The following is a 69513-nucleotide window of genomic DNA, read 5'->3' as shown; positions in this document are numbered from 1 at the left end:
ATAAAGCATGCCTTTATTTTTTTTTTTTTTTTTTTTTTTACAGCTATTATACTGTATTAAAGATAATAGTTCTGACAATCAGATTAGGCTCTTTCTCTTAGGCTGCTTTGCTAATATTTTTGACATATCTCATTTTCCAATATCATTGACCCTTCCTACAACATTAATAATTTGGACTCCATACTTAGGACAATCCATATTCAGAAAAAGAGTGTTAAGATTTTAATTCCAGCACAATTGTCAGCTCCTTTTGTGCCCCATTGTAAATGCTTAAGGCAGAAATTCGTTGCTTGAGCTACAGTGCTAAAAGTCAACTAGTTGTTTGGTTGAAGATAAAACACTTGCATCAAATTTTCATTATTACTAGAATAGCCAAAAAGGAAAAAGATAAACTTTTTATAATCAACTGTTTTTTTATTTTTTTTCCTGACAAAAGAAGGATTTTATAAAAGGAGTAATAGAGTCCTAATTAGAATAATTAGGTAAAAACATTTTGAACTAAAGCCATATTTGAGCCACCAGCAAAACAATATTTAATCCAAATCTTCGCGTTTAAGCCAAATGGTATAGAAAAATTAAGCAATTTTTTGTAAGATACACTTACACTATTCTCTAATTGCAATAACTTAAGATTTTGAGTCAGGGGACAATTTTTTTGCTAATCCTTTACTCATCTGCTTAAACACATCCTCAGAAATATATTTCTTAAAAAATTACCCAAAATCTAACTTTGGTGTGGACAAAATCGACAGAAATGCTTGCTAAACTCTCCAAAATTTTGTTTGCATTAAGCATTTTAAACCTATGGCAAAGGACAGAAACTCTGTTCACTACTGTAGAAACTGAGGCTTGGATTTAGCTGACCTTGTAGGAGACTCACTGGGAAAAATGCAGCTTTGCATAAAAGGTTCTGGGATTCTGGTGGACAGTGTGTTGAACATACATCAGTAGAGTAGTCTTGCATCAGATTTATTGCACTGTATTACCCTGAATGCAGCCATCAGGTCCTAGGTAATGATTATTCCACTCTATTTGGCACCTGTGAGGTCACATCTAGACTTCTGTGTCCCATTTTGGGATCTTCATGGAACGAAGACTTTGGAAGGGGGATGCAGGTGTGAGGAGAAGGTGAGAAAATTTGGTTTGTTCATTTTTGAAAGAATAAGGCTTTTTGCCTGCATCTGATTAGGGGATACAAAGATGGAGCCAGATTTCCTAGATGTGCACAATGAACGTCATGGAAAAAAGCTGGAAGGTGGGAATGTCTGAGTCACTATAAGGACAAGATAGAAGGTTGTTTCACACTGGAAAATGTTACTCAAAGAGTTTTTGGAGTGTCCATTCTTGAAGACATTCAAAAGTTGATTGAAAATGTTCTTGAATAATTTAATATAATCAGACCATATACCTCCATTTCAAAAGAAGGGATGACAATGGATGACTCTGGATATTACTTTCAACATGTATATTTCTGTGATTTGGTTGTTAACCTTATGAGGGAGTATAGCAGCCACTTTTCATGGAATCATAGAATTATAGAGCAGCCCAGATTGGAAGGGACCTCTAGACCTCATCTGGTTCAACTTTTTGTGTGAAATGAAATCTAGATGAGGTTACCTAGTCCCACCACACAATTGCATGCTGAAACTCTCCAGCAATGAGAAAAATACAATGCCCCTGGGGAGGTGGTTCCTAGGAATTGGTTTTTAATCACTGTAAAAAAAATTCCTTTCTTATATGAGAATGAAGTCTCTCCCAGTGCAACTTGTAGCTGCTGTCCCTTGTCTTCTCCATGTGGCTTTTTATGAAGAGAGAGAATGATCTTTCTCTTTGTAGCTGCCCTTAAATTTTGTAATACCTTGATTAAGTCCTCCCCTGAGTCCTCCAAGGAGAAGAGACTGAGCTCTTTCAGGTTTTTCTCACAGAGCAGGCTCTCCAGACCTCTAATCACTCCTGCAGTCCCATTCTCAAACATCATAGAAATAATTTCAGATGCCTCATCAAAGATGATGCTGACTGTCAAATGGAAAAATATTCAGTCTTGAAAAGGTCTGAAGTATATCGCTATCACTTAGTTTCTAAGCACCTACTTGATCCACTGAAGCTCTTATTATCCCAAAAGAGATGGCTATTCTGATATAATCAGAGAAAAGGTTATTTATATAGTTCTCCCCTGTGAGTCAGCATACTTGATGTTTCATGAATGGAGTGCTTGCACTTCAGTAAAGGCAGTGTCTAAACCATGTTACCAAAGGAGATGGTCTGAATACACTTTGTCTTCTATGTCCAGGGGAATAAAACATCCTTTAGTACTAGTAAATGACCTCTGATGACAGTGGTTCATTTTGGTTCATGGCATTGGTATGGCTCATCTTTATTTTCTTAAGTTAGAATCTTGTCTTGTACAATTCGTGAGAGAATATTCTGAATGTTTTCTCTTCCAGTACATGCTGAAATCAGTTTAAATCTTCTATTGTCTTTGGTAGGCCTTAGAGAGAGCCCTGGGAAACCATACTTAAAAAAATCCCATTGACCGCTCAGCTACTATATGAAATTGGGTTTCTTTGTCTTACTGTGAAAATGAAGGAAATTCATTTTTCAAAGGTATTTGTGCAATAAGAATACATGCATTGACAATTTAAGCATGAAATAGTATTGGGTCATTGTCAGTGACAAAGACAAGACAGAAAGCTTTTGCATAGCATTTAATTTTAAAGAAAATTCAACTAATAAAAGGGGAAAAGGAGAAAAGATAATTTCCCCAACTGCCTGAAAGAATATTTATAAATTCTGGTACAGCACCTAGAGGGAGGAGAAGTCTATTAAGTTAACAATATTCAAATTAGATATGTTACTGGACAAAAATAATTTGTTTTAATTTTGCATCAGATAAACCTCAGAAGGATCAAAATTAAGCCATGTAAAATAAAAATTTATTTACTCGGCAGTTTCACCAAATTTAGTGCAAGTATATTAATTAGCCTGTTTTGTTACAACATTCATGACACATGGAATCTAGTATTTTTTTTCTATGTGTCTTTTATTGTAACAAGATTTCCAAAAGTGATTGGAAGTTCTAAATTTACAAAACGAAACATCTCAAAAAAGATCTATTCATTCTTGTGTCTGCATTGCACTTGTTAGATTTTTAAGTCATGTTAAAATACTATAGCCTGATTTCCAGATACAAACTCAGCATCATTAGTTAAATCTGAAGTTCTATTTTTCTTTGATGTGTACAGGTTTCAAAATATTAATTCACTGAACAGATTATTAAGATATTTCAAGTATGCTTACATAATATAAACCATAGCCCTCCTTTGGCTTGCTTCTGGTCCAAAGTAGAATATTCTTTTACATCAGGACTTTTTGTTGTCTATTGTATGAGTTTGTTGTTCCATCTGCCACAAAACTTTTTAATTTTTGTGGTGACTAAATATCTCTATTCTTAAAAGAAAAAAGATTTATTTTTAATTTATTCATTTTTATCTTCCAGAATTTGGACTGAATGAAATCTTTATCTGTTACAGAGATGAAATCACAGTCCATCTCTGGTTCTGACAGTCATTTAAATATTGCAATCACCTTACTTGCAACTTCTTTCTGCATACTTGCAGCTCTCTTCAAGTCTCTCATCTTGAATGGTGGACATCAACTCTGTTGATCAAAATTTGATATCCAAGAATGCGGAATGTCAAGGTTTGTATTCATTCTATCAGCTGCTGGAACTCAGTTAAAGTTCCTCTTTTAGTCATTGTCACTGTGATCAACCTGGCCTTTCTAGAATCACTGATTCCACATAGATAGAGATCTCACACAGAAAGTGTATCTTAATTCTTTGCCACTTATATTTCATCATTGTAAAATATTATTGTTGTGTCTCCCCAGGATAATATGCAATCCAGGAATTTCCCTACAAGTGACTTCTTACTTAGTGTTAACATCACTTAGTCTTTGCCATTGATGATTTGTTATTTTCTTACAGATAACCAATGACATAGAGTAAGACAAGCTGATTATGACATGGCACCAAAATATGTTTTACATATTATAATATTTGACTTTATGAGAATTTTCTGATGCCTGTTCTTTAATCCATTCATTTTACATGAAGTTTTATCTGTCAAATTTATTCATTAGATTCATACCTTTTATCAAGTTAAATGCTTTGCAAAAAAAAAAGTAGTCATACTACATGAGTTATATTATCTAAATTAACTCTAAATATCCAAGCAAACAGAAGTTGTTTAATTCGCATTGATTAGGTGATGTTTGCCTCAATTATTTATTTAGTCCAACTTCAGTCATTCTATTATTTAATATCAATAATTTATAGACAGCACCTTTCAACCCAGCATCTCTCCTATTACTTATATATGAATTTTAATGGTGTAGCAAAAGAGCAAAAAGAAAAGGGAAACACCTAGGGAAACATAGAGTATGACAATAGGAGCTAGGATACATACTGAAAAGGCCTTTTGAGCTTGAAAATTTAACTTTCTTCAATTATGTTTTTATTTAACATACAAGCAATTTTTCTGTATTCAAAGATTATTCACATTGTAATTTACAGCTGTTATGGCATTTATACCTACTATGAATAGGCTTTTAGTGTTCAGAGGACTATTTTCAGAAATATTGGTGTTCACTGTTAATTAGTTGTAAACCATGCCAAATGGACAAAAAACAAACGCAGGACTATGGGAAAATAAAAGATTTATTCTCCATGAAAAAATGGACTATCATAGGAATGGAGAAGGAAGCAGAAACAGTGAATAAAGACATTTTTGTCCATGAACAGTATCAATTACAAATTTACTTCTTTTGTGAAGAAAGCCTATCACCTTTCCCAAAGTTTGATAGAGAATCAAAAACTTTAATAAACTTGACTAAGTAGAGTGCTTTTAAAATTAAGACATTTTATAGTTAATGTTTTTCTAAGCTTTGAACACTTTCATTTGTTATTAAATATAAAACCAAAATAAATATTAAAGTAATTTTTTCAAGAATAAATAATTTCTAAGAGAAAAAAATGAATAGGTGGAATTAGGAAGAAAAATAAGATTAGTTTTTCCAAGTTAAAATAATCCATAATTTTATGAAACAATAAAAATCCCTCCAAAGTAGATAAATAAAGTATTTGTGTTTGCTAAATCTGTGTTTTTCATGAGAAAAGTGACTTCACTGAAAAAAAGTGACACATCAAGAAAGAAAATGCATCTTAGAAAATCTTTGATAGACCTGATAGAATTATTTCAAAGTAAATTTTCACGATGTTGGTAAGGATTTTTAATAAAGTGGAAACAAAACAAACACACTGTGTCAAATGGTTATTTTAAAAAAATAAAAGTTACATAATGCATGGAAAACTGCATGATTGGTATTATCAACAGAAGATAAAAAACATACTGGTGCAGAAAAGTTAGTGAGTATCTAGGATATGATAAATATTGTTCTGAGACACACGGTGAGACAAAACAAGAACAGATTTAATATATATTGCTTTTAAAACTATATACATTCAACAAGAGATTTAAATGATGGCATCATAATAGTATAAGTCCTTGAAATATCCTACAAAAAATTTTTTAAATAAATTGGGGAAAAAATAATTAAAAATAAGGAAATGTGGTTACTTCTAAATGTTAGTGTCAGTCATGGTGATCCAGGTGCATTAATACTGCCTAAAATTATTTAACTAGAGATGATCAGGAATGCATGTGCTTGAAGTGGCTATTTTTTTTTAAAAAAAATTAAGAGTAAAGGTTAGAAATAGCAAAATGAGCATTGAAAAGATTTAATTTTCTAATGATTTAAATAGACTTTGGAAATATCTTTTAATTCAGCTTAATAGCTTTATGAGATATAGATAGATATGAGAGCATAACAAAGTATTAATTATATTTTTTGTTTTAGAAGTTCCTCTGACTGGCTTTTTTTAATTGTGTTTTCTCAATTGTTTTATGTTTCAAAAGAAACTCAACATTTTAACAGTTGAAATTTAATTCTTTCCCTACTTGACTACAGCTAAAAATTGTGAAGAAGTTGCTTGATAGATGTAACACATGCACCTTTCACTTTCTTTCTTAGGGATTTCATAAATTGTATGTCTTATGCTAGTGGAGCCCACAAAATAACCTTCCAAAGTATTCAATCAAATCTTCAACTCTTGTGTGTGTCTTCTGAATGATGGTACTATGAAATCATATAGATTTGATCAGCCTTCAGTAAAATTCACTCATACCTGTTAATCAATGTCATTTAGAGTTAGATGTTATGTATGAACAACAGGCGTTACATGAAAAATATTTTTTTTAGGGTTTCAACAGCCCAAATATTATTTCCCTTCTATCTGCAAAAACTCTCCAGTCAAATGTAAGTATTTCCTTTTCTTTGTGCCATGCTCTTCTCTGAGTAGGAACTGTGAGTTCCTTGGCCTCTTCCATAAAGAGTCTGCCACAACATGTGTTCAGCTGTGGGATTTTGCATTCATGCCAAGCATGCCCACACTCCATCAAGTCTGCAGACTTACAGGTTTGGGTCTGCTATGAGGGCTCTAGCTGAGGATTGAAAGTGAGGGGTTTGGGAAAAGAAAGGAGCAGTAATCTATCAAAGTCCTTTAGCTGCTCTTGATGGTTTTATACTTATTTTATGAAAGAGATACTCTTAGGGTGAAAAAGAACACTAAAATAAAGATCCTTTTTCCTATTATGTTTTAATCAATTGTGGTGTTGGGATTTGTTACTGGGTTTTGGTTTTCTCCTTTTGTTGGGGAATATTAGTACAAAATTTTGACCTATATAGAAATTTGGGAAGAAGTTAATATTTATCTAAAGAACCATTTCTTCAAGCTGAAAAAAAAAAAAAAAAAAGACACATATCCTTCATATCCTTTTGATAATATGTGAATACCTTTTTATGTAACCCCTAGTAAAATTTACTGGGAAATTCTGTCCTATTGTATATACAAAACCCCACATAGTAATTTCTGTTGTAGTCCCATGTCTAATGCAAACATTGTGTATTTCTTAAAAAAAAAAAAAAAAAAAATACTCCTGCACTATAGCAAACACAGCAGTATCATGCCACAAGGAGCCAACCAAATTCTGTTGTTCCCTGCTAAATTCTTTATAGTGAAATCTTCCTGCTTGCCATTTCTTTTCTGAAAATAAGCTCTGAGATCAAAATATCAGGGCTTAAATCTACCACAGTTTGATTGAGGTTTTCCTTCTTTTGCTTCCATTTTGCTGCCATGCTCAAAACACAAAACTTTGGAACTTTTTTTGACCTGAATATAAATAACAAAGATCACTGACCTGTAGTCTGCTCTTCTCCCTTTATCAACATTAATGGAAAGCAGGGGAAGGAAAGGGAAAATGCATGCTGTTACCTATTATCTTTACAAATGACTTGCTAGCCTTTTATTTGTCTTCTTGTGCTTCAGACACTCAAAGGATATTTTCCAAATTTCACTAGATAAAGGTTCAATCCTGAGATGACTTGACAAGCTGCATCTTCCTTAAGAGATTTTGACATGATATTAAGCCATAGTTACAAGCCAATACTTGAATGTGGAGCCCTGGGGAAATCTTTCCAAAGTGGAACACAACATTTACAGCAGGAGGCAGGTGTCTGCACCACTGAAGCAAACAACAATATGATATATTTAGTATCGAAAATGGAAGTAGAACTACTGTCTCTTTACCACTGGGGAAAATGGAAGAGGTTGAATGAGAAAAAAAGCATCCTTTTCAGCTCTAGAGAATTTTAATTTACTGACAGAATGAAATATAGTCTCATCATGGCAGGTGCAGCAAGTGCCAGGTGCTGTTCACAATATTGTCTTTGAATTTATGTGTTTTCGAAACACTGAGAGGATGTGAAGCAGCTGCAATGGCCATGTGGAGAGAAAGCAAAGAGCTTTTAATTAGCAATAAGAGGGCTGTTAATTTCTTTTAGGAGCCGACTTTGCTTTGCAGTTATATCAGAACCTCAGCAGGAACTCTGTGCAGCCCCAAACACACAAAGAAAATGAAGTAAGCCATGTGCTACAGCAGATTTAAAGCAGAAGTGGAATAAGGCTCTGGCTGTCAGCTAAAGAAATTCTTGGCAATTTTGATTTTCAAATTGAGAAATGAGATTCACAGATGAGGGACTGCACCACGATTTTAAAATTTCAGTGCAATTGCTAACCCAAGCAGTGCATAACAAAATACTCAGAGATCACAGTAAAAAGATGTATCAGTCCTGCTATGGGATTCCTGCAGAAACCTAATACTGTGGTTGTTTGAACTGAGGTAAATGCTGGAAACCAAATACTGAGATAAATCAGAATCTGAGAAATGTTACATGAGACTACATCTGAGATACTAAACCACCAAAAAAATACCAACTTTGACTTGGATGAAAATTTAAGGTTTTTGAAGTCTGACACCCCGTACTGACAAGGTTTGATCTCTCTGGAAAACATACAGATGACTTGCTATAAGAGAAATACAGAACTTGCATTAGTTTCAATTCTATCAACCTCAAAAAGAACAATAAAATATTCTTTTTTACAATATATCATCTATTTTTATGCTAAGAGTACTAGTGTGTGGCAATCATAGCTTTTCATCATTTAAGAGGCATCAGTGATCTACTCATTCTTAATTTAGGAATTTTCTCAAATGAGTTTGAAAGATTTGAAATCTGATGAGATATTTCCCCTCCTACTGAGATAAGTGTTAAAACTGTGCAATGTGTTATTGAATTACAGTGAAAACAAGTTATCAATGTCTAAACAGTCTAAACTCATTGAGATAAGTTGAGACTTTTCCCATATGTTTGTGGGTTTGTAAATCCCAGTATGCTCAATAGTTTCTACTTAATATTCAAGGAAATACAGAACAACTGTATATAGGAGATGTCTCCTTAGTATTTTCTTTGGATCCTATTTTTAAATGAGATATATTTATATGTTTACCTCTAAGTTGCATTGAAGATTACTGAGGTGAAGAAAATTAAACATCTTCATGAGTCTTTACAGAGCAGGGAATTATATATTAAATTCATGCAAATAAGACGGGTATAATAGGTCAGGACTACAGCTTTTAATTTAATTTTTTATTATGCAGCATAAATTAGCATGCTTAATTTATGGGGACACAAAAAAATTAAAAGGAAGGCAACTGATAATGTATCATATCCCCAAAGAAAGCCTTTCAAGACTCACTCTACTTTATGAAGTCGAATGTCCACCTATCTTCACGTTCATATCTAGTATTCAGCAGTAATGTGATATTCAGATTTAGTTTCTCATTGTAATATTAGAAAATAATAAGCAGTTTCATGTATTGATTTTACATCTGTATTTGTATGTATAAGGATAAATGAATCAGGGTCAATTATCTGGCTTCCTGATGTAATGTAACAAATGTGGAGTTTTTCATTAGTGAAATTGAACAGAGTGATATTAACATTAACATTAACTGAAAAGTATTTTTGTGCTGAGACAAAATACAAAATATTATATATTTATAAACTGAACAAATGAATTAGAGATTAAACACTGTCCATGTGGGAAAATTCCATTTATTATGAGTACTGTTGTCAATCGTCTGCCTGTTTTGAGAAGTAGAATTTCTGTGTAGAGACAACACACTCTCACAGACATGCTTGAGCCTTCCTGGTTGCTAGGATGAGCTGAGCCTAGCTGAGCCTGTGTCTCCCTGTGTTTCTCTGCTGCCCAGCATTGTCAGAGAGGTAATGAAATAAATCTACTCTTTGTCTTTCAGCTGTGGTTTGATGGTTGCTTTTGGTTACCTGTGTTTGTTGATTCACACACCTATCCATATATGGGTGAAGACAGGACAATACACAGCATACCATTTCCTACTTTTTAATTTTATCAGTATTTGAGCTAAGGTATGCATAAAAGAGTAGGGCTTATTTTTACAAAAATCAGTGTGTTCTACATTTATATATTTATCCATTTTTGTGGGGTTTTTTTTTATTTTTTCCCAAAATGGATGAGAACAATCCAGCCATTTATTTATATCCAAATACATACAGAGATGGAAATTTATGCTAAGTGCTTGTGATTATGTACTTGTTTAGAAATCAGAGAAATAACATTCTCAGTGGCAACACACTAATTCAAAACTGATTTTCAGTGTTCAAGACCAATCAATTCCACTGCTGTCCCATTTCTCCATATTAAAATCCCACCTTCTTCAGGCTGATCTTGCTAAATGGATCACTGTAATGGTTTAACATCTGCTAATGTTTTCAACATGTGGTCACATGATTATGATTCATCTTTTAATAACTGCTGTCTGTCATGGGAAAATCACACTATGACTAGTGAAGGAAGTCACATCTTTGCTTCACTAGGTGAACCACCTTCAATATGAAAGTATAGGTCAACAGTTTTGGCTGGAATAGGAAGTTTTGTAACTAAACAAACATATTCATTTCCCTCATTTCTCAGCACATCACTCCCTGTCCTTTTATATTCGACAAAAATGCTTATGACATAGCACCTCGGAACATACCCTCACCTCTACTCTCATATAAGAGATGAAAGAAAAACTCTATCACTTTGCTTTCCCCCCCCCCCCCCATATTTTTTGTGCTCCTCTGTGTAGCAAGGACTTGCATTTACCAGAACCTATGAAACAGGACCACAGTGAGATCCTTCAACAATTGTCAGTGCCTCTAGGCTCTTCTCAGAAGGTGGACACTGCTAAAATTAGCATCTTCAAGTTCATTTCTAAGCATACAGCTCTTTATTGTATTCCTTAAATAGGAGGAATTCTTAGATATGGAGCATGGGGAGTTATCCAAGGTAGGTCTATCATTAACTTATAATTTTGTATTTGGTTCATGGATTGTCTACTTTTAAGCCAGAAACTATTTACATCACACAGTTATTTACTGACAGCCAGGCAAGTACAGGCAGCCCAGGTTTGCATGAGTTGTTACTCAGCCCTCCTGCAAAAGGACACTTGTGTTCACGAGCTGACTGCTGCAGCTCTGTTTATTCTACTTCAGAAATGAAAGATGAGTGTAGTCACCCCAGGCTCCATTTAATCAGTAGAAGGATGGCCAAGGGAGATGGTGCAAGTGTGTGGCAATTACTGCTTCTACATCACAGATATGTGGTCACCCACTGATTTAATGGCAACTGTATGCAACCTTAATGCAACAGCTTGTCCTAGTGAAGAGGTTGCATAAATATTAATGTGATTTCTAAGCCATAACCCATATACATTTTTTAAAATTAAATGTATATAGTCCATGTGTGCTGATGCTGAAATACATTTATTATATGGTTAGCTGCTGAAATTCTATTGTAATGCTCTGTGCCTCAGTTAATTTCAGACATTTCAGCTCAAGCTGCAGTAATCTAAGGCAGGGGTGAAATTCAGGCCAGAGAATTCTTAGTGAATGGTAAAACATCATGTACTGTTCACTTTGCAATTAACACATCTTTCTTTGATCTGGAAGAGATAAGTTGGCCATGACTCTGTGGACAGAAATCACTGACCTATTTAATAGTGTGAGATGAACTGGAACCACTTGTTGTTCTTGTTTTGAACTGTATTCTCTGGGATCTACGCCTACAGAACCATGCACTTTTGTTTAATTCAGTGTTCTAGCAGCTTCATGTGCTGATTTCTGTGTTTAAGCTACATCTTGACAGAATTAATGTTAAAGATTTCCATGGAGGCTGGAAAGGGAAAATAAGAAATTAATTCCTTCAGGCTATGGGGGAACTGTGCTGTTCTTTCTTGTCTTTCTTTGCTTAACATATCCTTAATATGCCTTTGAGTGTGAGCTTGTAATCATTCTATTTAACTTGGATCCTAATATGATGCATGAATTATTTAGAAGTAAATACTTCTATTATGAAGAAAAATGAAGAGTCTGTAACTGTAACCTACTGTGGTAGGAGCAGTAGTTTATGGTTTTAGGAATAAGACTGTGAATCATTTGCTCTGAAGCATGCAAAAATTAATACAAACCTTAGATACAGATGCAGAAAGGCTAAATAATGAAGGACCCAGACCAAAAGTGAAAAAAAGGATTTTAATGCTACTCAATACTGTTTCCTCTTCATTACACACTCATATTTGTTTCACAGGTCTTTTTAGAGCCTAAAGATTAGCCTAAACCATCTACCATGGTCCTATAAAGGTAAATATAGTTCAAGTCACAGCAGTCTAAAATGACTGGTAGTTGGTAGTTGGTGTAGCAGAGAGAACCAACAAAAAGACAGTTTACACACAATTCTTAGTCATGTCATAATCTATATCTGTTGATACACCCAAGGATTAGGTATCTTCTTGTGGGTCACCCAGAAAGAACTGGATGTGCAACTTAAATGAAGGGAGAAAATTCAATTTTTAATTTGCTTGATAAATCCATGTTGCTTTTGGTCCACGGGTCTTGTGCTGCGTGTGACTTGCAACTGAGTGCTGCTTCTATAGAAGATAGATGGCTAGGAATGTGATGAGCTTTCCCTCACATGGGTTGCTGGAAAAAACAAGTTTACAGCTTCAGAAGACAGTGAACTAACCAGTGCTTCATTAGTTATCAAAAGAAGAAACTGAACAGAAGTATTTGCCCTTTTCCCATGTGCTAGATATTGCCATATTTTTAACCATTGTCTCTTTCCACTTTTATTTCAGAGGATGACACAATATAATTTATTTCATCTATCATATATGTGGCATAGTCTTCCATCAGTCTGTTACAGTTATTCCAGCCTTAAAGTGAATTGCTAATGAAAACTAATTTGGAAGAGTGAATAAAGGAGTATGAACCTTTCACTTCTAGGTTGGTGAACTGACATCAAGCCAACCCAATGGAATATGATAGTGGTTTTTGAGACAGACCATAAATGTGGCATCTCAGTCCCAAAACAAGTTAGTCTTCATTTCTTTGACATTCATTGACTCTGCTGATGTGGGAAAGAGACTAAATTACTGCAATATGGAGAATGGGCTAAGCAGCAGTTAGTTTTAACATTTAATGCTGGTAGGAAAATGTAATTCATGGATATTGCTAGACATTTTTTCATGCATACAAAAATTAGGGAAATATGAGGGAGTAATCAAAAATATTTTCTAACTACAAGCTACAAAATTTGCTCATGAAACCTAAAGCCCTGCAGTCCCTCAAAAGGTGCAATTTCAATGTGTCCTTACTAGAACTGATTTCTGTGCATGTTTATCTCTTTCTGTAATAGTCTGCTTCATTATCTGAATTGGTATTTCCATACCAGTATAAAATATATATTGAGGCCTAAGGAGATAAGGAGCATGAGAGAAATAACAGTTCTGGCTTCCCTGTTTTTCTTTTCACAAGGCTTCCTTGGGATTTTGCCTATCCCCAAAGACAAGCCTCTAGTCTGAGAAATGTATAAGTATCATCAAGGGATGTCTGTGCAGCATTTCTGATTGATACAAAAATATGTCAGGTAACAAAACTAACAAGGACATTGATAAGCTTTCCTCAAAGCACAGTCATGCAATAGAACAACCCTTTCATGTCCTTGTCTTATCCTGGTCTTTTAACTGATTTGATAAAGTGGTGGATGGATGGATGGATGGATGGATGGATGGATGGATGGATAGATAGATAGATAGATAGATAGATAGATAGATAGATAGATAGATGATAGATAGATAGACAGATAGATAGATAGATAGATATATAGATAGATAGTTTTCCTAAATCAAATATGTCTCAAAATTAAGTACTAATCCTCCAACCAATTTTCCAAAGAGAAGCCTTTTAACAGCTGCAGGGAAGACCACTGAAGTCATTGGGCATTACCCTAATTTGTAACCAACAAGAGATTGGATATTTTAGACTTATACTTTCAAGCAACATCCTCAGTTTCTAGAAGTCATCTGGGTGCTAAATAATATTTACTAAATGAAATAACCTATTCAAATACTGCTCTGATTTGAAAAGTTCTCTTGTGAACCACAAAATACTTATGCATCTAATCTCTTCCTCCCTGTGAAAATTAAAACTCCAAGCTGTACAAGAAGGATGTCTCTCCATCAGTGTCGTCATATGTAAAATTGAATTCTAAGTCTGTAAAGGAATAAATTAAGGATGCTAATTCATATTTGTTAGCATATAAGGCCTATTGCTCATTTAAGGATTCAGTACTCTTAATTCAGGAACTTTCATAAACTATTACTTTAACGAACTACTGTAAGTCATTTGAGCTACAGAAACTGATGATGCAAGAAATAGATTTGATCTCAGTGGTAAATATCTAACCTGACACTGATACATGTGTGTGACAATTTTGCATCTTTCTTGTAAATGTCTTCAGATGTTATTGAGCTCCAGATTAGCTCACCTGGACATACACATATGTAGATAAATTTGGGTCATCAAACTCAAGGGAAAATTCAGTTTCCCCTGTGGGTTTAGTTCAGGTCAGGAAATGGTATAGCTCCATTTGGCTGCTTGAGCAGCTGACAGACAAACTGTGTGCAACTTTTGGGTTAACCAGTGCTGCTCCCATCCACCAAATTAAAAAGACACATGTCTTCTGTGCAACTTGTATCATATCTTTAATTATTCAGGAATTTAGAAGACCATAAGACATCATAATGGTACTAGATACCTAAGTTTAAGCAAATTAGTTAAAATGCTTGTTAATTACCAGTTGAATCACTGCTCATACTACCTTGACTGCCCTGTTATAAATCATCAGAGAATGTAAGACTTAAATAGGGATATTTACACCTAAATGCCTCATTAAGTTTTTGGCAGCTGGGTTAGAAAAAGACCCAAATAAACCCAGTCTAAAATAGATGTTGAGTATCACCTAAAAAAGAGATACCCACAAAATTCATATAAGTTGGCAGATATGATTTATGAAGTCCTGAGTACTTTTAACTGAACTGTGTTACACCTTCACTCTCAAACTGAAATTCACATCTCATGAGTGGCAAATGGATATCTTTAATAGGTAGCTACAGATTTGTCTTCTCTGGCATAAGAAAAAGTCAGGATTAAATTAAGATTAAATATTATCTATGAAGCTGAAAAAAGTTATGCTCTTAAGTTTGGAAATTTAATTTTTATTCTCTTCTTCTAATTTATACAGACATTCTAGTATCTATTATTTGTATGATAAATTTTTAAAGTTAATGATTTTCCCTGGAAAATACTTCAGAAGTTGCAATGCAGACTAAAGTCTTGATCTTCCTTGTATGTGATAGAGAATTTTTTTAGGAAGTTCAGAGCCAAAAGTGAGTTTAAAGTGAAGGTGTAGAACTCTAGAAGTAGGCAGTTTTCCAGCAGCAGTATGTATGATAATTATTCAAATTGCCCAAAGATATTTTGTTAATGTAATCAGTTTATATATTCCCTCTTTTTAATATTTACAGTGATAAGAGCTTCAGAGATGTGTATAATTATTCTCCATGGAAATAATCAAGATAATTAATATACTTACTTGAAAACATGTAAAAATGCATTGAAAAATGTCCTACTAATGTCTCTATCATGATTTAACATATCCATAATGTATAAAAGGCCTGGTTCTGTTTACTTTGAAATCTATGGGAATTTTGCCATTAAATTCAATAGAAAGAACATCAGGTCCAATATGAATATTTGAGCATTATGTTGAAAGTTTAAGTACTTTTTAGAACTAAGATAATACCCTATGGTATTTCTAAAGAGAAAAAAAAGGGGGAAAAAAAAAAGGACTACTTAGCCTGCTTTCTTACTCTAATATTCCCTTTTTTAATGTTAGAAGTGTTGGCCTTGATTTGCTTTTTACATTAAGCCTTAAAGCTATTTTCAGTTTCTGAAACTTGAAGGTAAATGAACAACAATTTTTTTCTACTGAATTAATATGATGTATTCTTGAAGCTAGAGGAAATGTTCTTTCTGAACATCCTAGGCACAAAACCTAGGCATTTTCTGGGCAAAAAGAGACTTAAGGACAGGTATATATCAAGTACCTCTGATTTCTAAACTAACCTGCAGTATGTTACCTGTGAATACTCCATAATGTGGCATCTTGTCAGGCACTTAGTTCAACATATTTTCTCTCTCTGTTTCACTTTTTGCTGCACATTTTCCTCGGGGAGGGGGCATTTATTTTCCAAATTCAAGAGCTAGCTTCTATGGCTCTTACTTCATCTCTTATGCTTGTTTCTTGCTAATTTTTAGTACATTTTTCTCACTGTCATGACCTTGTTTCTGGATTTATCACTGATAGCTTTTCACCGATTACAAACTAAGATTGATCATATATTTCTAAGATGTCCTAATGGCTTGGCTGATCTTATATTTTAAATGTAATTTTTCTGCCATTTATTAGGAAAACTGAATAATGGAGACATTGATGAAGATGACTGGATTTTTACTGAAACAAATGAATTGTAGGTTTGTCCTACTTTCCAACATTGTATTTTTAAAGGAATGCTCAGACCCTGAACACACCTTTACAGCTCCAAAAACTACTAACATTAATGTGCATCTACTATGGGAAAAGAGCTAAACTCTGCTGCTATTTCAAGGTTTGGGGTGGGGCTTCGTTTTTTGGGTGTCAGGGTTTATTTGTTTGGTTACTTGGGCTTCTTTTTTTTATTTTGGCTTGGGGTTTTATTGGGGTTTATTTTGTCTTTTAGGAATAAGCATACAATTACTGAAGTGTGTTACAACTTATAGAGGATACTAAGTAAGTAAGATAAGAAAATACTCACTTCTTAAGCAGTGTAATTATCTATCAGAAGTCAGTACACTGAATGTTCACATAATAAATCTACTCTATGTGTGCTGGAGTATTGAGAAAATCCAAGAGTGATGTCCTCAGTCCCAGCAGAGACACAGATTTACAGGCTGGTCTCTCTGATCTTTCCTGCTCTCAGACAGATATTCACAAAAGCATGTATGAACACACATTTACCAGGCAACCATATTTGCTCTCTTTCAAAGTAGTATAGATTTTTCCTTTATGAGGACAAATACTTCCTGGTATTCTGATAACAAAGAGCATTTTTGGATTTTTTTGCACACATGCATTAAAAAATTATGATAATTTAGCAATTTTAAAATCTTTTTTAAAAATCAGAAGTATTCTAAGTTGTTATAATCAATGTCTCCATATTCTTATAGAAAACCAAGTCCAAAATTTTATATCAAGAATCACATTTTACTAAACTTATAAGAATTTTTTATTTTTTTTTTATTGTTTACATGGACACGAGTTCTTGACAATTACAACTTTTATTTGCCAATTTTGAATGTGATTCATAGAATACTCTGCTGTATTTTCAGGGTGAATTTCATGGTCAAAGCAATGACAAAAAATATAAAAACAAACCAACAAAAGCCAGCAGAACATAACATATCATAAGCCAGCAGATAACATAGCATGTCTGTCTTCCTTTAGATGTTGTTATAGTCCCAGGCCTTCACATCAAATTATGCAGTGGCTACTTAGGGTACTACCAGTGTAAAAAGTCCTACCTATTTTCTCTTTATATCAACTATGTGTTTCAGGCAAATGACTTATTTTGTTGTATTCTTGCTACACTGTTTAAACTAATGAAATGCCCTCCGTATTTTAAAGAAATGCTTACTACAGATTTTTTAATTATATATGTGTATATATATATATATACATATAAAATTATTATTATTATTATTTTTTATTTTTTTTTACTTCACGTAGTCAGTTCAAGGATTTGGCTCTCAAATTACGGAATCTCATGAGGCTTCTTTTATGCAAAGTAGTAAGCACACAGGTTGAATTCTCACCATTCCTGTGGCAAAATTATAGTTGTGCTCTGTATTCTTAGGATAACATTGATATAATAAAAAAACCCAAAACAATCTACTGTATATCTATCTCTAATATCTTGATTTTAGCTTTCCCTGGATCAGTCAGGAAACACTATTTTGCATACTCTTTTTGCTTGTCATCTGTAATAACACCATAGGTTGAATTTTACAAGGAAAAGAAAAAAAAGAGAATTGCCATGATTACATATTCATAACTTCAATACTATCTATAAACTTCATTACAACTGGTGTCTAAACCCATTTCATGACAGTTAGTTTTCTTTTTTACTTACACTTCATTTCTTATTTCTTCTTATTCCTTTTTTTTTAATATTTTTTGGTTTTCTACCTTTTTTTTTAATACGTTTAGTTTTTTTTTCCTGTCTGCTTTGCTTCTAGATATTTTTTCTTTTTATTTATTTTTTTATTGTTGTATTTTTTCTATCATCTATTGCCCCTGTTATTGCAACCTTGTCTAGAAACAAGACAAATGCAACAGGATCTAATCTAATGAGACAGGTATCAGTTATGCAATGTTTGTGTGTAAAACACTTGGGTTATCTACATTGCTCCCAGTTCTGTTGTACACAATCTATACCATGCATTTGATCTAGACATGATACTTCTTAAAAAGTCCGATTTTGAATAGCTTCCTTGATTTAACTGTGCAAGTGTAGTTTTGATCAGATGTGTTCCCATCCTTTGATCCATTTGAGCCATCTTTGGCTGTGACCTAGGTTGACTTAATCTTCAGTTTCACTGTTTTCTCTACATCTTGAGAAATACTTAAAAGAATTTGCACATACCTCATTTATTTTTTGTATGAGTGTGGTGTGTATGAATGTGTTCATGTGAGGGCTCTGCGATGTCTATTTACTTTTGAAGTAGTTATAAAGTGAATGATACAAAAAAGTTATTTTATTTTAAAATTCATGATGTTTATGTTCCTTCTTTATTTGTCTTGTTGATGTTAAATACTCCAGGTTCAGCTTCTTAATGAAAAAACCCACCTGAAATTGCTTTCCAATAGAGTTAGTGATATTGTCTAGTTGCTTTGAGAGGATGAAGTCATGAATCTTTGAACCGTTCTTCAACCTTCAAGTTAATATCAAGTGTTAAGAAAAATTTAACCATTGGCTGAACTAATCTCCTGTGGAGTTTTCTTCTAAGAAAAGTATTTCAAACTGCGATGCTTTTCTTTCTAATCTTAACTGTAGACACTTCACTGTACTTGTCAGTGTAGACTGCTTCTTGTTTTCTTCCACAAGGTTCCTTCACAGCATCTGTGATTACTGACAACAAAAGAAATGACAAAAAAAAAGCAATAAAAAATTTCTTCCTTCCTGTTTTTAAGAACAGCTTACATTTCAAGACAGCCTTTTCCTTAATTGTATATGAAAGGATTCTGACAGAATGTACTATCAACATTCGATTTAAACTTCTCACAACAGGACTGATTAAATTGATTTTTATTGTGTGATTTTTATGATAGGAATTTTTAGTAAATAGCAGATTTTTATGCAGCTGATTTTTAATGTCAATATTTGCGCCTTTTTTATTTATTTATTTTTTCTAATAGATTTTTATATGGGAAAAGCCTTTGGGGACAAATGATATGAGGAAGAACAGGTTTGAAATGAACAGACATAATAAATATAATGTATCTTTACACAACAATACAGATACTGTCAATATTAATTAAAAAAACCCACAAAACCCAAAAGGACTTTAGTAACACAAACAAATATCTAAAGAACTGTTTTATGCAAGTAAAATGGAAAATAAGTTAAAATAGGGCTACAAAGCCACAACATTTCAACAGGAAAATGTATGGATATATTTTTATTTTTTTCATCCTTAATAAAGAAACATGCCAGCTAAATAATGCCAGATTTAAGAAGGAACAGATTGGTAAGAGATAAACTGTACAAAGCAAGACAACATATCAGGATAGCTGTAATGTGCTGCAGTGCTTTATTTAAAGGGGCACAGTCTAATAGTGCAGTATAGAGAATGCAAGCATGAACACTAAGAGGTTATATCCTCTCCTGGATTACAATGTCTCAAAGGAGCAAAAAGAAATAAATGAATACCATGTAGACAAGAGCTACATTTCTCATGGGACAGAGATGCATGTCTTGTGATAAAAGACAACATATCACTCAAATATTCCCTAGCACATTTTGGGTTATTTAAGAAATCTTTGGTATTTACAACTGAGAATGACTAAACCATCGGGAATAGAGGAGAACGAGTGGGAAGGAGCTATTCTCACAAACAGGAGTCCTTTTTAAAGGTGTTTTATGTCTGCACAGATCTGTGTGGCACAGAAATGTAGGACACGTCTCACCACATTAACATAACAGTAAAACCAGGTGATCTAATCACAGATGCAAGGCTCCCATTTAATACATAGAACATATTTCCACACCTGATACAAATATAAAGATCTGCAGGTTCTGTGTAGACCCAAGACTCTTATGGAAGTGGATCAATAAGTAGCTTTTAAACCAAAAATGTCTTTGTGATGAACCTGGCAGAAAAATGTAGATAACAAGCTAAATTTCTTCCTTCATTTCAAGTGGTCTGATAGTCACTGTCAAATATTATTCTGTTACTGAATGAGTGTAAGGATTTATGTGTGTGTGAAAAATTATCCTGCTCAGTGAATTGTTTCATACCAAAGGGCAATGGATGTAATGAGAGATAAATGGTCTTGTCTGATCTTTGGTTAGCAAAATCAGGAAGAGAAAATTTGAGGGAGAAACTATATTTTCCTGTGATGACAAAAAAACAACAAGTACAACAACAAAAACAAAAAACAAATGAAACAAACAAACCACAAAAAACCAAAAAAAATCTGCAAAACACAAAGCCAAAAGAAATATGAAGAGTATTAGGTCAGAGAAGAAGAACAGGACTTCTGCAGTAGAAAAGGTAAATGAGGAGTTACAGGCTATTGCTACAATTTAATTTGAATGTTTTCATAATCAAGATATTTTCTGTAGTCATTATTGTTTTACATTAAAAAAAAAAAAAGGAATAAAAAGCTCAATGCATTTTCTTCCACAGATTTGTGAGAGGCTTGGAAGAAAGTGTTCTAAATAGAAACAGTTATTACTCAGGTATGATTGCAAACATTTAAGGGAAATATAACTCACCCACATTAAGGATCTAAACTGACTAGTAAAAATACTGTGACTAAATATAAGCATTTTTCTCCATCTAGCAGAAACACTTCAGAGACCTGCTTTTCTTTTAGCGAATAACTAAAAGAAAAAATTGCAGACCACAAATAAAGGACACCAATATGAATACATTTTCTCTGTCTTTGATGAACATGCAAGAAGAAATACTAAATGGAGATTTTCTTCCTGTGATATTATTCTGAATATTGATAGGGAAAAAAAAAAGTTTTTAAATGATAAAATAAGCTTTTTTTACTCTGTAAATAAATTTCACATTTTGAGGTTTCTTGAAGAGTGTGACTGAAGATTGATGAGTAATATTATGCAGATTCAGCATATTGGTAATACACATTGAAAAGTTTCTTCCTGTGGATTAAGGGAATAATTTAAAAATAATAAAACCATACATGGATACGGTAGCAGAAAAATAAGTTTAAAAATAAACACTAATTTGAAAAATGGCAGTCAGTTATGTCAGGTATTTTTAATTCTAAACAGAAATAAAATTAGTGAATCTATGTCTAGACTTTTCTGCTGCAATGAGCCCACATATGCTCAGGATTTTTGTTAGAATCTTGTATAGACATTTATTGCTCTGTTGATAACTAAGTACTTGATAACTAAGTTCCTGCTTCTGCTGATAGTCTTGCAATTCATTCTCTGCTTCTGACGTTAGTTCAGACTCTGTATCCTGAGATACTTTTCTTTTTGTTCTGGGACATTTTTGAATGGTAACCACTTGATCTGTAAAACATTTCCAAATTTCTTGGTTTAGGCTGATTTCAGTCATAGTTTCAAGGCTTTACTGGATTTTCAGTTAGTGAGAGAACAAGAAAATGAACATATTTTCATTCTGTCTCAATATCTAAGTTTTAAAATGAAGAAGTAAATTCACAATTCTAACTTTTCTCAGTTTTTAATTTCCTACAGTTAGAACCTGGTCATATTGTCACAGGTTTTCCTCATAAATAAAATGTTTTGTACAAAACAATTTATTATATCAGCAGGAGTGCTGAAATCCATCATTATTTTCAGATGAAGCTTGTAAGAAATTATCATTGAAACTGGTCCTGTCTGCTGTATAGTGCTGTGGAAATCACAGGCTCATTTTAATTTAGGAATACCTGTGTAATGAGACATATTTGCAAGTGCTGAACTGCTGTGTCTTTGCAATAAACAGTAAGACTCTTTCACCTAAAGCAGAGATGCTGTGAATGGTATATTTTACCCTCTGATTTACTTTTTTTTTTCCGGAAAAAAAGGAAGCATTTATAATAGTGGCAGTAAAAACTAAACACAAAACAAGGAAAGACAAAGAGTAGCACAGATAATTATATAGTTCAAAGGAGATTAGAGAATTAACCTATGTTAATATTTAACTGTACACAGACATACACATTAATGCATAACTGTATATACAATTGCACTTATGCATGCACATACATATGCACACGTGTGTGTGTGCGCCTATTAGACAAAATATTATGAAATTAAATGAAACAATGAAGCAATCCTCTTCCTGGTTTTTGAAAGAAGCAGGGTTGAAACACATTTCAGAAAGAAACCTTTCTGGTGTTATTTTGCTTATATTGGAAAAAAAACCCAAAACTTCTTGTCCTCAAGGAAAAAAAGTAGGGAGATTTCGTATAGACAATGATTCACCCCTGTCCCCAGTCACTTCATAGAAATGACTTTGGACTGTTAAGGGATCATATGCTGATTGTTTTAAGTCCTATTCTAGCAACTAAATCTTCGCATGAACAGTCTGGGAGGTTGGAGATTATGCCCTTTACTTCTATGATCCAAAACTAATTGCAGATAAATTGAAGTTTCTTGAATTAATGTCATTTGTGAATTTAACTTTGAATCTTCAAAGAATACAATGAATCATGTTAGCTACTGTAATGAAGAGATAATTTTAGCTTGTTTCTTTTTAAGAAAGACTTTCAGTTACATCTGTTCATCTCACTATCTCCTGTCTTCAAAGGCTTTTTAACACATTAGTCAAATGTAACCTAATTTGATAAAGAAGTATGAATGCGAATAACTGAAACTGCGCTCTGGTTAAACTAACGATCACACTAGTGATCAAACAATGGTGTGAAATTGGGAATAATCTGTTCTCTTGCACTCCCATCAGCAACATAAACTTGCCCTTGGCCAGTCCATACCCACATTTGAATCAGTTGATGACACACATAGTCTGCTGTCTATGGCACAGATTAATATATCCTCCTCCTATTGCTGTCTTTCAGGGATGGTTGATGTCCTAACATATATTCCAATTAAAGAATAGGAAGAGTTGCATGGCAGAAATCTGGCAGTTCAGCTTCATTAATTCTTCTCACAAACAATGTATTTGGAAATTGAGATGTACATCTAGGTCCAAACCTAAAAAATCTGCTGGCCTTAGATTTTCAGCCATTTGTGTAGGAGCCAGAAAGCTTCCTGTTACAATTTGCTTATCCTAATACATTGTCAATTACATGATAAAAAGGGTTTCCAAATACAAAAAAACCCAAACAAATAAACAAAAGAAAAATAATAAAACGAAGGTTTCAACAACGGAAAGATGTAAAACATGTAACAAACATGACAAATTCAGTATTTCACTCATTCTTAGCATTTTTCCCCTGTATTTATTTTCTTACCTCCCCTTCTTTTTCTCTTTTAATAACATAGTTTAATATGAGACATTGTTAAATATTTAGGAATTTATTTCTCAAAGAGAAACATCTAAGTAAAACTATATTCTGCTTAAGTAATATTCAACATTTCCTATAAGGCATATCTTTTTTTTCTGGTGTAACAAAGATTCTGGATTTCCATTTCTTTTTTCTTATGAGAAAACCAGAATTAATTATACATATATATTTCCAAACTTATTTTGAACATTTAAGCTGACATTAGCCATTCAGATACATGCACATTAAAAATCTAGACTGTGAAAAATATTTGTAGGCTCCTAAAAAACCTCTTAAACTAAGATGCAGATATAAAGTTAGGAGCATATTAAAACCTTGTAAAGGTTTATGAAGAGGAAATGAGGTTGGTCATTAAACTGCAAAACCTTTTCTGACTTACTGCTCATCTTTATGCCTCTGTTCGCAGGAAAAATCTTCAAGACTACTTGAAGAACAAGCAAACAAAAAGAATATGTGAGCAGAACAGGAAACAAAACCCTAAACTCTTTATGGACTTTCCTTTGGAATGAACCTAATGAACCCTTGAAATCTGCAAGTGTTGGTGCAATTCTAAACCTTTAGAAAAGAAGAAAAAATATTTGTGGTATTTAGATCGTGGTCTCTTTTTATGATTCTAGAAGGTGGCTATAGGCTTATAAATACTAAATATTTTAGTAAACAAGTTTTATGTTCAATAAAAACACATTCTTAAAATATTTTCAGTTTCTAGAGATGCATAAACCCTTAAAATATCTTTTTAAAGTACATTACATTAAATTAATATTTACATATATGATGCCAAATCTAACATTCTGAGAGAGAGAGGTGAGGCTGCTGTGACTCCATGCTCCTATTTCCAATCAGTAGTGAGATTGAAGCTGCATTTCCAGCAGGTACATGTACTCAGGACACATGTACAACACATTTACAGATACACTCAGGTGGTGGTGGCACAGACCTCAGATGGATGCACTCATTAGTCACACAATCACTGACTGCATGAATGACCTCATCCCACTCTCCTCTCTGTCTGAGCAGGATGAAGATAAAATAGTGAGGGGGGAAAAGTATGTGCACATAAATATATCTATATATCTATATCTATATATCTCTATATATATATATGTATGTACCTATGTATTCAAGTTAGATCCCTTTGTCTACTGAGTTCAGATGCTCAGTCTGCCCAGTGAACTTCTCTGGTTTCCAGTCTACCCAGTTTCTAGCTTTCCAGACAAGTTTACTGTTCAGAAAAGCTTTTTCCCCATAACTTTTCATTTACCCTCACTTGTTCTTCTCCAAATCACCTAAGCCCCTCCTTTTTCCTGCTTTTGGTTCTTCCCCTAAATATCCCATAGTAAGTTCTCTGCAACCATGAGCTGTTCCCCTGCATTCCATAATGTGCCCAACACCCTTAGACATCCCATACTTAGTCTGACAGGTGATCCAGAGAGCTGCTTCTGATGACTTGATGGGTTCAGATCTGGACAGCAGGGCTGGTGGCTATCATGGGACAGTTCTGGAAGGGGTCTGGACAAAGTGTTCATCCTTTATGAATCCTCATTATGGGATCCTGCCTGCCATTGTGTATTGCTGAGCTCCTCTGAGCTTATGGAGATGGGCCTTTGATGGTCTTCCCATGATAAAAGACCTGTGTGGAGTCAGGTGAGGGCATTATTTGGACCCCCACTCCTGCCATTGTTTATCTGAACCCTACTGTGGATGTGAAGACAATTTTGTGAGCTTTTATTTTGTGATTTTGTGAGCTGCATAACCTAGCACTGTCCCACACCCAGGCCTACCCAGAGGGTACCACACCATCCTCTCTCTTTGCACAGCACTTCTCATAGATCTATTTCACGTCCTGCCAGGGCTCTGCTGCCAGAACAGAACTTCTAGTGTCCTCCCAGACTCAGTCCCTGAGGACTTGCAGGTTGATGTGGATTTGGTCTGATGAATCTCATAGATGGTTTATACTTCCTACTTTTGAAAAGAATGGAATCAGAGGCTATAAACAGAGGTTTAGCTCTTTCAATGAAACAATGCATAAGAATAGAATCCTATATTTGTGTGAAGCTAATTTAGTCTCTACAAAGCTGTATTTTTAGTGTGGTGAATGGGAATCTGACATTAGGTAATTCTAATATATGACAGCTGGTTTCTGTATACCGTGGTGAAAATGTTCCTATCAGTGTCCCTAATGGCTGTGAAGATTGTCAGCTCAATCATTAAAGGGTTTCTATTTCCTTTCCTGAGAGATAATGGCCATTTTTGCTTTAATATCACAATAAGCCTCTAGTTTTGCTGCAACAAATCATAATGGATTACGTTGTTACAATATCTGTCTGTACAAGAAAAATGAAGAGTACATTAAATCTTGCTCAAAACTGTATTTTTCATTCATTTCACTTTTTCCATCAATACAAATCCAAATTCTAGATTATAAGGCAGGTCAAAACAAGGAACAAACATATTTTATGATTTTATATGAGAAGAAGTTTCATCAAATTTGGTCTTTAAGGTGCTATTGAAAATTAAGCTACAGGGAAAAAAATTAAGTCAGCACTGTTGTGTAGAATAACATTCAGTCTTCAGCTATGAATATATGAAAAGTATCTGTGTTATTTCAAGATGTTTTCGTATTTTTTCTTCTCATGATCAAGACCAATCTTAACTTCTTGTTTCTATGGGTATGTGAACCTTATAACTTACTTAGGTAGATATTTTTTTCCTAAGGCAGTTCTGATCTCTGACATGTTAGAATAAGTTTTTCACCTATTTATGTTTGCTGAAAGAAACTTGTCAAATACCAATGGCGGATGCCGATATGTTCCCAGAATACAAAAAAAAAAATCTTGAACAGGACTTGGTCATATTACCCACCCTCCTGATATGATGAAAAGGGAGAGTTTCTGTATCTCTTAGCCTCCTAGCCTGCGATACCAGAAAGTCAGAAAAAGCAGGATTTTTTTACTCTCTCAATAGGCTGCTGAACCCATCAGGTATCTCAAATGCAGCACTTACTACTAAGCAACCCCCCAGTTACAAGATTAATTATCTGAGAAAAGATAATGCTATACCAGTTGACAGAAACAGATCAAACCCACAAGATTGCAACTACGTATAACTTGTACTTTTGGTGACTTATATTTCCCCCTTTTGTGATTCTGTAATTCTGCCACAGGTCAGAAAGAAGTCTCTCAGTTGAGACAGACCTTATGCTGGGAGATAAAACATTATAAATGATAGATAGATAGATAGATAGATAGATAGATAGATAGATAGATATAGATACAGATATAACTTATAAACATTTTACCTTATCCCAGCCCAAACCATTAAGCATGGCAAAGCTGCTCTACTGAAAGCTTTGGCTTCCTTTTAGCCATCTGAATGCTACCAGATATTCCACTTTTATCTTCCTTGACATCTTCTGGTTCTCTTGGTTGCAAATCAAATCTCAAGGAATAGCAGCACCTGCGGCCATTTAAAGAGTTTGTTAAGCTGCTTTGCCAAATTCCCTAAAGATGCAAATATATATGTGGAGAAGTTTAAAATATTTCACTAAAAAACTTATGACAGAAAAGGCTGTTTTCACCTATGGTAAGAATTAAAGTGTATACCATGGCAACTTGTAGAATGCATTTGCAGAATGTAGAATGAAAAAAGATGTATTTTTCACCAAAAAAACCCAGCTTTTAAATAGATAAAATTAACAGGCGAAATTAAACACAAATTTTATTGTCTTTTTACTAAAGTATTACATTCCAAATCTCTATTGTCATTCTATGTTTGGATTTTTTGATTTTGAGTTTTTTTGATTAGAGTTTTTTTTAATTAGAGAATAGTCTGGTCAACTTTAAGGACAACCTGATCACTTATGTAAAATGACCCATTTCTGCTTGATACAAAGATGTTTTCTGTTGTCTTGGACTTAGACATGGGGAAAGTCAGTTGTGGAAGGCAACTGCTAGCTTGTCTTTGTCTGGGAAATCACATGGCACAGCTGCCACCTTGTCTTTGTCCCAGGAGCCATGTGGAGCTAAACTGAGGTGATGAACACTTTTATTGTGGGCAAAGCACCTTCTGGTTTTGTATACTTTTGTTATTAATACTGCTGCTGTTCCTGTGCATTTCTCATTCCATTAGTGTTTGCTTTCAATAATTATCTCAACCCATAGTCTCCACTCTTGGTCCACTCTTGCACAGGTGGTGGGGGAATAGAGTGGCTTATTTGGAGTTTAATTCCCAGCTGATGTTAAACCACCACTACATGCTATAGTGCACTGTGCTCTGGAGACAGCACACATGCAGAGGTGCCTTGTGAATGTGAGCAGGATTGTACATGATTTTTAAATGGCTGAGACATCACAAATCTGCTGTGTGCAATTGTTGGAGGACCTTGTTTCAAAGCAGAAAGCAAGAACACAAGATGGTAAATAACATTTTTAGTGGTGAAAACATTGTAAGATATTTTTAAATTAAAAGGTCATTTCTTTACAGTCTATAGAAGCCTACCAAAATATCTCCTCCTGTCAAAGAGGCAGTCAGTGTAATAAAACAGAGATAAGCTGAATATAATGACCTTATTTAGGCTGTGGAGGAAAGGGGAACAAATGCATAAGCAAACAGAATCATTATGTTTAACGCTTTTGCATTTTGTCACAATAAACGCTAAGGAAATATAGAACAATTGCACTCTAAAACAGGGAATGAAACTGTATCTTTTGAAGTGCTGAAAACACAACTAGGTGAAACATTTGCAGCTTTATTTAAAAAATACTATAGCAGTCTGGCTGACTATAAAATCTAGTAGGATGCCTTGAGTTTCTTTTCTATTATGCAGTCATTGCTGCATATGTTGTACTCTAAACAAGCTAAAAAATTCAACACAGAGAAATATAAAAAGATCCTTTGGAGACAAACATGATGGCTATGTTATCTATAAAACCCTATTCCAGTATTTACAAAATAGCTGCTTACCTTTTGATCTGCTATTATATTCTAGATTTTCTTTAAGTTAAAATAGATAGAAACTAGAATAAGATATAATGCAAATTGTTCTAAATAAATTAAACATCTTTTCTCTTAATATTGAATAGTTTCCAAGTGATAAAAGAGGTTGCAGAATGCCATTAAAATAGGATTCAGGGAATATCCATTTTTTTGTCTTTATTTATTCAGATGTGTCCTACTATTCACAGGTAAATTTTCTATGCAAATTTTGATGTTAATTTTAAGTCAATTTAAGATTTCAGATACTCAAGTTTTTTGTATAGTTACAGAACCACATGCAATCCCAGTCTGCTGAGCATTTATGGAAATCATTATTTTGACATTGTTTCCCTTCTAAATGTTGACTGTGTGAAATATGTTCTCCTGGACATCTGCAGATAGTGTTTATTCTGTAAATTGGAAATATATTTTGAAAATTTGCTTTTAGGAAATGTATTAAGTAAGGTATTACACAATAATTATTTAAGACAAAACTAGTATATTAGGATCCATATTTTACTCTGGTTCATACACACAGTTAGAACAGAAACCAGAGCAGATTTTGATGCAGAAAGATAAATTTTTGTCACAAAAAATATAAATGATAATACCAATTTTTATAATTCAGCAGACTCCTCTTTAGAGTCTGAAAATTTTCTGTTTATCTTTTACTTGTTTTTCATTAGGAAAATGATAATGGGTTTTTTTCACTATTTCAAGAATATAATTTTACCTTCCATGTATTCTTGAAACTTTATATAAAAATTTATTACTAGTTTTCTTCCCACAGGACTTAATCGAGTATTTGGAAACTGCTGATTTTAGAGATTTAACTAAAAAGAAAAAGGCATGACAAATTTATTCTTTACTTCCAATTAATCAATAAAATTTAAGTAAAAGGGGGAGTGAAGAAAGGATACAAATCTTTGTCAGTGTATGACACAAAACTGAGATCAAGTTTGGAACTCATATGCTGGAAAGGAATATTAGACCATCTTTAAAAATTACTCCATATAACACTACCTTTGTGTTACTTACCAGTACAGATTTCCAAATCTCATTCAGTTTATGTCAGGTTATTTCTATTTTCAGGTAAAAGTCTAGTTACCCTAAAATGGTACAGTATAAAAGGAAAAAAAATATAGTAGGACTTGCACTCCTATTCTTGAAAAGTATTCTGTGATCCTGATGTACAGTCTTGTTGGGTTTTGTGCTAGAATAAAGAAGATATTTCGTATTGCTTTTTTTTTTAACCCCAGTTATCTTTGTCATGTAATCACATGTGAAGAGAAATATAATTCTGTTCTTTTGTGCTAGCTATGCATTGACAAGGCAAAGAAATGTTATTTCATGTAATTTCTGTTCCCTGAAGAATTTAACAGAAGTTAGATGGCTAGCAACTAGGTCCAGATAGACTTTGTAGATTAGTACACTTGACTCAAAAGCATTTTTAGACTGTTAGAGGCAATTGTGCCTCTAACACACAATTATGGTCCATAAAACACCTTGCATAAATGCTACTTTTTTAAAAAAAGCCAAAGTATCAGGAGTACCAACTTTTGGGTTTTTTGTACATTTAGTTAGAACATCCCTTACAAATATTTATATGTGCAGAAACTTGAAATTATTATAGAAAGTGACTTCTAGCTTCAAATCCTAGGGGTCCCTTCATTTGCTCAGAAAGTCCACTTAGAATACATTGTTTTCCAGGTTGTTTTCTGGGTTTTCTTTTCTTCTCCCTGCTCCAATATTTGCAACAATAAAGCTGTGAAATTCTTTTTCTGGGAATAGAGAAAACATCCTCTCCAGAAAGAATGGATCTGTTGTCATGGCAACAGATAGGGTGGGATTTTAGGAAAACTGTATGCAAGAGGCTCCCACTGAATTTCTCCTTGATGTCAATAACATATTGGACTGAAGACTCTGGGAAAGATCATAAAATAGGTCAATAAAGGGACAACTGAAAGACGTAATTTAAAATAGTGTAAGGAGGTCTGTGTTATAATTTATTATTTTGTTTAATACTTATTCAGCTGTAGGTTAACTTTGTTAAAGTACTTATTATGTGATTATTTTCATAATTCTACTCAGTTTTTCTTCGCTCTAGGCTGACTATGTATTATAAAAATGTCTACCAAATACCTGTACACATTGCTCAACTGAACGGTTTAAAATTGCTAATTAGGATTGGAAGCAGGCTAGTAATGAAAGATTTTTCTGCCTATTTGAAATACTCAGCGAAGCAATGAAAAATATTTCTGCATAAAATCTAAAATGGCTTCTAGCAAGAATTTATACTTAGGTTGGATGCTGGAAGAGAAAAAGAAAGGAATAAGTTTTGTTGACTTAATTTCTGTGGATAATTCAGTGTTACTGGCACCAGCAACTCACCAAGAAAGATATTGTCCCAGCAATTCTCTATAAATAATTTATAAAGCCATACTTAGCAGTATGGCTTTTTAAAAATGGTCCTTGCAAAAAAGTTGAATTGCATCATTAAACAGAATCATTGAGAATGGTCAGGGTGCTTTTTAAGCAGAGAGTTTTCAGGGAGTGCAGAATAAAGCAGTTAATCTGCAAAACTCTCTTAAATCATTGCCTTAGAAAGGTCATGAGCACATAAGTATGATTTAAACATGCTTTTCTAACACCTAGAAGAATTACTATTCTACAGTAGCCTATGCATTACATCCATGGAAGGAAATTATTTTCTGGATAGACTGACGTCAAATAAAGACATTAAAGAGACGTCCAATCTGGCTTTACAACCAAAATTAAAGAGTAGTTTCAATAAAACCCTTTCATTTAAAATACCAATTGGTATAGTACAAGATCTGATTTAGTTTTACAGGAAGCAGTTGTCACAGGAACTAACAAAGCAAAAGTTTTTTTTCACAACAGAAAAACAAAAGATTTAAAATCCAGCATTAGTTTCCAGGGAGGGTCAACAAGTTCAAAACACAAATTGATGCTGTAAGGTCCATCCAAAAGTAGCTTCCCTCAAATCTGCTGTAGACAGAATATATTAGAAGTGCACTCGCAAAAGGCTGATAGCATTTTAATTAATGGAGAACACTTGTGGGCCATTTATTGTTGCTAAAAATTAGGCAAGCTAATTGATCCAGTACAGGTGCATGTAATTGAGAGATATGCCTAAGATTCACAGTTAATTTACTCTGGGATTTTTGCAGATACAGTGAAAATTTAGTCCACAGAAGTCTCTAAAAGGAATTGGGTGAAAGAAAATAACACTAGCTGAAAGAAAAAGAAAAAAAAATGTTTGATTAAGAAGAATAAAACTAGGAAGAAGGTAGGTAGCAAGTTCAGTTATACAGCACCATGCAAGCTAGAAATAATCTTTCTTATTTATTTTATTATTTCACACTTAGTCTAATTTAGGGATACGGAACTATAAAAATTGTGTAGTGGAACCTTGAGAATTCAGCTAAATACTTTCATAATTTAAAGAATACTGGGACAGTGATACATTATGTATCATTAGCAATTTTAAAATTCACTTCCAATTTAAACTTCTTGGCAATCAATAATACTTTTTTAGGGAATAAAAAAAAAGTATGTTCTCTGGTTACTATTCCTTTGGTAACTTTTTCTTTTGTTATAAGTTTTGTGATTTTTGCCTTTTAAAATAGATACAAAAGAGTTTCAAAATTAATTATTTGATTTCAGATTTCTAAACAGATACTTGCACTTTTAAGATCATCAATTCTGTACTTGTTGATTTTATTACTAGTCATTTCCATTGCATTCCTTATTGCCTGTAGCTCTTTTCCTCAGTAGTTACTTACACACTGGGTCTATGTTTAGGAATTCTTTCTCTTCCCCACACAGGACTAGGGTCCAGTGCTCTTACACGACATAGAAGGAACTAACTTACAGTATGTTGCAGAGATCAACCTTTATTTATTTTAGCAGCTGTTTCCTTTCCAGATAAAATCTGTAGGCTTCTAAGTGGTAAAACAGGAACTTTAAACTGCATGAAGAAACCTGACAAGAGACAGTGCTTAAACTAGACAATATAAAATTCCCAGGAGAGGTGTACATATTAGTCCCAACAGCTTGGAGGGCTTAGGCTCAGATTCCCAGAGTCAGTTAAGCCTGTAACTTCAGCAAGGATCAGTGTGGGACCTGAATCCCGCAAGGCTTCAAGTATCAAATCTTCTGAAAGATGCCTTTCATGTAAGACTACGAATGCAAGTAACAGCAGTGAAAACCATCCAGCTGCTATCAACCTCTTTACAAGAAAAATTAACTGAGAAAGCTCACCTACAAGGATCCCAGAGCTTGATGTTCATATGCAGAGAGGTTACAGTATCAGGCTAAGAGGAAATAAAGAAAATCACAGAATGAAACATGACTTTAAAACATACTGATGTCTAACATTTGGAGGAGTAAGGGCTGCCCTTATTCACATGGGATGCCTTATTCACATTATTTACCTTTTCACATGGTAGGAAGGCCTTTTTTGTCTTCTGGGAAATAATCTCATAAACTACATTTAAAAACTGTGGAAAGGTGGATCCAAGGTTGAGGAGGATTTACCATTTCTTACTGAATGGCAACCATTACAATAAATTGATCAGGAAAAAAAGAAAGATAATTCTTTACACCAGAGTAGAACAAATGTAGAAATAAAGGAAGGTAACATCCACAAATATAACATCTGAGTATAGCATCTATCTGAGTAGTATACATCTGAGCTATAGCAGCTATCTCTCATGTTTTCAAATACTTATTATCTGTTCATTTTCCTGAAATTTAATTTCCTAACCTTATGAGAAAATTTTGATCAACATGCACCATTTTACACTGCTCTTGAAGGATTCTGAAAACCACTTTAAAATTGTCCCAGACCTTTCTCCAACTTTTCTCTGTTGCTCAGCTCCAGGCAGCCCTGTGCTGAGAGTGCCTTTAATTAGTTCCCTGCTTAGCAATCTATATTTTATTTGATTCTGTTCTGTGATACTGTCTTCTTAATTGAATAACGATTCAAGACACTTAACTAAGGTCATATTTAATCAGTGCCAAATTTTTGTCATGAATGTATCATTGCTGCAGTAAGCTCAGCTTTTTTCAATACTCCCAACTGTTTGTGCTCTTTGTGCATATTATAAATGTACTGGGATATACTGAGGTAAAACCAAATATATCCTACCCCTGGTTTCTTTCCATACATACCTTGCTTTCCTCAGAAATTTGAGAAGATAAAATGAAAGGGAAGCAGTAAAAGGCTCCTTATATGTGTAAGAGCTTATCTAGATGGAAACAGAAACACTCAGCTGCAAAAAAAGGGTTTGCATCCTTTCTTGCACTGTTAAACATACTAGTGGAGTTTCTAAACTTAGATATAAACTATTGTTTCAGTATGATGCTGATTTAATGTCTGAGGCCTTTTTATTTACTTTACAAAATAATCAGAACAATTTCCATGTTACTAGGCTTTACTCTAATGTATGGTTTAAAGATGGAGGTTTTTTTTATCATTTCTGGTGGGTAAACTTTTCTTTGCTGGTTCATCCTGTTGACTCTCTCTGGTATAATCTCTATATGAAACTGTCTGTTGCTGGAAGAAGCAAGCTATTGATGAAAATTTCAAGAAAATCCCTATGCCATTTGCAATGCCTCATAACCCTCCAAGACATGTGCAGCACACAGTACATAAAAAAATAAACAAAATTCATTATATGAAATATTTCCCCTTTCAGTTTCTTTAAAATAAAAGATACATTGTGGGTCAAATCTTAATGTGGAGGACATGTCTCCACTGGCTACCAAGATGTATAAGCAAAAAAATTTTAGAAGCACTTTTTCTTTTTTGAGCTGCTCTACCCTTGACATATTGCAAACACTTTTCTAACTGTTAATGATAATTCAGAATTGTATAGGGCACTAGCTCTGCTTTTGCTATGATTGAGAGCACCTTTCTGTTTAAAGGTCAACCACTCTGAGTGCTCTGAAATTTGCATGTTTACTCAGATTCATCTAAAACTTCCATCACTTGATTTAGCTGCAGGAAAGAGTTGGCAATCAGATTTGGAGTCATTGAGATAAAAGTCCTTACGATACAGTGCTCTGAATAAATTGCTTTACAGCAAAACAGTTCTTGTATTCTATCAGTGATCACCTAATGAACACATTGTGCTTAAAGATCCTACGGCAGCTGTTCTCAGATACTCAGAGTTCATTTCTAATAAACATGTTACTTGGCATCCCTTAAGAAAACAGTAGTATTTCAGTAATTTCTGTATTAATATTTATACTTTCCAGATCAGTCCATGTTAAACCATCATACCCAAGACTGATGGCTATCTATTTGAGAAGACAACCTTCAGAGAATTTCTGGCAATTCACTTCCCTCTGTTTTGGGCAGTGGAATGGATGTTTTGTTGCTGCCATAAATCCTGAACTCAAGTAGTGATCTTGAAAGTCTCTGACTGTACTATCTACTATGGCACTGGGATTCATCTACCCAATGCTTAAATCTTTCAGTCTGGTCATAGTTTCATCAGTGTTCATGCAGTGAATCAAATCTTTCAAACTAGACAGTTTGGATGTCAGACAAGGCAAGGGTCTTTATAACGGCATTGTCAGCTGGCTCAGTGAGACTCTCAAAACCACTATTTTGTTAAATTATGATACCTGGTTAGTCAGTGCAGTCCAGCACTTGCATGACCTATTGCTATATGTTATTTAAAATTATATAAAAAATATCTTCTCATGTCTTACATACCTATAAGACTGTCTGATACAATCATACCTACATCTTTGGGGACACTTTCTACTTTTCCTGAAGACTCTTCTTGTTTCTGAAAAGAGCCAATCTTTTATGGAGGTCAATTTTGCAAGCCTGGGGAGTCTCTGCAGTGGCCAGATTAACCTTGCAGAATGCTACTTAACACATGTAAGCATATAGATTAGCCTATGTACATCCAGAACTGCTCAGGGAAATATCCTAAACAGCTCAAAGTTCCCAGCTGGAAAGTTTCTGTAACAATTAGTCAAACACCTACTTGTGAAAATGGTTGGGAACAATAACCATGTCTCAGGCCCTGCACTATTTCAAATTGATTCATTACCTCATCTATGCAGATGCCTGGGTAGGGAGTGTGACCATGGAGGGACTAAACACCCTGGATGTGCATACAGGCAGGGTCAGGTGCAGCTCAATCTAGAGCTTATACATTAAAGTCTCATATCTCTTGCCACACAGGCTTTCCTTCTCACCAGGTAACATAGCTTATCCTAATCCAATCTAATTTTCCTTATCTTGATATATGAACTTGCATTTCAGTTGTGGAGTTCAAGACAGCTCTTCACTAAGAATAGCCATTTCTCTCCAAAGACTGTGAACATCTACCAGGAAGGATGTCTAGCTTGGATATGACCATCATTCTGAAGAATCCCTTTCATAAACAGAAATAGGCTGAAACTAAAATATGGCAGTACTGATTTCATTTAGAAACAACAAGTTTTAGATTTGTCATTTTTTAGCATCTGTGTTATTCTTTTTTAGCAAGACCCCCTAGAAGAGACTGGGGGAAGTTGGGAGCAATAGGACAAGAGGTTAGATGAGATATAAGTAAGACATTCCAGGCCCCATCCCTGGAAACATTCAGGTCAGTCTGGGCAGAGCTCTGAGCAACTTGATCTAGTTGAAGATTTTCTTGATTGTTGCAGGTGATTTGGACAACATGGCCTTTAAAGACCCCTTCCAACACAAACCTGTCCATGATTCTGTGCTACTAAGATGTGTACTTGGTGGAGGAGGATCAGGTCTGGGAATGCTTAAGAAACTGGACATATATAAATCCATGGGCCCTAATGGAATGAATACATATAAATTGGCAGATGTTCCAAAATATTCCAGGTGGTCTCATCTTTGGAGCATAAATCAAGAGTATTTCATACCAATGGAAATATAGACAAAGTAAAAAGACATATAATTTTAAAGAAAAGTTTTCACATAACATTTCCTCTTTTATACGCTCCCACCCCCTTTTTATATAATCCCACCTTCCTTACCTCTGATGAAAGAAATAAAGGAATGTTACTGTACTTTTTATCAAGAGGATGTAAGTTACCTTCCAAGGCATGCTGAGCAGCACAAGGACTGTCTCGACTCACACTGAGAGAGTGACGGAATGTGCCGGAGAAATAGAATTACCTCCAGTAGACTCAGAATTATAATGTTTTAAAACAATAAAAAAAGTGCTTCCACGTTGTTTAAGGTATTTTGTGCGTATCTGGAGACATAATTTTTGTAGTCCTGGTCAGGAATGGTAGGCGATGTAAGATTATGTGATAGATCACTATGAAAATATTACACTAAATTAATACAGGTGACAGCTATCTAGAGCAAAATAGAAACACATCTCTTTTGCCAGTGAAAATACACATTTCAATGTACTAGGACAAAATACCAAGCCGTAAAATAAGGAATAGTGTCTCAGTACCACATGTATATTCACAGCAAACCACAAGCTTTCATCTTCTAAGATCTCACTGCACGATTCACAATAACCCCTATCGTGTACTGCAAAGTGCTTGTCATACAGATAAATGTTCTGCTGTTTCTTTTGGAGCTAAGATTTCAACTAACTTCAACATGAGATACTTTTGTCCCATTATCTAGCTTTTCCTGTGCTATTATAAATTAAATAGGATATGTTATTCTGTAAATTTACAACACCAAGCAGGCTAGTGTATAGTACTTTAAATATGATCCCTACACAGGATTTATAAATGCTAAATAGATATAGATGGCAAATGATGATATAGGAGGGTTAGGATGAAAACACGGCTTCTAAAAAACTTTAAAATTTAGCAAAGCTGTGAGTCCAATATTTTATTGATATTTAAATTTTATTAATGTTTAAATTAATACATTTGCATTAAATATTCATGCAAAGCTACCTTGGATGGTATTCCTCTCACTTCTCTTTAAACATAATTACTGAGGTATCTAGTGAAGCTGCTGACTGTGGACACCTCCACCACAGTCTCTTCTTGAGCGTGATTAATCTGGCCTATCATGGATATATAATTAGGCGTGAGAAGAAACATCCTCTGGGTATGTCTACATCTTTCTCCAAGGGGAGTCTTGGCTAGTTAGCTCATATACAAACATTTATCTTTGAGGTGTTTAGGGATAGGATAATAAATTTCAGCAGACTGCTTTCTGCATATATGATATGTGAATGGGAACTTGTAAGGCAATTTTTTTCCCAATATCTTTCAACAGATACTGACCATTTCTTTACTACCTGTTTCTTCAAAACCATTTTATTTCTTTTTGTCTCCTTATTTCATTTTGAGCAAATTTTCATGACTATCCCAAAACATTTTATCATTTGGTATTTATATCAAGAAAATATTCCCAGAGGTGTATTCTGTTTAGAGTTTGTTCACTTAGTATGTAAAAGCAATCTCGCCATCTTTTCAGTTCTTGTGTGTGATTTTTCCTCACCTTTATTTCTACTTCTGTGTAATTTCAGTAGAAAACCCTTAGGAATGTACCTACTGTTCTTGTAGTGGTTTCAAAAGTGCTCATACAGATTATGATATACATTTCCTGTAGGTTCAGCCAAAGCTGAGGTGGTCTATTTGTGCCCTCCTATTACACTGCAAGCTCAATATCTAATTTACTGTCTACTATCCATCATCTTTAGATCTTTTTTAGCATTACAGCTTTCCAGGGCTTTCCCTGCCTTTGAATTGTATTTGAGACTATTTTCTCCAAGATATATTATCTTACATCTTCTATTCTGAACCACATTTCACTATTGCTCAGATATCTCTAACTTCCCTGCATTGCCATTATCTTGTTCCTTTCATTCTTGCATATCCTAATGTGTGACCATACACATTTGAAATCAGGAAGTAAATTTAAGTAGAAATACAAAAGTGTCCTGAATATAATGCACCATATTGCTAGTTCATGGTGCATCAATAGCCATGTCCACAGATTGAGCTGCTGTTGTTTACTTTACCACGTTGCTGCTTTTCATTTTACATAGGTTCAGGTGTTAAGCTTCTATTTTCTTTGGAGAAGAATTACGATGATTAATTTAGGTTTTATGATGACTTAGATGGCAGAACACCTACGGTCCTGTATCTTAACTCTGATAAATGTGAGAGTGGCCCAAATGACCTTTTTTTAAAGTAAGTATATTTAGAAGAATACATAAAGATCTTCAGAGTTACAGGACTGACAAGAGTCAATTGCAATTTTGGTTCTGTGAAAAAAAGAAAACAAACAAAAAAAAACAGACTCATGAGGTAGCACCTGAACTGTTCCACAGCAGAACTCTGGAAAAAAACTGGGTGATCTCAAAGATTCTAAAATGTTAGGAGATTGCTTATATACTGTCTCTTAATACACACTTTCTGACAGAGGGACTAGCCCTTTTCTTACAAACAAAATAGCCATGATGGTTTTATAGTGAGTTATATCAAAGCATATACTGTCTTTCCATTAGTTAAAGAAAAAAAAAATACTGAGGTGCAGAAAGAAAACAAATCCAACAAAGCTCTTAACAATTGTTGAGTTTACTTTTTTGCCAGGGTTAAAGTGTGATAATGTTCCTTTCCTTCACTTCTGGTTCTCATACATTCCTTAATCCTCAGGTCACATTATTGTTAAGGGCTTCAGGTAAGATCTAGGATTTGAGCAGGTTTGAAGTTTATCGTATTTCTGTTTTGATTGGCAAAATGAAGACTGAGTTTTGAAGGCAATGGAAATACAGACCTATTATAACACAGAGAGCATAGAGCTTAAATAACTTCTCTGCTGTAAAAAGTGACAACATCACATCAGATAAAAGTAATTGTTTCAAACCAAGCCCCCAAACATTTAAGGTTTGCCATGTGGAGTATGTGGAAGCATGCAGAGTTCGCCTTTTTGATGTTTGGAAAATGCTGTGCAGGGATAATATTGAGAGAAGATAAAAATCTACGTCTCCAAGATACTTAAAATAGCTTTACGTATTACATATTTAATAATGAAAAACTGAGACATAATGAATTATTGCTGCAGAGGATTGTGCAAACCTACAGATGCAAACTCTGAAATCAAACAGAGAGACAGAAAAAGAACTCTCTTTATCTTAATTACTTCTGTCTGAATAGCATAGAGTTAGGATTTGGACCAGCATTGAGAGTATTTACAATTTGGGATGTTTTCCATCAATCTCCTTATGTAGGTGAGGAAAAAAAATGCTGCTGAACAGCCAGAAATTTAAACAACACAGATTTATTTCATTCTATTTAATTCATTTCAACTGATCTGGGTTCTGTCCAGCCCAAGTGACAATGATAAGCCCCCTACCTTATATTAATTTTTTTATAAGGATTGGAAAAGTCAGTGCATTCATGAGGATCTTCTCTTAAGATAAACAAGCTTCCAAAGAAAAATATATATTTTACTTTAAGAAAACAAGGATAAGTGGAAAAATTAAAATACTAAAACACCTTAAGCACATAACTTCTAAGTTCTTAATTCATCTGCTGTATTTAATGTCAAAGCAAGAAAGGGTCTTATTATGGGTCATAAGCTGTTTCAGCTGTTTGAAAAACCTAATATTTTCTCTTCCTTCTATGTTATCTGGCTTAACATTTGCATCTGCCACTGACACTTCAGCATCAGTGAAATATAACTCCTTCTGCCCTTCCAGATGGCCTGGCATACATTTGGATTTTCTTCCTCAGACCATCAATGGCAGTACCCCAAGTTAAAGTTGGTGTGGACTTACCATAAAAAACCCAGAATGAGTCATGACTAGTATCAGCATGCTGGCATTAAAATACTCAACACACATTACTTACTAACAGTAAATTATCAAACAGAAAGAATAGCTATATTTCATCCTACGGGATGTGCACTGAGAAATATCCCTTGGAGGTTCCACATCTACTCAGGGAAGGGATTATCCATATCGTGGTTAACAGAGAGCACTGTTCCAGCATACGTCTGTAGCAGCAAGTGGGTGGCAACAGCTACCACTAAACTACTGCAATTCCATATATGCATGGATGAAGAAACCAGTTAGCGTTCATAATGCCTAGTGACAGAAACTTCCTCTACAAGATGTTTTATATGCTTATGTGGTAAAAGTACATAGACAGAGCCACCCACAGTGTATATTTCATCAATTAAGCAGAAATGTTTTGTAGGTTTAAAATAAAAATCTGAAGAGGCAAAAGAAGAGAGATGAAATAGAAGTAAAGAATATAAAGTTAAGTACCCTTGTGTGTTGGAAAGATAAAACAATGGCATTGAAATCAGAGAATCAATTCTGCTATTTTAAAGCACATTGATTCAGTGAGGGAAGTTATGGCAAAGATCCAAGCAGACAAGAAAAGCAACTGAGGCGCTGTTGTTCTCTTTGGCTGGAGCCTAGAGGGAAATAATTTTTTGCTGGGGGAATTCTAAGGCTTTGGCAATACAGCAGCATCAATAGAGACTGAGAGGTCTGAAGTAAGAAATTAAGACTGCAACCTTGCAGCTAATTCAGAGCATTTTTATCAATTATGAGGCTATAATTAGCCAGTGCAATAGTGATGATTAAAACTGCAGCACCAACTCTTAAACCATGAACTGTTCCTTTTCAACGTGTTTTCCTTGCATAACAACCGTTGTAGGGGATTTATGCTCAATGCATAAATTTAAGCCATTTGTTTTTACTGATTGCTCAAATATTTACAGCATGATCTGCCAGCTTCTTGCCTTCAGATACAGTCATGGAGTTTTCACTGCTTTGTATGCTATTTGGATATACAACAACAGGAAAGTGAGTGCATGTGTTAACAGCTGTTAGAGGCATATGGCATTTTCAAAGCTGGTGCAAATATTTACATGCATGTGGATGGATGTATGCAGATCTTCAGCTGACAGCAGTCATTGCTATAGTCTACAGTTTTTGTTGTGCAGAGGTTATTGAGAAAGACAGTTTAGAGTACACTTAAGTCAACAGAAAGAAATAAAAGTGTTCACTTGCCTTTCCTTTATAAAATTATTTCCATTATCTCAGTAATGTAACATTCCAAGAACGCTTCTATACTGATGTCCTAAAAAAACATTCAAGAGTGTGGGTTTGAAAGATAAAAAATATCAGAAAAATCTTAATGCAAAAATAAACTGAAGCTAAAGCAGCTCTTATGAATATACAGAAAAAATAAATTAGATCAATAAACAAATTTTAAAGCAAGCTCATAGTAATGACAGTATTAATAGTGACAACCATATTTACATTGAAATTTTTACTAATGTCTATTTCTATCACCTTTTTCAGCTTGATGCCATTTAAAGAGAAATTGGATTATTTGTTCATCTTCCTTTTGATGTACCATTGGGATAATGAGTCATGCATGAAGTTTAATAAGCCTTGCTAATTTTCTGTCAATTCAAGGGCCTATTGGTTTTACCCAATTTACAAAGTTGGCACACATTTTAAATAGGTTCGTTTGTGAAACTGAAAAGTATGTAATTCATTAAAATGGAATGCTAGGCTTTACTCTAAGCAAAACAAAACTTGTCCTAAATTAACCACTGTTTCATGACCCAAATGCAACTGACCTTCAGATTACACTACAGAGTTATTCTGAGGGTTACTTAAAAATTATATCCATTGTTCATTTCCCTAAAAAAAACCAAAAAAGCTCTGTTAAAAAAGGATGGTATTTTTATAGTCAGAAAGATGATAATACAAACTCAGTTTATTTGGGCTTTGACAATATCCATGACCCCAGCTGTGATGTGATTAGATGTGTTTATCAGTTGTTGGATGCATTTGTACATCTCAGTGCAGACCTGATTTACTCTATTGTTTTGAGAAGACAGTGTTTCAGTCCTAACTGGGATTGTCAGTGTAGGGCTCATAGGTGCAAATGGTCCAACAAAAGGAGAATCTTAATCATAAATACAGTGTTGGACTTTTTAGGTCAAAGAGAAGGCTAGAAACTATATTTAGCATAGGCTTTCTGTTAACCACACCACAGAAAGCAAAGTCCTGGATATTTCATCTCCAAAAGGGGGAAGTTAAAACAGGAGGAGACCTATTTTCCACTGAAACTTTAAAAGGCATCTCCTTGATTAAAAGCTTTCACATTAGTGCTTTATTTGAAAAAAAAATAAAAATAATTTTTTACCAGAAAAATGCATTAAGTCATTTTGTAAGATGATTTGACTGGAAATGACAAATGGATGCATGTAAATTGGTATTTTCAAAGTAAGATTGCAGTGAAAATTTTCTTGAGTGCTCATTTTAAATTACTTTTATTGGGTTTAAATGGAATTTAAATATGTTAGTTTATGTCTACAGTTTTATTATTACTATTAATTTTCCTTGACAAATTATAGCCAACTGGATATTTACAGTATCCATGATTTCATAGGAAGACAAAGTAAGCCAAATTTTGCCTTCTTTTAATTGTTGAATATTTTATTGTATTTTAGAAATCAGTGAAAATGTCATCATGTGGGGGTTTTTTGGTGGTTTGTTTGTTTTAAGATTTCCATTATGGAAGCTTTTAACAGAAGTGCTAATTTCAAATATTCTAGCAAAGAAAAGGTTTTTTTTTCAGTTACATTACTGCTCATTCATACAGAAAGACTAGAGCTCATGAGGTAGTTCTAAAAACTTTCTCCACAAAAAGACTCAACACTTTTCCAGTGTATTTTATTTATGATAATGATTACTCATCTGACTTCAGAAATTCTAAGTAGTGTCTAAATTCAAAGCCTCTTCATGAATTCTCTGCATTTATCTACTTATGGGCTATACAGATGAAGGTTGTAAATCACAGTCCTGAATTTCATTTGTGTCTAAATATCTCTTTTGGCTTTTCAGTCTTGAAGGGGTTTTTTATTTTTACTTTTTGCCTTTTTTATTTCTTATGGCAGTGATATTTGGTCTCAAGTACACCCTGTGCTACAAAACCACTCTCACAAGGGCATAGATAGAACAGACCAACAATTAGAAACAAGAATTAGAATTACAGTTTTCTTTTAAAAAAACAGTCTACCTCATTAGTATTTTCCTCATCTATTATTATAACTTCTGTGAAGAAAACATTTTTTCTCTTTTCTGCTCTTTGCTTCTATAAGTATATTTTTGTTCTTCTCTGTCCATATGTGTTTATTTTCTGCTATTTTATATTTTGAAGGTAGAGAAAGACAGAGTCCTTGAGCCAAATAAAAATCTTGCTCCTTTAAGAGTTGTTATACTGCATCTCTTCTATGTAGAGTTGTCTAGATTTCTTGTTTTAAGTGCAAATAGGGGAAGACCTCTAAACAGGACTGGTTTCCTACAAGGCTTCCTTTTGAAAGTTATATTTGACAATATGAAGGACAGATTTTTTTTTTTTCTTGCTCCTTTCTTCCCAGATAACAAAACTAGTTCTGATGGATACATCAATTACAAGGCCATTTAACACTGTAGAGTTTGGTTATTTTTTTCAGCAAGGAATAAACATCATAGTGCCTGCAGTCCCTGATGTAATAGAAACAATTATAGAATATGCATAAGAATATGAATTCTTGCAAAACATTTTACTAAAAAGGTTTTCACTTTTACTATGGAAAGGATGGAAAATAAAGATCTCTGGAGACATATCATCACCTACCGAATATAGCTGGTGATGATATTTATTGCAGTAAGAGCAGAACTAGGTCTTTTATATTCACTACTGAAATGTTTAGACAATGATAACCTCTATGAGATGGTTTGCTTCATGTCAGAGATCTGCAGTTGCTTTTTATGACTTATTTTTAAGTCTTTTGTAGCCAGATCATAATTTCATAAACCCATACTTAATATAATATCCTATTTTCAGACAAGTGTTTCAGGAAACCAAATTCACAATTCCTGTCTGGCTCCTAAGTTGATCAGAAATGACACATTGAATGCATTCTAAGAAAAACTTCTGGAAGAATACTGTATTTTATGTAGTCTATCAGTCCCTAGAGAACAGTTAAGATATTTGGTCCAACATAAACAGCCTCTTTTATACTTTCCAGCCTGCTTAAATTCCAAAGAACAAAATCCTCATGCTCCCCTGATTACGTTTGGAATATCAAGAACTCTTAACCAAAATGTCTGTATGTTTCAAAGAAAGGAATTAAAGTACCTAGCACATCTGCACATCAACATGGAGAGGCTAAGTAGTCATCCCAGCCATGGGTCCTTGCTTCTCCAAGCATTCTTTCACAGGTGTAAACAAGTCTTTTCCTAAGTGTTTACACTTGTTCTCTACTTTTGACAACAACTCATCTGTGCTCATGAAATGGCAGGGACACAAAGTGAGCTACCCATGCATATAACTTCCAAATTGCTTTAAGGTGAAATATTAATAATTCTAGGCATTTGTAGGCTTCTGTGGAACAGCACTATTTCTTGGAAGCTGTAGATTCCAGAAGGAGAGATATTGACTTAAATGCAAATTTATTCCTGTGAAAACACATAGAACAGTCTTTAAAAATGTGTTTTTAGAGAAAATACTTTTTTAAACAAGAAAACAGCTTAGCAAGACACAGGCTAGCATTTATTTTATGAAGTCTCAAATAATGGTCCTTTTATTTTGTAGCTATTTTGTAGCTTTCCTTGTCTTTGTTTTGAGTTTCACACAGAGAAAAATAAATAAATGCAAAGTTTTAAAATTATTCCATCAATTATGCATATATATATATATATATACACACACACACATATATATATAATTATTGGAATTCTTCTAGAAAAATGGGTGAGACAAAAATAGTTAACATTTTGAAGTCATTTCCAAGTACTGAAGAATATATTTCTTCTCTCCATGGGTGTCACTAAGCATCACCTTCACTATAAAGAGAATAGCTGTTATCTTTATAACAACTTTATAATTGAGATAGTTGTTATCTCAATTGCTTGTTATAAACTGCTTGTTATTGTTCTAAAGCAGACACGTTCAGGATATTTTATGATTATTTTCAGACATTATCCCACTCACATTCTCTTGCTTAAATTAGTTGTTCTGGTTTTCACCTCTACCTATGTATTAATACACCTGATTTTGCATATGTTATTGTGAATAATAGAATGCTTTAAAAATTATACAGGAAAGACATTTTTCATTTCACTACTTTTGGAAGTATAAACTTGAAAATGAACCAGTGGAAAACTCCCTTCTCTTTCCTTGCGTCTCTTTTATTAGATTTTCAGAGGTCTTTCATGCCTGCATTTGAAAGAAAATCTGCCAGTAAACAAGGTAGAGATACATGGACAGTTTCCAAAATTTTACTTCCTCTAATGATGACAGCAAATTAAGGACACTTGTGTGGTGTTTTTAAATGGCAGAGTCTTGAATATGTAAATAACTATGCCCATACTGAGACAAAATGAATTCATATGAATTATAAGCAAACTAGTTTTCAAGTGTTCTGCCTTCCCTAGTCACATTGCTCTTCCTACAGCTATGGTCTAATCAAAAAGCTCATTAGATAGTTATCATTGCTGAATCACATGATAAGTGAGGTGGACTGGAGAAGGATCATCTATTTTTTTTCCAAACTACATTTCCCTGATAACTACCCACCTTAAAGGTTAATAGTTACCATACATTTCTGCCTCATCATGAATCTAAAGAGTTATTTTCTAACTGGCATAATAACCTTTAACTAGATGGAGAGTCAAAGAAAATGTTTAAACGATTGTGATACAACTGCTTAGTTCAGATTGTTAAAGCCTCAACTAAGTTTCCACTTATTCTTGGAAATATGTAGTAGCTGAAGTTTCCCCTATGACATTTTATTGGAAGTTCATGTTTCTTTTCTTCACATGGCCAGGGGCATACCTGCTTGGCAGCACTGGTCAGTTCAGCACATACAGGTTTCTTTTAACATATAGGTGGTTTTGTAAGGAAACCCCATCTTGTAGTCACAAAAACAACCTACTTATCAGAGTAATCTCTGAATAATCTCTGCACAAAATGTGTCTGAAAGGTGTGGTACCCTTCGCCCAAAGCCCAGAGCTCTCCAATTCCGTGTTAGATCTCTGTGTAACTGGATTATGGGATGAAGATTAGTATTTTTTTGTGGGACAACTCCATGTGAACTTTGTCAGAGCAATTTAATCACAGGTTTCAGTGAGGAAGAGTGATGTGATGGATTCCCTGATTCAATGAGTAGGAGGAATAAAGTAATAGTAAAATGTCACCATAGTACAAAGAGTTAAACAAGTAATATCTGAGTTTAAGGATCTTACACAAGATAACATTTATATATTTAGATGTATATTTCTTCATAGAAATCCATCTGTCTGCTGAATGAAGACAAAGATACAGAAAATGACACAAAATCTGATAACCTGTAGCAGTTTGAGTTTATTTAGCAAAGCAAAGCAGTAGCATGAAATTCAGGGTTCAAAACAAATTCAGATACTGTCTTTAATCCCTTATCATTGCAATTAAAAGAAAGTTGAAAAATATAAAATGATGGAGTTCTTAGTTGATTCTGGAATGTCACTGAATTAATAGTGTCATCATTTTTCTTCTGTGCTGAAGCAATTTTTCATTTTATTTCCATGTGATTTTTTTACATTTTCTCAAGCCTTAAATAAGACATCTGTGAGAAAGTAAAAAGCAGAACTCTCCATTGCAGACTTCCCAAGTAAAATGTAATTAAAACCAAAACCCAACACAACACACCAAAGTAATCTCAAAAAATCATGAGTATTGGTGAATTATTTTGGAAGAATAACAAAAAGAAAACAGAAGAACAAAGGAAAAGAAAAAAAAAGAAACCTTAAGGCAATCAGCAGGTTACTCTGAATTATTTATGCATTCTGAAAAATTGACTTACTGCAGAATTTGTTATCTATAGTACAGAAGTACACTGTATGGTGAATGAAGGAATTTGTAATATTATTGAGACATTAAGTCTGAAAGTAAAGACAAAATACACTAAAATAATTATCTTATGTTCTTTGTTAAAAAATTGTTTGAGCAGTATGTCTTTGAAATTATGAATAACATTTATTTTGTGTATCTTCTAATAATCTAAATTTACATTAATTTCAGGATAATTTAAGTACAGAAGTCTCCACCTGTCCAGGGCTTTGTTTGCACTCTTTCATACTAAACTTGTGTGCTGCTAGATCAGCCACAAATACATAGCTAATCTTTGTGTGACATCAGACCATAATCTTTTTGTTCAATCAGCACATCATACTATCCATTACAGATGTGATATTTATGTACTATTACGTGTAATGTGGGAAGATGAAAAAAGGACACTGAATACAGCCTGACCAAAGACATATTGCCCAAAATTAATCAATTAATCAAACCATTCATACCCTGTACTAAGCTGCACTGTCTGTGTACCTGCCTTCTCTCTACTCTTTCTCCTGACCAGACCTCCACAGACTCACCTGGACCTGACTTCCCTTGCATTGTTGAGGGTTTTGGATGGCCCTTGCGACAAACCCCTGGTTCTGCCTCGTGTGCTTAGACCCTATATGACCCTTAGACCCATAGCTCTGCCCTGTTGGGACACTGCTGAGATCACAACTTTGCAACTGGGAGTTACCACAGATTCAGCTTATTTGAGTCCAACTTAATTTAACCAAGCAGGATCCTGGTTAAATAAAACATGCTGCTAAATATAAATAAAATATAAATTAAATATAAACACGCTGCTGTCTTTACAGCAATTAATTTGAAATAAAGCCTTGAATTTGGTTTCTTCCATATTTAAGATGAATGTTTGGGGAGAGCAGTCAACACTGAATGATAGACACAGCATACAAATTTATGTCTGATGCAGGACATTTGAAAGGAATAAAACCAACAGATGCCTGGAAACAAACTCATAAATATTATAATCCAATCATTTGCTATTGAAATTATAAATTTCTTCCAGAAATTTTCAGGTTTGATTGATTTCAAATGGCTTAGAATGACAAGAGACCATGGACACAGCACAAGGTAAAAGGATAGAATTTAAAACATGGAAGGTGGCAAAACATTTTTTACTAGTATTAGCTAAATCAAAGAATAGCATTAGAAACATACTGAAATGAACTACAGAGAAACATCAGACACTGAAGTGCAGTTTGATTTTTCTTTGGTAAATCAAAGTTAGGTATTACTTTTCCTTCTACATTATTCTTATCCTAACTTTTATCTCAGTGATGAAGGTGAGAACAGAAACATTCAATTTGTTGAATGTTGAATGTGTTGAACATTGTAAGATTGTTTTCACCATTTTCTATATTTAGATATCTTGATCTATTTTAATCCAGAAGTCATATAAAAAGCATATACACTAATTTCTTATTTGACTCAGTTCTAGACTGAAGTTTTTAGCTCAGTAAAACAAGAAAGCTACTCTTCTATCTTGAAATTCCAATTAATAATATTTTGTTTTTTAACTTCATCAAAAGCATAAGACAGATGGGAATTTATCAGAGGACAGCATTTTAGGAGGAATATATTGTTTTAATCACATGGGGAAGGTATTACAAAGTATGAAGAAAATGTGTAAGAATATTGTTATTGGGAATGTAATCATGGTAAGTAATACATGTATAAAATTCCAAATAAAAATAAATTGTGTAGCTGAGAGGCTGCAAAAGTACTACATTCCTCAGGTCTAGAACTAACTACAGAATGATATCAAACTAGTTTCATCAATCACAGGATATAAATATTAGGCTAAGGTGAGTTCTGTTCTCCTTAGAAGAAGTTAACAAGTTAACTGAATTGACTTACCCTATTTGAAGTAATGCAGATGTATTTTATATATAACAAAAGACATGTTTTATCCTGGAGTTGTGTTCTTCTGGCATTCTCCTGAACTTGTTTTAATGCTCAGATTCTTATTTGCGAGTGTAAAAGATTATCACTTCTGACACAACACCAGCAGCTAGTTTGAATTTTAGTTATAATGCTGACCATCTATTTAACATCTTTTTAGTTAACTGTTTACCAAAGTGTTAATATATTAAACCTTGAAGTTTTATTAAAAAAAAAATCATTACAAAAGTTATTTTTCCTGCTCACTTCTAATTACTTTTTTTTGTCTTTTCTATCTGATATCCAGTATCTACCATATTTTCTGATTCAGATTTTCAGCCATGTTCTTTAAAAACAAGCTGGACACTCCTTTTTAAAATCTTTTCTTTTTTTCTCCCCAGCAACTCATTCATTGAACTCTTTTGTTTCTTTGTCCTTCTGAGGAGCAGTGGCATCCTTCTTTCCTTCCTCCCCACACACATGGGAAGAAAGAAAGAAAAATACAGTCTTGAAAAGACAAAATGGGAATGACTCCTTTTATGTAGCTTTGTTTACTAACACACAAAGACAAGCATAAATGCCACTAGTAAAATAATATTCATGTGTCTTTTTAATGACCAAAAACATTGAAAGATTGAGATAGCAGTGGTCTATTTGTTTGGGATTTTTTTATACATATTAAAAATCACAGAAGAAATCATTTTCATATGAAAATATGACAAAAACCAATTTATATAATAGTATTTTCTTGATGAAAACTAGAAAATAGTAACATTCCTTTCATATTTCTGGATGTTTCTTTTCTTTTGCAGAGCCTGCTGAGTGTAATTGAGGAGTTTTTGATTGAAAAATTTGGTAGCCCTTTTTTTTTCTCTTGTGCTGTTAGGACAAAGAAAGAGGGATATTCTCAGAATAGTTACATGGCTCCTGGAATTTCATGTGCAATTTGTGAGTTTGTAAGGTTTTGAAGAGGAGAAAGAGGAAATAACCTATCTACCTACCGTCTCAGTTATATTTTACTGAATCAAATTAAAAATAAGTGAAATAGCACAGTATTATCCCAGGTTCTATTTATCACCATAACCACACCACTACATAAAGACATAGAGATCTAATATATTTCCCAAATAAGCCCAAACAGACTTACTTTTGAAGTGAGACTCCTGCTGCAAAGCAATTTCTTATTTCTTCTGCTTTTCAGTCCTCACAGTTGATCTAAATCAGTGTATGAATTTATATTTCAGTCTTATCTACTGGCATTGTACCATTCAGCTTCAACCTGTGGGATGTGAACATTATGACCATTATTATGGCCTCCTAATTATGACCATTTCCTCTATTTTTACCATAATATGTATTAGAAACAAAAGTGCTATGAAATCCAGTAGAAGTTTTAGAGCAATGTTTTAGTGACTGAAAAATTCAGAAGCAAAAACTAGTTATGTATCTACAGGCAACTATCCTGTTGCCTCTTTCTGTTCTACTCTCCCTGGTCACAGCATGACCTTTAAATGTCCCTTCCAATACAAATCATTCTATGACTTTATTATTTTGGATGCCAATCTTAGGATAAATCCTGTCCTCCAAAGTCTTATTTGTTTCCATGTAAAACACTGTAAACCAATAATGAATATCTCACCTGAGGACATATATATATTAGATTAGATAAATCTGTCTGTGATGTTATAAATCATTAGCTGCCTCTTAATGACTTGAGTATTTTTTTAGAACCTGGCAATTTTCCCTCAATGTGTTAAAAATGGCCTTGTAGTATATACATATATGCACAGCTTAGATGGTTGTGACTGGTTTGTTTGCTTTATTTAATTTAAAAACCAAGTTATGCAGTGTCACCTAATTAATTTCACATGAGATACAATTAAAATAAATTTTCTCTGATGTTTCTTTTTAATTTTCTTCAAATACATATTTTATCTTTCCCCACACAACAAAATATCACTCATTAACCCTTAATTAGCTGCTTTGAAACATTAATGAAGAAAAAAAAATATGCTTTGACTACATGAGTAAGATTTTGTTTCAATGGGGAATGAAAAAGGAAAAAAAATCATCATTCTATTCAGAAAGAAAGAAATAATTTGGTTAATGGTTTGGAAGCAATTACAAATTCACATAAATAGATGGTCTGACTAATTTCCTCAAAATGGCAATGTGGGGAAAAATGAGTACAATGAAGCCATAGCTTCCAAACCACTATAAAGCATCACTTGTTATTTTTTATTTTTTTTTTAATTTTGGAATTTCAGTGTAACCTGCCTTTGACTTTGCAAGAGCAATTGTGGAATGCAAGTTATCTAGGCAAGGCATCAATGCCCTAGATTACCTCAAAATATTAGCTACAGGGTACATGTCACTGACAATACTGATAGTTGCAGTACTATGTCTTTGTGTTCAAAGGATGGCTAGAAAGACTGCTGTAAGACATTAAACTATAAAAAAAAAAATCTTATTTTCATAAGCCTGTCTTCAAGTATAAGCAATCATTATTATATGTGATCCTTGAATAATTCTTTAAGTAAGAAAGACCCAGTAATAATATGGTAGTTTTATCCAGAAGCCTACAATGAAACAAAGTGGTGCATATTTGTTCCTGAGCTTCTCACACCATATGATGAATAGCAGCAATTATAAAAAAGAACAATATTAGTTTTACAGTTATTGTTATTATCTTAAAGTACCAAGAATAAAATCCCATATTTCCCTAGATAGGCCAATCACCACCAAAATATGTGACAGAGGAACATTTTATAATCTCTGTATTTCACACTGGCTGCACAACTAGAAATTGGCAGAGTGAAGTCATTTATATCTCCTTATTACCAGCTTGCAGAAGGCTTTGAGAATATGGGGCCTAGTGATGGATATTTCTATAGCAGATGTTGCTTTATTCTATTTTACCGTAGTACATCTACTTCAGATTAGTTCCACTGCAGTTTATTAAAGTAGCAGAAAGAGGTCAGCACCAGGAGAACATGACACACAACTTACTTACTCTTGTTTTGTAGAAGGAAACATATTTATATACAAATTGAGAATATTTAGGCAGAATCAGAGTTCCTTCATTTTCAAATTTAGATCTTATTGTGCTGTAAAATTAATTTCAACTGATGCAATATGGAACAATTATCTAAATGTAATATTTTTATTGTAAATTAGATTTCTACTAAGTATATTGCACAGATATTTTCTCAGAGGGTAAAATGTACCTAAATACAGAAAGTCCAATTGCATTAGTGGATTAATTTAAACCAAAATACCATAAAGTACTTTCAATAGTTCTTCCAGCAGGGTGAACTACACTCAAAGCAAACAGGTTTAACTGAATGGATCTTGCACACTTCTGTGTTGTTTTTCAGGGTAGTTGAGCTATAATAATAATATTCATTGATTCTGGACTTCTAGATTGAAAATAACCCACATACTTACATGTTCTTATGAGCAAAGGTTTTTCGGATATGAATTCAGTCTAAATCACAATCTGTAGCACATCTATCAGCATAGAAATAGCCAATAGGGAAAAATAGGATCAGATTTTTTGGGGGGAGGGGAAGGAATTAAATTTAATTTGTTGACATTTTACATATTTGTCAGCTCAAAATGAAGATGGATTTTTGTGGACTGTGCACTGTTACATTACAGAAGCAGACCAGTAGCCTCCTGTGAGAGCTGTGAGAGACTGATGTGGTCAATGGCATAAACATTATCTTGGGTAGACCTTTGTCTACTGTAGCAAACTGCAAAGAAGCAGCTGTTCCTCTGCAACCACCAAGTCCACCCCTTCCCAATTGGAATTGGGATTGTGATGGGAACTTGAGATAAGAAAAAGGTGGTACTATTATCCAGTTATCCCAGGTCTGGGGAGAAAAATATATCCACAGCTGATACTGGAAGAGATACTGGAATGCTAATGGCTCAAACAGAGGACAAGCACACCTGACATCTCAGGTATTGAACAAGATAAAGGAAGAGGCAAATCAAGGAGGTGGGTACCATCTCTTTATCCTTACTCAAATGACTCAGTGGTGATAACTCTCCTTTGGGGAATTACCACCGGGACATTGACACCCATTAACTTCAAAATATCCGTCCCTGCTGATGTACCAGGATGGGGCATACCTGACTCACTTGAGTTAACAGGCAGCTGCAATGTCTCAGAAGGTGTCAAAGACTCCTGAAATGTCCTGTGATCCATAGCACTGTATCATTCGCTGTGAAACTCCTGGTCCCATGTCAGCTACCTAGGTGATTTTACTTGAACCTGAGCTTATATAACTTGCTGAATTTTTCTGTTTCATAGGCTTCCTTCACTTCTGATGGATCAAGAGAGTGACCATCACTTTGACCAACAGAAATCGAAATTGCAACAATCAAGACTTGTCAAGGGATCCAAGGGATGGGGTCCATCTACCATAAAATAAGAATATGTATTATTGACTTTGCCATATAGTATTGTTTGTACCTTAATTCAGGCAGAGACATCTTTATGAGACTTTCAATAATGGGATCTTAACAAAGTCTCAGGGAGCATATAGACTATATAAATATCTGATGTGAGGTAGCAAAAAAGATGCACTTGATGCTCCATGGTTGTGCCCACTGAGATGACAAGAGACAATGGGCCCAATTTGTAATTCAGAAGAATCCACTAAATTGAAACAATTTTTTTTTTTTTTTTTTTTTTTTTTAATGACTCTGAAAGTGGTCAAACGGGAGTCCAGGTTCTTGGAGATATCTGAAACCTGACTGGACATGGTCATTTTCCTGAGTGACCTCTTCTAACTGATTCTCCTCTGAGCAGGAGAGTTGGATTAGATGATTCCCAAAGATTCCTTCCAACAACTATTACGTGTGATTCTGTGATTGCTGCATTGGCTTTAGCAGTGGCAATATAAGAGAGCTGAAATGTAAATGGCATGATACTTTGTCTGCAGCATACATTTTTAAGAGGTTCCTCCAAGTCCCTAATTATACATTTATGTATTTGAACAAATATATATTTCTACTTATTATAATATACTACTTAATATAATATACTACTTAATATAATTCAAGCTGATGTCGTAAAAATGTTATCGTTCTAGGGCTCTATAGATTTTCTCAGATTATTCAGCATCCACATAATTTCAGCAGATTGTATCTGAACAATGTAAATCCAGCATATACTGCAAACTTAATTCATGTTGGTTAGCACTAGTTTACACACAGCCTGAACTGCAAATTTGATAGTAAGATAGGAAGAGTATTTCCTTTTTTTTTTTTTTTTTTTTTTTTTTTGTGAAAATATTTCTGCAACCAAAGTTCATGCATTTGAAATAAAGAATCATAACTGTTTGGTTTATTTTACAAAAATTGTATGTGTAATTATGGGTAATAACTATTCTAAACTAATAGCAGTTTCAGTCAAGTAATTTTCTGATTTTGTTATTAAATTGGTTACAGAGGTGTTATTTGAGCAAACATCACGTTTTTCCACACCTTTGGTAAAAATGGTGGCTAGAAACTTAGAGATTGGACATTCTGCAAGATTCTCTTTCTGGCCTGTGAAGTAATAATGAACTCACAGTTACATTCCCCTATGTCTCTCACCTCCCTGCTTGCAACACATCTTGGTCAAGCCTTGCTAAAGCATTGTTTTTTGGTTTTTTTAATAAACTTATTGTGAAAGAAAAGAGATTCACAGAGTAGTCTCCTTTTCTGTAGAGTGGCATTTAAACAAAACACAAAAGCCTTCAAATATTTTTGTTAACTTTAATACAATGGCTTTTGTCTTTTCTGAGGCTGAAAACTGTATTGACTGTTTTTTTTGTCTTCTCACTCTCTGTTGTCTTTAACTCACATTGTACCTTGCATATAATAAACCCCACTACCCTTGGGAAGCTCTAGTCCTGTTATAACTGCTTTCTTGTAATTGTATTTTGAAGACATGCACATTCATATGCCAGCATATTTTAGCAGCAAATACATTTCTTGTATTTTTATTCAGTATAATCAATTAAACTTGTCAGTTTACCCACAGTGTTTACTACTAAATTGCACTATGAATTGATGCCACAAAGAAATTTAGTGAACTTAGATAACTTTAGGTCCTACTTTTGTTTACTTCTTTTCTTGTGTGTCTAATATATTATCATTAAAAGATTCAAAGAATGAGTTAAGAAGAATTTAAAATAATGGTGTTAGCATTTTTCTTAGTTGTGAGGGGTTTTTTTAAACTCATATCTTCACACCTGATCCCTAAAGAACAGTGTTCAGAATCATTAACAGCAAATATGTGTTTACAGCTAGTTTAAATCAATTGCTAATTAACTCCACAAGGCAGAAATGGATTTCTGTTTAGCACTGAGTTTGCGCTTTTCCTTTATTCTTGATAGTCACAGGTGTAAGGTTCAAACTACATTAGCATCTGCTCTGTAACTGCCTGATCCAAACCTCAGAGAAATCAACATAAATTTAGTGGGAAAATTTGATGGGAAAATCTTCACAAAAATCCTAAGTTTTATGAAAAAATTAAGCTAATAAATTTCTAGTACTTCTGGAAATCTGTCATTGCTTTCAAATCAGGGTCAGCTTTGAGGTTAGATCAGATTGCAAAAGGTCCAGTCACTTTTTAGTACCCCTGCAACACCTTTGATCCACCTCTTCCAGTGCTTCACATCCCTCATTGATTTCTTCCCCTCATTTTTCTCTGCCTTAAACTTCCTTTCCTGTAAGTTGTGCCAGATATCTCTTCTTTCTTTGTATAATACAATCAAGAGTCTAGCCGCATTTTCTTTAAAATGCACCACAGATAATGGAAGAAAGCAGTTAGAGTCTTTTTTTCCTCAGGGTGAACAGGCTCAGTTCTCCCAATGCACCATGTATATTCCATAACATATGTATTACAGCAGCCATAAAAAATAAATATATATCTCACAACACTTTTCTTTCTAATAATTAAAAATAAAACCATAAACCAATCTATTGTTGATTAACTTATTATTACTCAGCTTAAATGTAGTTAGTGTTAGGACAGAATAATGTTTCCTATTAGAAATTTGTAGCTGATTTCTGTGCAGAGACTTGCCAACATTTTTTATGCAAAGTTCTCATTACTTCCAGCAGGAGTTTTGCAAGCAAATATAATCTATGGTCTAACAAAATGGTTTAGTTTATCCAGGTTACACATTCTCTGGTTTTGGTTGGTGTTACAAACTGGTTTAAACACAGAGGAGCAAAGAAAACCAAGTCTCTGTGAATAAAACAGTTTAAACCTAGAAAGGTTTGAAATATACCCCAAAGTTAGATTAAAACCAAACGAGGTTAGATGTTGGTGCCAAAACACTTGACATATTTTATTTAATATGAACTTATTTTATGAAATATTAAATAAATGATAAAATCATTTTAATAAATTAAATACATAATAAAAATATTTAAATAAATTAATTAATAATAAAAATTAAAATTAAATAATAAGTAAATATTTAAGTGGCCGGTGAAAGCATATCATCCATTTGAGGGTCCCAGCCAGGTATTGTTGTTCCTCTCCATCTGGTCTTGTTGGTGAGGGTCCCCTGTCACTGCTGCCATGCTAAAAAAAAAATAGAATTCAGTGAATTCATATACAATTGGGCCAGGTGGGAATACTCAGCTGCCTCCTGTGCAGGGAGCCAGTCTGACACTGTCCCTTGCAACACTGAGGGTCTGCTGCATCATCTGCAGTGCTCTGGTGCAGGGTCTGGGGACCCCTTTGGTGGGGGTCCTTTGATGGGCTGTGTCAGCCCCTCTGCTGTGGATAAGCTTTTCCCCAGGTGAAGGACCCCTGCAGCTTGGGCTTCTTTGTACAGCAGAGGATGGGCATTCACTGCCTCCAATCAGAGGCTTTTTTACCACATACCCCAAATCTCTTGTCCTTCACCCACTCTTTGGTGTGAGGGTCTGTTTGAGCCTGGCACTGATAACCCTGGTGCTGTGGTGTCCTTCCTGAAGGTGCTAAGCTTAATCCCTCTGTGAATGGATTCTTCTTTCCCCAGCCCAGACCTCAGTCACTTTATATTATCTCTGCCACTGAGCAGTGTAGGGATTTAGTCAGGGCCCCATTCAGGGTATGGTGGTCTTCAGCTTCTGTTATAGAGTTTTGCTATAACTGGAAAATGCTTCATGGAGATCTTTAAGCCATAAGTAATATTTTAGCCTCTTGACAGTTGGGTTGTTTGGGTCTTTTTCTTTTTCATTTGTTTTTGGATTTTTGAAATGAATGAATACGATTCAAAGCATAAATAAGAAATACTACCTGAATGAGTTTTGGAGTGCTGATTTTTAACAAAAATTAGAAAGCATCAATCACTTGTGTTTATGATGGACAAACTCAAAGAATATTCATTGTATAAAAATAATTGTCAAATACTGATATTGTATAGAAATGCTTATTTTATAAGGCAAATACTTGTGATATGTATGTCTAAAGACTGGAATGTTTTGATTAAACATATAAGTCTAAAAGAAACATTACATTATTTGATTACCTCTATAATTTTAAATGTTTTGTTTAATTTTTTTGTATGCTGTCAAATCATGTCCATCATTAACTCATATCCGAATTTTTCTATTGCACAGAAATGGGATTTCAAGACATTCTTCGAAGGAGCACTTTTGTATGCAGGAAGGCATAAAATGAACTTGTAAAAAAGGTGAATTTAAGACTTTCTGACTTGAATTTGTGCATAGTGAAACCCTAAACATAATTATTCCAGTGTAAATATCACGTTAAAAGAAAATCGTTCTTAAAGACTGCAGGAGAGATTAGCAAAACATTCGGGGAAAAAGAGTCCGAATTTGCTTTAGAAACTGTATTTCAACTGAGTCCATGTCTAGCCTTTTTAAACACCTTTTTTCTCATATGGCCTGTAGATGTCAGTCTTGTACCAGCCACGAAATTTTAAGCATTACAGCTATAAATATATAAGCGCACAGAAAGAAATATAAAATATTAGTAAGGTGAAAATGAGGCAGATTTTGAGGGGTTTTTCATTTTATTTTCCACATCATGAGATGGTAATTGTACAAAGTACAAAGTTTCTGTAAATCTGATTTAAATCTTTCTATGGTTATACATTTTGTATATTTACAGAAACTAATTTCACTGTCACAATGACAATAACACAAATAATTATCTCTAAAATATAGCTGGTATCTCGTAGGAAATAAGTACCTCTGCAAGTGATGGATTACCGTCATGCTTCACTAGTCTGGATGAGTGTAGACAATTTCAGAATTGGATATCATGCTTACAAGTAATGGGGAATTTTCCTTAATATGTATTTCTAAAATTATGCTGTTACAAAACCTTCCACTTAGAAATATAAAAGCACTAAACATCAAGAAAATTTTATTTGAATTACTGTGTAGCACTTGATTTTAATCCATGAAAGAGTGACATAAATATGTGCATCAGAAAAAAAAATGCAGGCCCACACACATTCATGTACACAGACACACAAAAAACCTGGACTACAACAACAAGTCAAGCAACCAAAAAAACCCCAAATGCTTCAAAAGTCTTCTGACAGCTGTATCAGAAAAGCAGAATTACATGAAAGTATTTTCCTGTCTTACAGAGCAGAGAACCACATAACACTTTCACATAGGTTTTGATAAGAAGTTATGCCATGATAGGTATCATAGAATCGTAAATCATATAACATGCTGAATAGAAGGGACCCACAAATATCACTGAATCCAACTCCTGGCCCTCCACTGGACACCCCAAGAGTCACACCATACGCCCAAGAGCATTGTCCAAATGCCTCTTGAGCTCTGTCAGGCTGGTGCTGGGATCACTTCCCTGGGGAGCCTGTTCCAGTGCCCAACCACCCTCTGGGTGAAAAACCTTTTCTTGATATGCAACCTAAACCTCCCCTGACACAGCTTCTGACCGTTCCCTTGGTCACTGCCACTGGTCACCACAGAGAATAGATCAGTCTCTATCTCTCCTCTTACCCTTGCAAGGAAGTTGTAGCTGTGATGAGGTCTCCCCTCAGTTTCCTTTTCTCCAGGCTGAATAAACTTAGTGACCTCAGCTGCTCCTCATATGGCTTTCCCTCGAGGCTGATGTGTTCTGCATTTAACCAACATGTCCACATTCTGCTCTTTGCTGGTGTGAACCACTTGAACCATTACCTTTCGCTGCCCAGATATAAACAGGGTCATAAGAGATGAATAAAAACTAATATGTGTCTGCAAAACACAAACATACTTGATATTCCTTAGCTTTCTGTTTGAAGAAGGCAAATCCTAATTTCACTTTTTTATTGCCGTGGTAATAAATATGGGCTAATATAAGTAACTTGTTTAAGGATTTATTAAATAAACGTATTGCTAACTCGGCCTCAGCTTTTTGTTGCCTTTCTTATCCTAAGCAGAAAATATCCCTTAATTATAAAATCACTGTCTGTGAATTGGATTTCATTACAGACTCCTCCATAGATTTTCTTCCTCATCTTAAAAGTTAATTTTAATCAAATTATGCCAATGTCTATATTTGTTGCATGTTGTCTTTTGTATAGTTACTGGTTACAACACAAGGTACTCAAAATATCTTGCAAATGAGGTTACCTGGCTTTGAAGGCTTTCTGATATTCCACTATGTCAAGATTTTCCTGGCAGAATTTATTTCTATTTTTTTTGTCAAATCTAGACCCTTTCCAGCTTACGTGCCCTAGAATGTGGCAAGAAATACCAATATATGATGATATTTGAAATGCTCTTCACCTCCCCACTTTATTCAGCATGCCCATTTGGCTTGATTATGTTTTGAACTTGAATAAGTAGAAAAGGTACAGCATAGGAAATAGGCAACTAAGGCTGCAATATTATGAATTTAGTACTTTTATGTGCAGAAGAGGAATTAAATGCTGAACTTTAGAGCACAGTTTGACTGAGAGAAATTTTGCACAGCATGCAGCATAAAAAGCAATATTCCTAGATTAGAGAGAAAAATAAAACACAGCCAAAAGGTACTTAAGGTAAAAGAAGGAAGTAACAGAAGGGGAAAATCTGTAACCCTAATCACTGCAACTTGTTACTGAATTGTGAGTGTTGGTAAAATATTTCTATATATATTATTACTCTCCCTTCACTGACCATTACAGAAATCCCCCTTTCTGTACAGCTGATCCCCCAAGAGTGTTTCCACATTACTAATGGAATTAAGGTAGAATAAAAGAAATACTGATTTGTTTTAAAAAATTATTTTCGCTAGATTAAAAAAAAAACCTTCAAAACCTGGATTTTAGCCAGAGTAACATTTTTCTTGTTCAATACAAATATAAAAAAAACAAAAGTGAAATCTTAAGAATCAGAGGAAGATCTAAATTTTTTTCTTGTGTTTAATCTAAAACACACATCTTGTATCAAGCGAGAGTTCATGTCTCAGATTTCTTTCTGAGATCTCAAAACTCTTTCTTTTCCACTGTACAATCCTTGAGAAAGTACATGCAATTTGAGAGGTTACAACTGAGAAGTTAAACAGTCTCATTCGTTCATAGAAGCAATGGCACATTTCTTCCCATCAATCCCACAAATACTGAAATCTCCACCTAGTCTGTCTGAAGGGACAGGGTATGATTTGAATTCTGGGTGTAGGTACTATATGCAGCAGAAATGAATTTGACCTGAAGGCTTTCTTTTTCATCAGTGACATAGATTTGCTCACTGCTATTCAAAATGAAAGATAAGCACTAAATCAAATACAATCTGTGTCAGCTTATGAAATGACTGTCTTATAAATTGGATGGTGTTGGGCTAAGATACCAAAAATATCTGAGTAACTAGAAATAAAGAAGGGTTACTAAATCTGTTTATCTGTAATATGAACAACTTGGAGCTCAGCTCATTTCCTTCATTAAGGAAGAAGATGCATTCATCAGAGTCAGTGACAGAATAAACACAGAACCAGCTCTGATAAGGGACTCCTAAGTCTGAAGGACAAAGTTTTAAGTCAATCCAATAATTAAAATCTGGGATGGACAAACTGAGAAAATTCAGATTAAAAGAGAGGTACAGAGCTTTGTAAAGAGTGTCAGCAATTGATAATTTATCTTTGTTTGTTTGTTTGTTTTGCTTATATGGCAATGAGATAGCTAATCTGATTCACACCAAATAAGTCTTACTATCAATAGTATACCAAATGTTTCAGCAGTTCATTCAAATTTTATTATAGGAGAGTGTGAGAAGGTTATTTTGCCATATCCAGCACCTGGAAGCAATTTCTGACTAAAGAAAATAAGAAAATTTTGTGCTAAGACAAATTAAGTTAAATGTTGTTATTTTTAGTAAATTAAATATGGAGTATAGAGGATATGCTTGGTGCTGGGTGAGACTAACCAAATAAACAATCAAAAAACACAGTAGATGAGAGCTGAACTTTAAAAAGTATTATTGCAACCAATTTTGGTTTTTCTTGTTGATTTGTTGGATTTCTTTTAACAAAATATTTTTTCTAATGTCATCAGGATTGTGAAGCACAGAGCATACCGCTGCTGAGTAGGAGACCAAGTGGTTATCATTCAGTGATTTGTTTACTGTGCTCCTATTGAATTTTTGCTGGATCTTAATAGAAAAGCGTTTTTCATAACTTATACAATTTGTGTATCTGTAGAAATCTTAATGTGTGAGTTTCCTTGGCTTTCAGGGGTTCCATTTATCCTTGTTTAGATAGAAAGTTTTGCAAAGTAAAATCTATTGTCATATTTGGTACATTGTATAATCCACAATTTTAACAAATACATAGACACTGTTTAAGATTAGAAAACTCTTCATATGAAACACTGAAAAATAAAAGTACATCATGTAAGGTCATTTCAAAATTAGAAACTTGCTTGTACTGCTTGATCTAGGAAATCTTTGAAATTTAATAGACAGTGATTAATCTTGAACTACAACTTTATCTTAAAGTAGTTCCATTATAAGGATAAAAGAAATATTGAATTTTATCAAAATAAGGGTTTAGTATGGCTTTCTTTTTTCATTATTTCAGTTAGAGCATTGCAAGAGTTTCTGACAAATATACTGCTCATAATTCATTTGAGAACATACATTCTTTACCTGAAAAAATTCAATTTCTTGCAACAATTGCATCTCCTAAGAAGTGATAGGAAAAAAAATTTCAATAGAATTAGCCAGGATTTAAGAGAAACTGTTGTAATTCCCTTTTTTGATCACAAAAACGGGTAAAATGTTAGTCTCAGTGGCTGTTATTAGATTAGCAGTGCTTCTGAGCCCAGCCATACCCCAGATCCATGTAGGATTGCTGTTGCCTGCAAAGACACTTTTTTTTCTGGAGGTGAAAAACATTTCTAGAGTTAAAGGGCTTGTAGCTGGATGGCCTCAGTCTGCATCTGACCTGGACAAATCAAGGCCTAGCATTTTGGGAAACACTTGTCTTATTATCTCCAAGTCAGCTTGTAGTAAAGACCTGACTGAAGCACAGAGACAAGCTTACCTACAAAAGACTGTTGAACCTTAAACAACATACCTTTAAGAAATGTTTCTCACACATGATCCCTACTAGGGTCCAGGGATATTCTAATAAATAGTAGTATAAATAGTAGTGTTATGTAAATAGTGGTAAAAAAATAGTATTATAAGCTAGCTAGTTAAAAATGCCTGCATATTAGTAAGTATTTCTTATTTCTGCTCCTAGCCACGTATACATAAATCCTGAAAAAGCTGAGCTGTTCAGCACTAAATGCAAATTATAAATGTAACTCAGCTGACATAGTAAATATGGTCAGACCACATCAATTTATGCATGATGAGGTTCACAGTATTTATATCAACTGTGTGAAGTCCAAATTAAAAATCTACAACTCAAAAAATACCCTAGACAGAAGAATAAAATGAGTTTTGCATTAATGACTATCAAAACCTTTGTCTTAGGCTACAATGTAAGATGTACCCAAACATAAGTATTCTATCACTATCTTCATAAACTATTAAAACCAAGTGTGGCAGTGCTCCTTATCTCCTTCATGACTCATCTCTGATAACTCCAGGGGGATATCCTCTCTTAATGGGACACTGAGTCTCACTGCAGGACTGATAAAATTACATCACCCCATTGTGAGATGCTCCACCCAGGGGGAGGAGCCAAGCATTCCTACCTGGATATACTCTGAGACTGGGAACGCTGCAGGCAGTTTTTCTCCACTGGATTCCCAGAGCAAGATTGGACCCATCTACACCACCACTGGACCTTCAGAGGAAACCTACCCTCCTCTACAAGATCAGTTTCAACAGAACCACATCTGTTGCTCCAAAGAGGACTGCATCCACCATTTAATCGGACTGCTACCAACACCCTGACCAACAGAGTGTCAAGTTGCATTCTGACTCTGTCAGTGTTTCTGTGTTATTGCATTTAATTTAATTTTCCTATTAAATTTTATTTCTGACTTGGGATCTCCCACTGTTTTGCTTTCAAACTAACCCAATCTTCCTGTTGTAAAATTAGATGGTTGAACTCTAGCCCAAAAAACTGAGTAGAGATGGGAGCCAAAAGTATCTTCCAACACACCTCTGTAATCACAACATCTTTCTAAAATAAGACATGTCTGCTCAGGTGGCAATATTTACATAGCAGTTAAATTGATAGTAAGTGGACCTGTGTTGTGATGAAAATGAAAGGTTTTACCATTAATTTTCCAAATAAAACTGTGGACTGTCCATCTAAATTTGGAAAAGAAATAGCCAGGAATGTTGAAAAGTGCATCTTTTATTATAAAAATATCTTACCTCATAAATTCTGTCTATCTTAAAGCATTTGCATTTATTTTATTGAACTTCCAAAATAAAGATCCATTTTTTTCCTGAGCTGACTGAAATAATTTATGTTTGGTATTTTTTGCTGCATTTATTTTCCTCACAACAACTGGGCTTATGACAAGTCACTTGTCACACTGCTGAATGATTATAATCAGCTGATAATTGAGGCTTTGTGCTAGTTAGCCTTTGCAAATTCAATTTCTTTAGCTGGAATGGAATAATTAAAGCCAGATTTATAAATCACTATTACATGCTAATTACCAATATCAGAAAATAATAGCCACAATACTACCCTTAATAAACTGAATGTTAAACATTCACAGACTGCATAAATAAATTGCTCTGTTTTTCCTCTCATCTCAATTTTTGAGAAATTACCTATATGCTATTCAATCACATAATTCATACATTCAACTAAGTTGCATGTTTTGCTTTTAATTTATTTTTACAAATGTTGGGGTGCTTCTAGCATATTAAAAGGAGAGATATTCTAGAGGAACCGCCAACAGTGCTGTTTAAAGACAAGAAGGTTCTCAGGTTTGTTGTTTCTGCTTTCTCACAGAAGATAAACACTGACACCTAGTCTTGATTGCAATCACATTTTAATGACATTCCTTATCCATTCCAATCTTTCAGTTTATAATTCTCTAACCTTCTAGTGAATTTAAAGACAGAGAGAGAAGGAAAGACACTCAGTTTGGATGTGTGGTAATTGGCAAAAGGAAGAGTCAATTATCACAGATTATTAACACAGACATACTACATCCGGTAGTGACTGAGTCTGTTTGTCTTGGAATACCTATCAAACAAATAATTAAAATCAAGTGTTGGCAGATGGGGATCTTGCCTCTCATGATTGATTTTTCCTGATGTACAGGATTTGATAAAGTCTTCCAGTTTAATTTCTGGGTTGTTGGCTTTTTTAAACAATATCTTAGATGCTCAAAGGAATGTATGCACAAAACTTGGAAAGACTACCTAGAAAAATTAGACATCTGTCTGTGTTTATCCTGATTTTCCCAATTGTACTGGTTTAAGCTCTGCTAAAAGGATGTGGAAAGTAGAAACAATCTGTATTCTTATTGTGCACTTTCAGCCCTATAGGAAAACCTGCTGGGATTGCCTGCAGATGGCTTCATCTCAGAAGAAGAATGTGCTTCCTAACAGTTGCTTGTTCTGTATGCATGATCAAACAACAGTCAATGGTTTCCTGTGCCTCATTAGCTGTACTGACAGGAAGAAGTATGATTCTCCAAAAATACCTGCCCTTCCTCCAAACTAAGGTAACTCTGCACAGAAGAAACACTAAGAAGCTTGAATCTTGTGTTTGGGCTTCTTTTAATAGAAAAAATCAAGAAACAACAAGAATTGTAAAAATTATGTTCAAATTCTTGACAAGAATTTCACATTATAGTAAGTTTAAGTATGTCACAATCTTCTCTCTATAAATGAAAAGAAGAAAGTGTTTTGGTTTGGCAGAAACTCTTTTTTTGCAAAAGTTACAAATGTACAACTAAAGAATCAAAAAATTTTTGCTGCTGGTGAAGTTTCTCAAGTCTTGTAGTATAATTCAATGTGCATGTGGACCAGGATTTCTTAAATACCTATTTTAATGTTCTGTGTTTTAAACTGCAGGGACAAAGGCAGGGCTGAAGATTCTTGGATTTCGTTGTAGCAGTGAGACCTGTGAAAGTTAAAAGGGGAATGAGCAGGAACATTTAAAGTTCATATTTTATTTTTTTTTCTGAGTTTTTTATGTAGCTGTAATCAAGTTATTCTGTCTCCCTGTAGGTTTGCTACCATTTCTACCATTTTTCTATTTTCCCTATACCTGCTAAGATTCATATCCTGAAGAATGTATTTTAAACCAGTGAGCTGGTGTGTACCTTGAGAGATCCTCTCTATTGACTATAAAGGAAATCTTTTGATTCAGGTGTGACAGCTATGCTAAATTCTGCCCAGGCAGTTTCAGTCCTTGTCCCTAAACTAATATTTCCCAGTTTAAACACTTCTTTCTCCTACATCTTCCAAAATGAAATATGAAACTATGGTAATAAAATGACCATAAAAGTTACTGCAGTCTAATGCAGCACATTCTTTCATATTTGTGAAAGATATACCTATTTCTAACCTTGAAAGTTTCTGAAATAACAGACTTAAAGTCCTGACTAGCTCAGTACTGCTTATCTAAGCTGTGATAGTTCCCCCTGGAAAACATACAGATGGTGAACAATGTATTTAATTCACCAGGGAATTATCACAACAAATTAGTTCCCCCAAATTCTTAAAAAACTATAGGACATATTTAAAGACATGGTCAGCAGGTCGAGGAAGATGATTCTGCCCCTCTGCTCTGCTCTTTTGAGAGTCTCCTATAAGTGTTGCATCCTGCTTTGGGGCCTTCAACAAAGGAAAGATGTGGATCTGTTTGAGCAAGTTCAGAGAATTGCCAGAAAGCTGATCTGAGGTCTCTGAAGACAAGCTGAGAGAGCTGGGCTTGCTTGGCCCAGGGAGCATAATTGCAGCCTTCCAGTACTTAAAGGGAGCTTGTAAAAGAGATGGAGAATGACTTTTCACATGGACAGACAGTGATAGAACAAGCTAAAAGATATTTATATTAGATGTTAGGAGGAAATTCTTAACCATGAGGATGATGAGGTGCTGGAACAGGTTGCGCAGGGTGGGTGCTCCATCCCTGGAAGTGTTCAAGGCCAGGCTGGATGGAGCTCTGGTAAACTTGAACTAATTGGTGATATCTCTGCCCATGGTGGGATCTATATGATCTTAAAAGTCCCTTCCAGCTCAAACCATTCTATGATCCTATGATTCTATTTATGCTGGTTTTTTGTGTTTTTTTTTTAATGGGAAACGTGTCCCATGTGGAAGAGATGATGATATGGTATTCTGCACAGATTTTGTTGGTATTTACTCAAAATAAACTGTGTAATACATGCAATATCCACTCGCTCTTTAATTTTATCATTTAAAATTATGTGCTGCATTCTAATAATGTTACTTCTAAGTAATTATTATTCCTATAATCAGATTTACTTTTTTTCATCTTTATGGCGGTGTTTATTCTCTCACATGCATATTAGAGTGCATATTTACATAAAACCATTAATTATTCTGGCAAGGTAGATTAAGCCCTTCAGTCAAATATATGTGCCTAACTTAAACCTCACTTTGAAAGTGAACAACAAAATAGATGTACACACATTTGTGAGAAGATTGACAAACTAGAATTTCTCATTCATTGGAGTTGTAGCCAATGTTTGGGTCTTTAGAATGTCAAATAGATGCCCCAATTATGTGCCTTAGTGGAAGCCTAGAAGGCCAATATTAAGAACCAATTAAAAAATTCTTGGCTCTGCATTTAAGAAAAACCTTAAATTTTAACTTCAGTTATACATGTACCAGGGTGTGTTTTTTTCATGCACTTGGTCTATAAATGCTCAATAAATGCATATGTTAGATTTTCTAATGAGAAATAATATGCATCTTGAATTATGAACACCAGACTAATTTTTTTTTAAGGGGCTGCAGTCTGCCACACAAGAGATCTAGCCATTACAGTTATTTTTTACTTTTTACATATTTCTCCACTGGCAAAACAATTCAGTGTTCAATTGCAGTGGACTTAACAAAAGTCAATAGTCCGAATTTTTTACCTTCTCATTCTCAGAGATTTCTTACATTAAATGAGGCAGAATAAGTTTACTTGTTAATTAGTAATAAGCACAAATAATGGATTTCTTTTTTTTTAAGTAAAAGTAAGCAGGAAGGGTGGGTTTGCTGATAGCACTGTGTTTAACTACCGAAACAATGTTCAGCTGTAAAGTTGTGTTTAGCTGCATAAGCCACAGATGATATTCCTTCATCCTTTCTCAATCCAGTGAGCATGTGTGACAGTCATTAATGGGACAGAAAGAAATTCAGCTTCCAACTCTCAGAAGTTTTTATTGTTTTTCCAGGTATTAATTATTTTCTGAGGTATAGGTAAATAATTTACTTATGGTGCAATCTAACAAACAATTCCAGTTTTGAAGGAAGAATTTTCTTTTTAAATGTCTAGCTCATAAAAAATAAAATAATGAATTAATAAATAGGCACTTATATTATTATGTCACAATAGAAGCAGAAAATAGGGTTTTTTGAAAAATAATTCAGGTTTTGTTAAGAAGGAGTGTTTATTAAAATCCTTCCCATGTACACTGCCCTTCCCATCTGTCTTTCTCTCCCTCTCCTTAACTTTAAATTTGCCTTCAAAAGGCATCAGTTACTTAGAACAAGAAGTCACACTGGGTGGCTTTGCTTTTCCCTTTCTCTGGCTGTTCTCCAGCAGAAGGACAAGATGTGGATCAGGGTAGTCAAGAGCACAGGACGCTGTAGAAAGGCAGGTTCATTTCTAGTTCTGTTAGAGGCCTGGAGGGGGCTGCTGGGCCAGTGAGCCTTAGAGCTAGTCAAGGAGAAAAAAAACAGTAAAGTGAAAGAGAGGGAATAGCTTCAGGAGCACACACCTGCCTCTTCAACCTTTCCTCTGACAGGAGAGGTAGCAGCAAGAGCTGGCAGGGCCAAAGATCTTTTTTGTCTTTCTGACTTTTTTGGCTTCAAAAACCAGTGTCTTTTTCTGCTACCTTTCCTGAAGTGTTGAGTGTACTGCTGTCAAATATATTGGTAACTTTCTTTACAGACATGGATAAAAGTAGTAGTGTTTCTTCTGTTATAACCTAATGATATGAGAGCAGCAAGGATTGTAAGCAACAATAAAATTCTTCATAACACCACTAATGTAGCAGGAAGACAAGAGGATTTTTTATTCAGCATGCCTTAAAAGACTCATCTGACCTTTCCTGTTACACTGTGGCAAGTGTAATGGGAATTGTTAAGGGCACTACTCTCTCTTTGTTCTGCAGATGTTAACTGCTGGTCACCTCCTTCTCCTGTCACCCCTATACTCCACAGGTGCTGACTATTCTCTCTTAAGTGGTCTGGTAGATTGCCATAATTATCCCCAGAGCAATTGTAAGTGATATTTAGTCTGTGTTTGTTGCTTCTTGCTAGACCTGATGAAATCATTCTGTATATGTATGTGATTATGCAAACATACGTGTAAACATTGTCAAAACGTGGCAGCTAGAAAGTACCAGCAGCTAATAGAAATTGGTTTAATTATATTACCTTCTGTTTGCAGTGTTTGCACATTGTCTGTCTACCTATCCTTC

General features: G+C 34.3%; 1 long non-coding RNA gene across 1 annotated transcript; it reads right to left on the bottom strand.

Annotated features, from left to right (window-relative positions):
- Positions 1–18369: 18369 nt before the first annotated feature.
- Positions 18370–49586, bottom strand: LOC107205716. The gene is made up of 4 exons (XR_001522101.2): positions 49442–49586; positions 32966–33018; positions 27006–27163; positions 18370–19106 (listed from the first exon to the last, which is right to left on the bottom strand). It is a non-coding gene; the product is annotated as an uncharacterized LOC107205716 (long non-coding RNA).
- Positions 49587–69513: the final 19927 nt, after the last annotated feature.

The sequence above is a fragment of the Parus major genome, chromosome 1 (assembly GCF_001522545.3).
Source record: "Parus major isolate Abel chromosome 1, Parus_major1.1, whole genome shotgun sequence".
In the NCBI taxonomy this organism is placed as follows: Eukaryota; Metazoa; Chordata; class Aves; order Passeriformes; family Paridae; genus Parus; species Parus major.
Note: the sequence above shows the minus strand (reverse complement) of the source record. Positions and strands in the feature narration are given on the sequence as shown.